The 69,959-nt window shown below is 42.9% G+C and overlaps 2 protein-coding genes across 2 annotated transcripts; both read right to left on the bottom strand.

Moving 5' to 3' along the window:
* Window positions 1-13,016: 13,016 nt before the first annotated feature.
* LOC306918894 (ribonuclease inhibitor-like) lies at window positions 13,017-48,923 on the bottom strand (the record flags this gene model as incomplete). The annotated part of the gene is made up of 8 exons (XM_079531738.1): window positions 13,017-13,149; window positions 22,791-23,109; window positions 26,249-26,298; window positions 27,418-27,546; window positions 32,169-32,345; window positions 35,467-35,643; window positions 37,706-37,882; window positions 48,811-48,923. 8 exons carry the CDS (start codon window positions 48,921-48,923, stop codon window positions 13,017-13,019), a joined length of 1,275 nt encoding a protein of 424 aa, XP_079387864.1.
* A 247-nt stretch (window positions 48,924-49,170) lies between these two features.
* Window positions 49,171-61,848, bottom strand: LOC306918895 (protein NLRC3-like). Its single transcript, XM_079531739.1, has 7 exons — window positions 60,128-61,848; window positions 59,322-59,486; window positions 55,005-55,133; window positions 54,005-54,054; window positions 50,589-51,150; window positions 49,796-49,835; window positions 49,171-49,275 (listed from the first exon to the last, which is right to left on the bottom strand). Exons 1-7 carry the CDS (start codon window positions 61,753-61,755, stop codon window positions 49,222-49,224), a joined length of 2,628 nt encoding a protein of 875 aa, XP_079387865.1. The 5' UTR covers window positions 61,756-61,848; the 3' UTR covers window positions 49,171-49,221.
* Window positions 61,849-69,959: the final 8,111 nt, after the last annotated feature.

Raw genomic sequence — 69,959 nt, 5'->3', positions numbered from 1 at the left:
TGACCACCATCCACTATACGCTTTATTAATATGGCTAATAATGCAACAGGTTATGGGCCCAGTACAAGTGGCCAAAGGTGGTTCAGGCTTTTATTTGATGGTAGCGAGGAGAATTATGAGTTATGGGAGACTCGGTTCTTAGCACACATGCAACTGCGTGGGCTGTGTGACACCATCACGGAGGAGCCTAACATCAATGACGCCGACGCCGATGCACAGCAGCAGCACGATGCCGATGCTAAACGCAATGCCGAAGCATATGCAGAATTAGTACAGTGTTTAGACGACAAGAGCTTGTCCCTTGTGATGCGCGACGCGAACAAAGACGGACGACATGCGTTGAAGATACTGCAAGAACACTACGCTGGAAAGGGGAAGCCACGTGTTGTGAGTCTGTACTGCGAACTTTCTGCTCTCCACAAAGCAAGCAACGAGACTGTCACTGAATACATAATTCGAGCGGAGACGATTTTCACATCGCTGAGAAGGGCCGAAGAAAATATTAGTGACGGGTTGCAGATTGCTAATGTGCTTAAAGGCTTGCCTGAGTCATACAAAGCGTTTGTCGTGCACGTCACCCAAACAAATGAACAACTAACTTTCGGTGAGTTCAAGACGAAGCTGCGGAGCTTTGAGGACACCGAAAAGTTCAAGACGGTGAGTGAAGACGAGGACAACGTTATGAGGGCAGCAGCACGTGGACATGGGAGAGAGAAGACACGGGACCTATCCGAGGTCGAATGTTACAGGTGCAGGAAGAAAGGACATCTCGCTCGGACGTGTCAAAACGAGCCCCAGCAGAGACGGGAGGAGCGCAGGTGGGACACGCCACGTCGAGGACGTGGGAGAGGACGAGGACACGACGGAGTGAAGACAGCGCGCGGAGACGCCGAGGAATGGAGCACACGGCCTGGCGGAGACCGACACCGCGGGACAAGTGGAGAGGAGCAGCAGGAGGACACATCGTTCTTTTTCAAGATGAACGATTGTGCAACAGAAACAAATAAGAAGGGACTTATGGTTGACTGCGGTGCCACAGCGCACATGATTAACGACTTTACCAAGTTCAAGTCTTGTGATAAAAACTTTAAACCTATGAGCCATGTGATCGAGCTGGCCGACGGAACGAAAGCCACCGGGATGGCGAAGATGAGAGGAGAGGCAGAGGTCTATTTAATCGACAGCGAAGGAAAACGAGTGAAAACACGCCTGAAGAGAGCACTGTACATTCCATCTTTCCCACAGAACATATTCTCAGTCAAAGAAGCGACAGCCAGCGGAGCAGAGGTCCACTTCAAAGAAGGTGATGACTGGATCAGACATGAGAATGGTACCAAGTTTAAAATTGATGTATACGGCAAATTGTATTATCTTAGCACAATAGATGATGACAATATTGATGAGTGTAAAGGATGCTATGATATGCAGACATGGCATAAGATACTTGGTCATTGTAATTTTGATGATGTTGCTAAACTAGAGAATGTTGTTGAAGGGATGACAATCAAAGGGAAACGGGATAAGTCACAGTTAAACTGTGAGGTGTGCACACAGGGCAAATTTACTCAACACAGAAACAGGCAGGCAGATGCCAGGGCAAAAGCCCCTCTTGAGTTAGTGCATACAGATCTAGCTGGCCCAATAGAGCCTGCAGATATTGACGGCTACAGATATGCTATTGGATTCACTGATGATTATAGTGGGATGATATTTCCGTATTTTCTGAAGTCAAAAAGTGACGCTGTTAAAGCAACAGAGAAATTCATAGCAGACACTGCCCCCTATGGGAAGATCCGATGCCTGAGGTCGGATAATGGTGGGGAATATACAGGGCAGGAGTATCAGTCTTTATTGATAAAGAATGGTATAAGGCATGAGAAAAGTGCACCCTATTCCCCACATCAGAATGGGACGGCAGAACGGAGTTGGAGAACTCTTTTTGAGATGTCTAGATGTATGCTACTGGAGAGTAATGTACCCAAACAGCTGTGGACATATGCTGTGCAGACAGCAGCACAGACCCGTAATAGGTGTTATTGTAAGCGTCTAGAACAAACTCCATATTGTGCATTTACTGGAAAAACACCTAACTTGTCTAATATGAGAATTTTTGGTTCAGAATGCTATGCTTACAAGCAGGATAAAAATAAATTGGACCCAAGGTGTGAGAAGGGGATTTTCGTAGGATACGATAAATACAGCCCTGCATATTTGGTTTACTACCCTGAGACAAGGAAGGTAATGAAACACAGATTAGTCAAGTTCATTACAAAGAGCAGTGTGGATAGCCAAACTCAGACAGATCTTGACATGAATGATGAGAGTTATATACCTATAACACCTGCAAAGACAAGAGCTACTAACCAGAGTCAGAGACAGCTCAATGATACTATCCAAAATGAGGCTAGTCAGTCTGAGACAAGTGAAAATATTCATGGGAGTCAGGAGGAGAGCGCACAGCGCTATCCCACTAGAGAAAGGAGAGCTCCAGGATATTTAAAGGATTATCATTGCAAAGCTAAATCTGAGGAAGAAAATGAGGATGTAGATTATTTCTACAGGGTTGCTTATGGTGTACCAAAAACCTACACAGAGGCCATAGGCTCTAACAAGTCAAAACGTTGGGCTGAGGCAATGCAGGAGGAGATGAACTCATTGAGAGAAAATGAAACATTCACTTTGACTGCACTGCCAGAGAATAAACAAGCAGTGGGGGGCCGTTGGGTTTATGTGGTAAAGGAAAGCCCAGAGGGGTCTGAGACTTATAAAGCCAGATATGTAGCTAAGGGCTATAGTCAAGTAGAGGGAATTGACTATAAGGAAACCTTTTCACCCACGGCAAATATGACTTCTGTACGAGCAGTGATGCAGGTTGCAGCACAGGAGGACCTCATCATACATCAGATGGATGTAAAAACTGCTTACCTCCACGCTCCAATGGACTATGAGGTTTATATGGAGCAGCCAGAAGGTTTTGAAGTTGAGTCAAAAACAGGTGAACACCTAGTCTGTAAACTGAATAAGTCATTGTATGGTTTGAAGCAATCGGGCCGCAATTGGAACAGGCTACTACATGATCATCTTACCAAAAATGATTTTGAACAAAATGATGCAGATCATTGTGTCTATAGCAGACAATCTGAAAATGGCAAAGTCATACTGATAATATGGGTGGATGATTTGCTTCTTGCAGCCAGCAATAATGATTTGCTCAGTGAGGTGAAAGAAATGTTGAAAGGGAAATTCAAAATGAAAGATATGGGAAAAATAAGGCACTTTCTTGGGATTGATTTCACTCAGAGTGAAGGAGAGGTCAAAATGAGTCAAAAGCGACACATTGAAAAAGTGCTACAGAGATTTGGTATGTTCGACTGCAAACCAAGGTCAACCCCATGTGAGCAAAAGCTACACTTTGACACTGAAGGTGAAGTGACAAATGCAACAGGGTATCGGGAGGTCATAGGCAGTCTCATATACATTATGACAAGCACCAGGCCTGATTTGAGTTGGGTTGTGAGTAAACTATCACAGCATTTATCAGAGCCTAAACAGCAGCACTGGGTTGCAGCAAAGCAAGTGTTACGATATTTGAAAGGAACTATCGATCACGAGTTATGCTATAAGAAGAGAGAGAATAACCTAAAACTTGAAGGTTACAGTGATGCTGACTGGGCAGCAGACCTACAAGATAGGCGGAGCACAACAGGCTATTGCTTTAGCTTAACTAAGAGTGGTCCAGTTATATCTTGGAAAAGTAAGAAGCAGCCCACAGTGGCTCTATCTACTTGTGAAGCCGAATATATGGCTCTGGCTGCTACCACACAAGAGAGCATATACCTTGTACAGTTACTAAAATAAATGGATAGAGGTAGTCAGCATACACCAGTTAAAATATATGAGGACAACCAGGGAGCCATCGCTCTATCAAAAGATCCAGTTGGCCGTCAAAGAAGCAAGCATGTAGACATTAAATACCATTTTATTAGGTCTGCACAAGCCGATGGTAAGATAGCAATAGAATACTGTCCTACCACAGAGATGGTTGCTGATGTCTTAACCAAGCCGCTGACAAAGGCTAAGTTTGAAGGATTTATTGGGTATTTGTTTGGAGAGTGATGTGATGTTTCATTGTTTATTCTAGGGAACTGTGAACATGTCTTTGAGTGGGGGTGTTGACTATTACATATATGCAAAGCAATGTTGACGTCATCACGTGCCTGCGTGCACACATCTACACTGTGTTCTAACTCTACCTGAGCATGCGCAAATAAATGTTAATTCATTCCTGACTGAAACTCTATCGATGAGCCACGCGTTTCATTGCTGTGACCACCATCCACTATACGCTTTATTAATATGGCTAATAATGCAACACAAACCATGTGACTCCCATTGGAAATGCATTGGGGCAAGCTGTGTCACACCCTTTGTATACAACAAGCATATAGCAATCTGTTGCGACCGTGTGAGTGAGGCCATACTCCGTTAGAAGTAAAGTCCTGTATTCAAAATGTACTCGAGTGAAAGTACAAAAGTATTGGCATAAAAATGTACTTAAAGTACTAAAAGTAAAAGTACTCGTATGGCAGAATGTCCCATTTCACAAGTCCAAAATGTGTACAAAATCTTGTGAAAATAGCCGATCTACAAGCTCACAATGCGTTGCGATGCGACGCATTGTGAGCTTGTAGATCGGCTATTTTCAGCAAGTGTAAAAACTTTCATTACGACAGCATGAAGGCCCGCCAAAATACACTTTAGTCGACTGAAATCTTATGACGTCGACTGAAATCTTATGACATTTAGTCGACTAAAACTAGACTAACACTAAGACATTCCAGGTGACTAAAACTAAAATAGAAATTTGCTGCCAAAAACACTGGTTGACTGTCCTGTGTTTAGGATAACTCACCTGTAGTGATTGGTTGACTAGGATAACTCACCTGTACTGATTGGTTGACTAGGATAACTCACCTGTACTGATTGGTTGACTAGGATAACTCACCTGTACTGATTGGTCGACTAGGATAACTCACCTGTACTGATTGGTCGACTGCTCTGTGTGCACACTGGGTTCAAAAGGGCTCTGAAAGACACAACAAAGCAGACAGGAAACGATCAGTGTCTTTCCTGGTGTTCAGTCAGTGTGATTATTGTGCAGAGCAGAGGGTTCTGTACTCACTATGTCCACTAGAGGGTTCTGTACTCACTATGTCCACTAGAGGGTTCTGTACTCACTATGTCCACTAGAGGGTTCTGTACTCACTATGTCCACTAGAGGGTTCTGTACTCACTATGTCCACTAGAGGGTTCTGTACTCACTATGTCCACTAGAGGGTTCTGTATTCACTATGTCCACTAGAGGGTTCTGTACTCACTATGTCCACTAGAGGGTTCTGTACTCACTATGTCCACTAGAGGGTTCTGTACTCACTATGTCCACTAGAGGGTTCTGTACTCACTATGTCCACTAGAGGGTTATGTTCTCACTATGTCCACTAGAGGGTTCTGTACTCACTATGTCCACTAGAGGGTTCTGTACTCACTATGTCCACTAGAGGGTTCTGTACTCACTATGTCCACTAGAGGGTTCTGTACTCACTATGTCCATGTTGGAATGATGGAGTCTAGAGGGTTCTGTACTCACTATGTCCACTAGAGGGTTCTGTACTCACTATGTCCACTAGAGGGTTCTGTACTCACTATGTCCACTAGAGGGTTCTGTACTCACTATGTCCACTAGAGGGTTCTGTACTCACTATGTCCACTAGAGGGTTCTGTACTCACTATGTCCACTAGAGGGTTCTGTACTCACTATGTCCACTAGAGGGTTCTGTACTCACTATGTCCACTAGAGGGTTCTGTACTCACTATGTCCACTAGAGGGTTCTGTACTCACTATGTCCACTAGAGGGTTCTGTTCTCACTATGTCCACTAGAGGGTTCTGTACTCATTATGTCCACTAGAGGGTTCTGTACTCACTATGTCCACTAGAGGGTTCTGTACTCACTATGTCCACTAGAGGGTTCTGTACTCACTATGTCCACTAGAGGGTTCTGTACTCACTATGTCCATGTTGGAATGATGGAGTCTAGAGGGTTCTGTACTCACTATGTCCATGTTGGAATGATGGAGCTCATCAGAGTGGAGTCTAGAGACACACACACACACACACACACACACACACACACACACACACACACACACACACACACACACACACACACAATCAATAATATATTCCAATGTTAACTTTGAGTGACATGATGCTAAACAGGTGTGTGTGTGTGTGTGTGTGTGTGTGTGTGTGTGTGTGTGTGTGTGTGTGTGTGTGTGTGTGTGTGTGTGTGTGTGTGTGTGTGTGTGTGTGTGTGTGTGTGTGTGTGTGTGTCAGTCAGTTCAAATATGATTTTTTTGGGGGGTCCTCAGTTCAAATATGATTATTTTGGGGGGTCCTCAGTTCAAATATGATTATTTTGGGGGTCCTCAGTTCAAATATGATTATTTTGGGGGTCCTCAGTTCAAATATGATTATTTTGAGGGGTCCCCAGTTCAAATATGATTATTTTGGGGGTCCCCAGTTCAAATATGATTATTTCGGGGGTCCCCAGTTCAAATAAAATCACACTGTGTGGAGACTTTAAGACATTCTGCCCCCTGGTGGAGACTTGAAGACATTCTGCCCCCTGGTGGAGACTTTAAGACATTCTGCCCCCTGGTGGTTGGACTCTAACACTTCGCCCGACAGTGACGATCTTCTTTATTACATTTGAATTGTATTGAATCTTAATTTAGTCGACTAAGACTAAATAATGTACAAATTAAAACAGGACTACAATTAAATGGTGTGTTATTCAAAAGACTAAATCAGAATGTGTTGTCAAAATGAACACTGCATTAGTTTGTAGGTGTGTGTGTGTGTGTGTGTGTGTGTGTGTGTGTGTGTGTGTGTGTGTGTGTGTGTGTGTGTGTGTGTGTGTGTGTGTGTGTGTGTGTGTGTGTGTGTGTGTGTGTGTGTGTGTGTGTGTGTCCATTGTACTTACTGCTCACACAGACACACTGAGGAGGAGGAGGAGGGGTATAACCAGAACCCAGCATAGAGAGGTCCAGTGGGCGTGGTCTGGAAGGTGTACAGGTGTCTCAGTGAGTCAGAGCACACTGTGTAGAAGGACAGAGTCCCAGCGGGACGGTCCACATACACTGATACTCTGTTGGAGCCACTAGAGGCTCTGACAGGGAGGACAGCCCTCTGTCCGTTGTGTGTGACATAGTAACTGAGACCAAGAATACCATCACAGTCCAGACTCCAGGACTTCTCATTCCATCCAAACCAACCGTCATCACCAGCTCCTTTCCTGCTGATTGTTCCGTCAGCCACTGCTATCTCAACCCATCCACTGCACTCTACCTCCCAGGAACAGCGTCCAGTCACACTCTGTGAACTCAGAACCTGTTCACGGACATCAAACTTGTCTGGATGATCAGGAGGACGCTGACCCCCTGACCTCTGTGACCCCCGTGTGACCTTCCTGTTGTCCTCAGACAGAGAGAGGTCACAGTGTGCTGTGTTTGTGTCCAGTGTGAGACGCTGGAAATCTGATGAGAAAACAACACAGTACACATTAAATACATCATTCACTGATTGACACTAGCATACACACACACACACACACACACACACACACACACACACACACACACACACACACACACACACACACACACACACACACACACACACACAGATCTACAAACTCACTGCAGTGTTAATTTTGACAACAGTTTTAGTCCTATTTTAGTCATTTGTACATTTAGTCTAATCTTAGTCGACTAAATTAAGACTCAGTACAATTAAAATGTAATAGAGAAGATTGTCACTGTCGGGTGAAGTGTTAGAGTCCAACCACCAGGGGGCAGAATGTCTTAAAGTCTCCACCAGGGGGCAGAATGTCTTAAAGTCTCCACCAGGGGGCAGAATGTCTTAAAGTCTCCACCAGGGGGCAGAATGTCTTAAAGTCAAACCCCCAAAATAATCATATTTGAACTGAGGACCCCCAAAATAATCCAGTTTGAACTGAGGACACCTAAAATAATCATATTTGAACTGAGGACCCCCAAAAGAATCCAGTTTGAACTGAGGACCCCTAAAATAATCATATTTGAACTGAGGACCCCCAAAATAATCATATTTGAACTGAGGACCCCCAAAATAATCCAGTTTGAACTGGGGACCCCTAAAATAATCATATTTGAACTGAGGACCCCCAAAATAATCCAGTTTGAACTGAGGACCCCCAAAATAATCCAGTTTGAACTGAGGACCCCTAAAATAATCCAGTTTGAACTGAGGACCCCTAAAATAATCATATTTGAACTGAGGACCCCTAAAATAATCATATTTGAACTGAGGACCCCCAAAATAATCATATTTGAACTGAGGACCCCCAAAATAATCCAGTTTGAACTGGGGACCCCAACATTAACAAGCACTTGGAATTGTAGGCATTGAATTTAGTTTGAGGCATTGTGAGCTTGTAGATCTGCTATTTTCACAATATTTTCCACTTTCTTACACTATTTGACATTTTTGGCCAATTTGGCCATCTGGGGACCCCCCACAATCATCATGGGGACCCCCACAATCATCTGGGGACCCCCCACAATCATCTGGGGACCCCCCACAATCATCTGTGGACCCCCCCACAATCATCTGGGCACCCCCCCACAATCATCTACTTTTGGTACTTTAAGTACATCATTGATACCAATAAATACTGTTGTACTTTTACTGAAGTAAATGTTGATTTCCAGACTTGTACTGTAACAGAGTATTTCTATATTGCAGTACAAGTTGTCAATGTGGTGAGACTCGACGCCTTGAAATCTCAGATCTGTAGTTTTATGAGCGGTGCCTCCTCTCCATTACACAGCTATGTACCTGTCTGTCTCTCTGTGTACCTGTCTGTCTCTCTGTGTACCTGTCTGTCTCTCTGTGTACCTGTATGTCTCTCTGTGTACCTGTCTGTCTCTCTGTGTACCTGTCTGTCTCTCTGTGTCTGTCTCTGTGTACCTGTCTGTCTCTATGTGTACCTGTCTGTCTCTATGTGAACCTGTCTGTCTCTCTGTGTACCTGTATGTCTCTGTGTACCTGTCTGTCTCTATGTGAACCTGTCTGTCTCTCTGTGTACCTACCTGTCTATCTGTGTACGTGTCTGTCTCTCTGTGTACATGTCTATCTCTCTGTGTCTGTCTCTCTGTGTCTGTCTCTGTGTACCTGTCTGTCTCTCTGTGTACCTGTCTGTCTCTATGTGAACCTGTCTGTCTCTCTGTGTACCTGTATGTCTCTGTGTACCTGTCTGTCTCTATGTGAACCTGTCTGTCTCTCTGTGTACCTGTCTGTCTATCTGTGTACGTGTCTGTCTCTGTGTACCTGTCTGTCTCTATGTGAACCTGTCTGTCTATCTGTGAACCTGTCTGTCTCTCTGTGTACCTGTCTGTCTCTATGTGTACGTGTCTCTGTCCGAGCACGGAAAGTTGCAACACGGTAACTGGGCCGGCCCCCGGAGCGCGTTCCTGGGGGTCTGGGTGTTCTGGGGACCCCCCGGGGACCCCCGCGCTGTAACACACGGTAACTATTTTTTCCCCCAAAATATTCAAAGTACAGCATAGAGCACAGTACCCTACAATACAGTACAGAGCACAGTGCAGTACAACAATAAATGTATAGTTGCACCGCTCAGTTCACACACGTGTGATTTATATGTCCGGTTGTCTTGTATGGTGTTAAATGGAGCGTGGAACGATGCCAATGATCGACACGGGAGATCACTTGTGACTTTCAAACCAAAACGAGATCCACCTGTGATCTGCACACATCACGGCATCATATATATTCATCATATATTACCTTGTATTTCTATTAACTATTCAATTCATTTGAACATGTATATATTTACAATAATCATGAAGAATTTATAGATTTAAAATTTGTAAAACATTAAAATATTGGTAGGGTAGGGTAGGCCTACTACTGGCCAATCTTTCATGCATCGCACGTCAGAACTGAACTTATGCCAATATAGACGAAATGTTGTTTACGACCAGGTTAGTGATCATCATCTTGATTGTGTTAAGGACCAGGCCGAGAGCAGAGAGTAGAGAGCACAAGAGTTTTCAGGACAACATCAACCAAGTTTACAACAGTGTATGAATGTCAATGTGTGATGTTGACACAGACAGACAGATACTCACGTTTTGTAATGAGTTGACTCAGTTGAGGATTAGTAAGCCAATCTTCTCCTCCATGTTTCACTCTGTAGGAAGTAGAACAACAATGCATAAATGTCTGACTGTCTAACACAACGTCTCCACTAGCTGACACTACAGTGTTTCACTCTGTAGGAAGTAGAACAACAATGCATAAATGTCTGACTGTCTAACACAACGTCTCCACTAGCTGACACTACAGTGTTTCACTCTGTAGGAAGTAGAACAACAATGCATAAATGTCTAACTGTCTAACACAACGTCTCCACTAGCTGACACTACAGTGTTTCACTCTGTAGGAAGTAGAACAACAATGCATCAATGTCTAACTGACTATGAAAACCCCCCTCAGACTCCATCTTAGCCCGTAGCCCCTCCCCTAGCCTCCAGTGCCGTCTCCAGGCACTAATCAGCAGGGGGCATACTTTTTTCCAAAGGGGGCATTTATTTTTCAACACCCCCCCCCCCCCTCCCCCCCCCTCCTATGTATAACAAATAGTCGCCTATTAACACATTTTGTGCCCAAAACGTCTGTGGACGTCCTGGGTATTACCGCACGTGCATAGCCCAATGCACGTTGATCAGAAAAATCAAAACACTTATTTATTTATTTTAACACGTGGTGCCAAAGTTTGTGTTTTCGCCATTGAGAATGCATTTGGCGTTTAAATTAAATAACTCAGAAACTATAAAACATTTCAAAGTAAAAAGTTCCAGCATGTGTCTCCACAGTCAGCTGAATTATAAAAAATGTGAATGGATTTTCTAGGTGAAAGTGATTTTGGGCAGTTTTGCGTGGGCTCTCAATGTGTTAACAAAGTGATGCTTGAAAAAGGCTACAAGTAGGCTACAATCAGGCACGCCTGAGCCATTGAGCAAACGGAGCAGCTGCTCCAACAGATTAAAATGAACCGGCGCATTGCAGCAAGCACAAAGTGAGCTTACTTTGTGCTTGCTGCTAGTTTTCAGAAGAATTAATCCAAGGTTTGTCATATTATGTTTTAAAGTAGGCATACATTTTAGCTGGTCAGTCAGTGTGTGCAGACTCAGAGAGAGAAGCAGCACTGCTCTGCTGATTACATTGATATGACCTAGATATGTCATATGCGCATCTGACTGGCAAGATAATTAGTTATTTGGCATCACCTGTGTGAAATACCAGAATAAGCTTTTTCTTTTTTTTGGTGGCCATCTACAGGCCGGCCATGTGTACTACAGATGGAAGTGTGTTCCACAGCTGTGGAATTGAGATCCTTTTTTTTTTTTTACTCATATAATCTGCTATGTTTTCTTAAATTATTATTCATGACATGAATGTGCAGTAGCCTACCAAAAAAAAAAGGAAATTTAAAAAAATATATAATGTCACGTTATTATTTATATAAATAAAAAGTGGACTGGTTGGAGGATAAAATAAATAGTATTCTTAATTCTTAAACTACATTTGTGTGACTTTTTTATCATCGTCTCTGCTCTGCTTTTTCTCCCTGGAAATAAAAACGTCTGGGTTTCCGAGGCTACTGCTCTGCTGCTGACGCTATTTCCGGTTACCTTTACGCACGGGGCGCACGGATTTGAATTTCTCCGGTCAGCCTGAATGTGTGTGTTGTTGTTGTCAACATGGCTCAGAAGAGAATGAGCGATTTATTTGGTGGGTCCAAGCCCAAATCAAGTCTAGTTCATGAACCCTTCATGAGCACCAGCAGCAGTGTTCGGAAGGGGACGAGTGCTAACGTTGAAGAGGACATTGTCGTGGAGGAGGAGGAGGACAATAATAAAAACAACAACAGCAGCAGCAGCAGCAGCAGCAGCAGTGTCCACTGTCCAGGCCCCTGTACCTGCAGCCGTGAGCCAGGCGACTACCGTTATTACCCTCACGTAGCCTACATAATGACATTCTGGACACGTAACTCACGTTGGATATACAGTAAATGCCATGATGAGGGAATTAACCACCCCGGAGCGCAAGAGCACATTTGGGGTTTAAGGTAAAGCATTTACAATTTAACTATATTATTTCTCTAATAGTCACTATTGCAGTGAGAAATAAAATAGTATTTACTAATTACTATGGCCGCCGTGCCAACTGAACTGCTGAATGCTGCTGCAATTTAATGTTAGATATTAGATTCTGACGGGGAGGGATCTATGATGAATGATGACGATACAACACCGGGGTCGCCGAGCCCAGCTGCACTGTCAGCTCGTCTGTTGTATAATAGGGCTATAATTTATATGTTGTTTTGATATCGGCGCCTTGCCAATGTCATGTGTAGCCTAAATAGGCCTATGCCTTTTTATGATGCATTTTGTCAGTTTGTTCATATAACTTGCGTGTGGAGAGGGAAAGTAAAAGCCACTTTTCCGTGTGAAAATGTGCGAAAACGCGCGTGCACGAGGCACATGCACGCGCATTTTTGCGCGCGCTACGCGCATGAGTCAAAATCTGTGCTCCCCCACCTGGAAACAAAGTTAGGCGCCCCTGGCTACAATAAGCAGCACCAACAACAAACAAAGAAATACTAATATGTTGAGCATTATAATGTCTTCTGCATGCGTATATTACCTTGTATTTCTATTAACTATTCAATTAATTTGAACATGTATATATTTACAATAATCATGAAGAATTTATAGATTTAACATTGGTAAAACATTAAAATATTGGTAGGGTAGGGTAGGCCTACTACTGGCCAATCTGGACTGGAGGGGCACAAAATCAGATTTGGGGGGCAATGCCCAAGTCTACTCACTTGCAGTTCTCCAGGACTGAATCATTCACCACGTTGAGGCTCAGGTCCAACTCTCTTAGGGAGGGATTAGAGCTGACAGCTGAGGCCAGAGCTTCACAGCATCTCTCTGACAGGCCGCAGTGAGCCAGGCTGAAACACCAGATGGAAACATACATGAATAAATGAATTAATAAATAACACATTTAAATATGCATTATTCCTGGATTTAGAACCTGCTTCCAGCCATCTATTAAAGGACTCTATAGTCCCACTTAGGGTGCCTTCAAACATAATTATATTTGAACTGGGGACCCCCAACATAATTATATTTGTACCGGGGACCCCCCAAAATAATAATATTTGAACTGGGGACCCCCCAACATAATTATATTTGTACCGGGGACCACCAAAATAATAATATTTGAACTGGGGACCCCCCCCCCACCCTTAGAAGCACTTGGAATTGTAGCCATTACGTTAATGTGAAAATATTACCAAACTACAAGCTCACAACGCCTCACGGTGAGCTTGCAGATCTGCTATTTTCACAATGGTTCCCTCTTTCTTCTGTAATATTAATATTAATTATTATAATATTATTAAGAAGCTTGATAACTGTGGCGTAGCTACAACCGGTCGCAAGTCGAAAAAAGTCAGAAACTCTGTTATATGATGAAGTAGCCAAGTGTGGTTTATCTTAAAAAAACACTTTGTCCTGACCCAACCCTTTGGTGTGGTTTGGGCTCTAGAAATGTGCAGATAGTCTGTATACTGTATAACTGTAACTTATACTGTATCTTATACTGTTGGTTTGTCTACTATTCAGTGAGAAAACAATGCTGCACATTAAGCTAATCCTCTGGGGACCCCCTTGGGGGTCCAGACCCTCAGTTTGGGAACCAAAGACCTAGACTAATATAATGATAATTGATTGGTACAGTAGGTAGATGCAGACTATTGATTATGTATTCATGCGTACCACGGTAAAGATCGATAACTGTGGCGTAGCTACAAGGGATTGAACGTCGAAAATAGCCGATCTACAAGCTCACAAGTGATGCGTCCTCGACGCGCTGCGATTCAATTCAGTTCAATATTACTAAAGTGTCAACTCACAACAAGTTGTCTCAAGACACTTTACATGTAGAGCAGAGAAGCAACATAGATCCCACCCTGAGCATTAAGACATTTGGAGACAGTGAGCTTGTAGATCAGCTATTTTCGGTGCGCAACCATCTATGTCAAAGTAGCCTGTACATTTGCCTTAAAGGGATATTACACTTTCAATATCAAGCTTATTAACCCTGAGGCTGATTCTACAAAATGTGTTCTAAACCTAAACATTTCTGATGTAATAGGCCGCCGACCCCATCTGAAAACATGCCCCCCCCCCCCCACAAGCACATAGCGCGGCATGTGGTGCAAAAAGATTTGCACCACATGCCGCGCTATGTGCTTGTAGATCTGCTATTTTTCAATAGCTAAAGTATAACATAATGCTTAAAACACCAAAATGGGTTCCCGCCAAGAATGGATTAATACATTCTCACCACAGCATTCATATTATATTCTCATCATAGAGCACCGAAGTCCTGACGTCACTGTCAGTAGAGGGCGTCAATCCACAGGTTCGTCTACTTTTTATTTGCATTGTAATCTCCATAGGAGGATTTTAGATCGCCTCATATAAGAACTGTGTTTGAAAAATAAACCGATCACCCCGGCCTTTTCACTCATATGGATATGAAGCATCGACTGAAGGTGGAAATGTACAAATATACCCAAAGAGTAACAAAAAAAAGCATTAGAAACGAGTGAAACAACCCAGAGACTACATTTCCGGTATAGGCGGGTGGCTGCATCTGCCCGTCGCACAACAGAAACTGAATGTTAATTACGTTTATTTTTATTTTATTGATATTTAATGTTTCGTGGTTAGTACAAGTCGAGTCACCACCACCTGAGCTTACGTCAACGAGGAATCTCAGGAACGCAATGTGTTGACAGCTGGGCGTGACGTATATTAGCAGCGACATTGCCTTCATATGTAGTTTCAAGGCTTTTGCGGCAACATTAATTCAATTTTCTCCAGAAACTGGCTGTATCAAATATGAATGGACATCATTAACGACGCACAGCCACTCCCCTGACAGAAAGGCTGGGGTGGTCGGTTTATTTTTCAAACACAGTTCTTATATGAAGCGACCTAAAATCGCCCTATGGGGATCTCAATGCAACTAAAAAAATACATGAACCTGTGTATTGGCGCCCTCTACTGAGAGTGACGTCAGACTTTGGTGCTCTATACCACTGTTTCCCAACCTGTGTGCCGCGGCACTTTACTGTGCCGTTTGATGTGTCCAGGTGTGCCGCCTGATTTGACCGAAAATAACACTAACCCTCCCCCGAAAGCAATATTATAGCTACTGGGCTGCAGGCTTCCTATTGTTGCGTCGTTGTTGTTGTCACACGTCTAACCATTAGATGTGCGATAACGACGGAACAATAGACTCTACGACCCTCGGCCATTGAAATGTTAATGCAAAAGAGATGCATCCAGAAGACGCTACATTTCGCGCATATGCACGTAGACAGCAGACACATACAGTCCTACATGTCCCGACCCAAACACTGAGGAGGTAAAGTAAACGTGACGTTGTTGTGATTAAACATAATGTGCCACGTAAAATAGCTGTCCAAGTGTCCATACATGATCGCCTCGTTCAGCCAACACAATATATCTCCCTCCCTCCACAGAAGCGCAGTGATGCCTGATTTATTCTTCGTCGTACACGTGTTCCATGCTGAAAATGGCTGATTTACAAGCTCACAACGCGTTGCGGACACAACGCGTTGTGAGCTTGTCGATCAGCTATTTTCAGCACGTGGAAATATGCAGGCTGTGAGAACTGAGACCCTTCACAATAAAAGCATGCAGCTTTCACAAGTTGGCCCATAATAAAGACAAGGAGAAGGATTAAGAATTAGGTGGCATTTCACATTGCATATGAGCTATTTTTTCTCCAAAATGTATATTTTTTAAAGGAATTCATTTTGTATTATTAAATCCCCCAAAGTTTTTTTATTCAATAAGGTCTGAGGTTCTATATGGCTATGGGCTGTGGTACTGTGGTAATAATAATAATAATAATTCAAAAAAAGAAAGAACGAAAAATAACTAAAATAGTTCATTTTTTGGAACCATGAACTTTAGTTCAAAATATTGAATGATGAATATATGAATATATAAATATATAAATATACTGTATATATATATATACTGTATATATATATATATATACTGTATATATTATATACACATACATACACATATGTATGTATATGTATATAGATAGGCCTATACACCGTATATCTAGGTGTGCCCTGAGATTTTTAGGCTATGAAAAGTGAGCCCTGGGACAAAAAAGGTTGGGAAACACTGCTCTATACAGTACATAATAAAACAGAAGTGATCTAAATAAATGTGGTAAATGTATCTTACTTTAGAACTTCCAGTCTACAGTGTGGGCTCTTCAGTGAAGCACAGAGCAGCTCCACTAGTCCTGAGTCCTGCAGGTCGTTTTCACTGAGGTCCAATTCTCTCAAATGGGAAGGATTAGAGCTGAGAGCTGAAGACACAGCTTCAACACCTGTCTTTCTGAGTTTACAGCCAACAAGTCTGTAAATGCAGATTAAATAAGAGATTATAAAACAAATGATACCTAAATAATCATATCTGAACAGAGGACCACCTACCTGACAAGGACTTGGAATTGTAGGCATTACATTTAGTTTGACTCGGCTCCACAGATACATTTTGTGGAAAATAGCCAAACTACAAACTCACAAAGCCTTGCAGTGAGCCTGTAGAACGTCTATTTTCACAATGTTTGCCTCTTTCTTCCGTAATATTTGACAATTTGGGTTTAAAAATGTTTTAAAAGTAATGTAATTGTACCTTGAAGCCCAAACCACACCAAAGGGTCGGGACAAGGTTTCTTTTTTTATTTTATTTTAGATCAACCACACCAATGAAACTCGATGAGTTTCATTGGTGTGGTTTAGCTTAAAATGCATCTTGTCCCGACCCTTTGGTGTGGGTTGGGCTCTAGAAATGTGCAGATAGTCTGTAGGCCTATACTGTACACTGTATACTGTATACTGTAACTTATACTGTTGGTTTGTCTACTGTTCAGTGAGAAAACAATGCTGCACATTAAGCTAATCCTCTGGGGACCCCCTTGGGGGTCCAGACCCTCAGTTTGAGAACCACAGACCTAGACTAATAGAATGATAATTGATTGGTACAGTAGGTAGATGCAGACTATTGATTATGTATTCATGCGTACCACAGTAAAGATCGATAACTGTGGCGTAGCTACAAAGGGTTGAACGTCGAAAATAGCCGATCTACAAGCCAATCTACAAGCTCACAAGTGTTGCGTCCTCGACGCGCTGCGATTCAATTCAGTTCAATGTTATTAAAGTGTCAACTCACAACAAGTTGTCTCAAGACACTTTACATGTAGAGCAGAGAAGCAACATAGATCCCACCCTGAGCATTAAGACATTTGGAGACAGTGAGCTTGTAGATCAGCTATTTTCGGTGCACAACCATCTATGTCAAAGTAGCCTGTACATTTGCCTTAAAGGGATATTAATTATTCAATATCAAGTTTATTAACCCTGAGGCCGATTCTACAAAATGTCTTCTTAATCTGAAAATGTCTGAAAAACCTATATTTCTATGTCAGTGGTTCTCAAACTATTTTATGTCAAGGACCCAAAAAATGATATGTAATAGGCCACCGACCCCCATCTGAAAACATGCCCCCCCCCCCTCAAAGATTTGCGCCACATTTTCACGATTTTTCAAACATAGCAGACTATACAAGCTCATAGCGCGGCACCGAGTGCTGCGCTATGAGCTTGTATATATTTTTCAATAGCTAAAGTATAATATAATGCTTAAAACCCCAAAAGGGGTTCCCGCCAAGAATGGATTAATACATTCTCACCACAGCATTCATATTATATTCACATTTACAATTTACAATTTAGGCATTTAGCAGACGCTCTTAATCCAGAGCGATTTACATTAAGCAATAACAAAAAGCATGGCATACATCACACATATAAAAAGTAGTTATCATGAACCATGCATAAACTAAAAACGTAACAGTGGAGTATCTATGTAAACTATACATACTATACTATATAATATATTATACATGTGTACTATAAAGTGCTATGACTACATAAAGTGCAATTCTAGAGCTGTCTACGTAACAAGCTATAAGTCTATACCAGTACATAATAAAACAGAAGTGATCATAATAAATGTGATAAATGTATCTTACTTTAGAACTTCCAGTCTACAGTGTGGGCTCTTCAGTGAAGCACAGAGCAGCTCCACTAGTCCTGAGTTCTGCAGGTTGTTTTCACTGAGGTCCAATTCTCTCAAATGGGAAGGATTAGAGCTGAGAGCTGAAGACACAGCTTCAACACCTCTCTTACTGAGTTTACAGCCAACAAGTCTGTAAATGCAGATTAAATAAGAGATTATAAAACAAATGATACCTAAATAATCATATCTGAACAGAGGACCACCTACCTGACAAGGACTTGGAATTGTAGGCATTACATTTAGTTTGACTCGGCTCCACAGATACATATTGTGGAAAATAGCCAAACTACAAACTCACAAAGCCTTGCAGTGAGCCTGTAGAACGTCTATTTTCACAATGTTTGCCTCTTTCTTCCGTAACATTTGACAATTTGTTGTTTTAAAAGTAATTTAATTGTACCTTAAAGCCCAAACCACACCAAAGGGTCAGGACAAAACGGTTTATTTTTGTATTTGTTTTAGATCAACCACACCAATGAAACTCGATGAGTTTCATTGGTGTGGTTTATCTTAAAACACATCTTGTCCCGACCCTTTGGTGTGGGTTGGGCTCTAGAAATGTGCAGATAGTCTTTAGGCCTATACTGTACACTGTATACTGTATACTGTAACTTATACTGACGGTTTGTCTACTGTTCAGTGAGAAAACAATGCTGCACATTAAGCTAATCCTCTGGGGACCCCCTTGGGGGTCCAGACCCTCAGTTTGAGAACCACAGACCTAGACTAATATAATGATAATTGATTGGTACAGTAGGTAGATGCAGACTATTGATTATGTATTCATGCGTACCACAGTAAATATCGATAACTGTGGCGTAGCTACAAAGGGTTGAACGTCGAAAATAGCCGATCTACAAGCCAATCTACAAGCTCACAAGTGTTGCGTCCTCGACGCGCTGCGATTCAATTCAGTTCAATGTTATTAAAGTGTCAACTCACAACAAGTTGTCTCAAGACACTTTACATGTAGAGGAAGAGAAGCAACATAGATCCCACCCTGAGCATTAAGACATTTGGAGACAGTGAGCTTGTAGATCAGCTATTTTCGGTGCGCAACCATCTATGTCAAAGTAGCCTGTACATTTGCCTTAAAGGGATATTAATTATTCAATATCAAGCTTATTAACCCTGAGGCCGATTCTACAAAATGTCTTCTAAATCTGAAAATTTCTGATGTAATAGGCCGCCGACCCCCATCTGAAAACAGATAGCAGATCTACAAGCTCATAGCGCGCCACCGAGCGCGCCACTATGAGCTTGTAGATCTGCTATTTTTCAATAGATATAACATAATGCTAACAACAAAAGGGGTTCCCGCCCAGAATGGGTTAAACCACCAAAAGGGGTTCCCGCCAAGAATGGATTAATACATTCTCACCACAGCATTCATATTATATTCACATACCAGTACATAATAAAACAGAAGTGATGAAAATAAATGTGGTAAATGTATCTTACTTTAGAACTTCCAGTCTACAGTGTGGGCTCTTCAGTGAAGCACAGAGCAGCTCCACTAGTCCTGAGTCCTGCAGGTCGTTTTCACTGAGGTCCAATTCTCTCAAATGGGAAGGATTAGAGCTGAGAGCTGAAGACACAACTTCAACCTCTGTTTTACTGAGTTTACAGCCAGCAAGTCTGTAAATGCAGATTAAATAAGAGATTATAAATACAAATTATACCTAGTTCACTGTCATGGAAGTTAACTGAAAACAAATTGATGTAGTTATAAAAAAGATTGTTTAGAGGAGCAGAGTTAAAAACATTCACTTTGAAAGAATATATATTCAAAGATTTGCGCCACATTTTTACGATTTTTCAAAAATAGCAGTCCTACAAGCGAGCTTTCACAGATTGAGCTTGTAGATCTTCTATTTTACAATAGCTAAATTATAACATAGTGTTTAAAACACCAAAATGGGTTCCCGCCCAAAATAAAAATGGGTTAAAAAACAAACATATTTTTTTTCTTTTGTAACTGAATAGCTGGAAAATGGAAATTTTGAGTTTACATACACAGTGCATGCATCAACTCTCCTTAATGATTATATCTGGGTTTCAGTATTTATTTATGATGTATGTTCTCTATTATTAAAGGACAACTTTAGTAAAAGATGAGTCTGGCCACGAAAGATCACAGGATCTACTGAATGTGAAGGGGGTGACAAACTAGATCCTGTGGGCCAGATGTAATTTCAATGTGTTAACTACTAACCGAGCCTTTCTGCAGTTCCTCACAGCTGGGACCAGTCTCCTTCGCCCCTGCACGGATGTGTTGTATTTGTCCAGGTTCAACTCCTCCAGAACCTCCTCTGACATCTGCAGCATGACGGCCAGAGCTGAACACTGGGTCTCAGACCTACAAGCGAGAAGCATTGTGAAGCATAGTGATTGGTTGACTAGGATAACTCCCCTTTAGTGATTGGTTGACTAGGATAACTCACCTGTAGTGATTGGTTGACTAGGATAACTCACCTGTACTGATTGGTTGACTAGGATAACTCACCTGCAGTGATTGGTTGACTAGGATAACTCACCTGTACTGATTGGTTGACTAGGATAACTCACCTGCAGTGATTGGTTGACTAGGATTACTCACCTGTAGTGATTGGTCGACTAGGATAACTCACCTGTACTGATTGGTCGACTGCTCTGTGTGCACACTGGGTTCAAAAGGGCTCTGAAAGACACAACAAAGCAGACAGGAAACGATCAGTGTCTTTCCTGGTGTTCAGTCAGTGTGATTATTGTGCAGAGCAGAGGGTTCTGTACTCACTATGTCCACTAGACGGTTCTGTACTCACTATGTCCACTAGAGGGTTCTGTACTCACTATGTCCACTAGAGGGTTCTGTACTCACTATGTCCACTAGAGGGTTCTGTACTCACTATGTCCACTAGAGGGTTCTGTATGTACTCACTATGTCCACTAGAGGGTTCTGTACTCACTATGTCCACTAGAGGGTTCTGTATGTACTCACTATGTCCACTAGAGGGTTCTGTACTCACTATGTCCACTAGAGGGTTCTGTACTCACTATGTCCACTAGAGGGTTCTGTACTCACTATGTCCACTAGAGGGTTCTGTACTCACTATGTCCACTAGAGGGTTCTGTACTCACTATGTCCACTAGAGGGTTCTGTACTCACTATGTCCACTAGAGGGTTCTGTACACTAGAGGGTTCTGTACTCACTATGTCCACTAGAGGGTTCTGTACTCACTATGTCCATGTTGGAATGATGGAGCTCATCAGAGTGGAGTCTAGAGACACACACACACACACACACACACACACACACACACACACACACACACACACACACACACACACACACACACACACACACACACACACACACAATCAATAATAGATTCCAATGTTAACTTTGAGTGACATGATGCTAAACAGGTGTGTGTGTGTGTGTGTGTGTGTGTGTGTGTGTGTGTGTGTGTGTGTGTGTGTGTGTGTGTGTGTGTGTGTGTGTGTGTGTGTGTGTGTGTGTGTGTGTGTGTGTGTGTGTGTGTGTGTGTGTGTGTGTCGTTTAAATATGATTATTATGGGGGTCCTCCGTTCAAATATGATTATTATGGGGGGTCCCCAGTTCAAATATGATTATTTTGGGGGGTCCCCAGTTCAAATATGATTATTTTGGGGGTCCCCAGTTCAAATGTGATTATTTCGGGGGTCCTCAGTTCAAATTTAATTATTTTGGAGGTCCTCAGTTCAAATATGATTATTTTGGGGGTCCTCAGTTCAAATATGATTATTTCGGGGGTCCTCAGTTCAAATAAAATCACACTGTGTGGAGACTTTAAGACATTCTGCCCCCTGGTGGAGACTTTAAGACATTCTGCTCCCTGGTGGAGACTTTAAGACATTCTGCCCCCTGGTGGTTGGACTCTAACACTTCACCCGACAGTGACAATCTTCTCTATTACATTTTAATTGTATTGAGTCTTAATTTAGTCGACTAAGACTAGACTAAGACTAAATAATGTACAAATGTGTGTGTGTGTGTGTGTGTGTGTGTGTGTGTGTGTGTGTGTGTGTGTGTGTGTGTGTGTGTGTGTGTGTGTGTGTGTGTGTGTGTGTGTGTGTGTGTGTGTGTGTGTGTGTGTGTGTGTGTGTGTCCATTGTACTTACTGCTCACACAGACACACTGAGGAGGAGTAGGAGGAGGAGGAGGGGTATAACCCGAACCCAGCATAGAGAGGTCCAGTGGGCGTGGTCTGGAAGGTGTACAGGTGTCTCAGTGAGTCAGAGCACACTGTGTAGAAGGACAGAGTCCCAGCGGGACGGTCCACATACACTGATACTCTGTTGGAGCCTGTAGAGGCTCTGAGAGGGAGGTCAGTCTGCTGTCCGTTGTGTCTGACAGAGTACCTGAAACCATAACCACCATAACAGGACAGCCTCCAGGACTTCTCATTCCATCCAAACCTACAGTCACCACGTCGTTTCCTGCTGATTGTTCCGTCAGCCACTGCTATATCAACCTCTCCACTGCACTCTACCTCCCAGGAACAGCGTCCAGTCACACTCTGTGAACTCAGAACCTGTTTACAGACATCAAACCTGTCTGGATGATCAGGAGGACGCTGACCCCCTGACCTCTGTGACCCCCGTGTGACCTTCCTGTTGTCCTCAGACAGAGAGAGGTCACAGTGTGCTGTGTTTGTGTCCAGTGTGAGACGCTGGAAATCTGATGAGAAAACAACACAGTAAACATTAAATACATCATTCACTGACTGACACTAGCATAGACACACACACACACACACACACACACACACACACACACACACACACACACACACACACACACACACACACACACACACACACACACACACAAATCTACAAACTCACTGCAGTGTTAATTTTGACAACAGTTTTAGTCCTATTTTAGTAATTTGTACATTTAGTCTAATCTTAGTCGACTAAATTAAGACTCAATACAATTAAAATGTAATAGAGAAGATCGTCACTGTCGGGTGAAGTGTTAGAGTCCAACCACCAGGGGGCAGAATGTCTTAAAGTCTCCACCAGGGGGCAGAATGTCTTAAAGACCCCAAAATAATCATATTTGAACTGAGGACCCTCAAAATAATCATATTTAAACTGAGGACCCCCAAAATAATCCAGTTTGAACTGAGGACCCCTAAAATAATCATATTTGAACTGAGGACCCCTAAAATAATCATATTTGAACTGAGGACCCCCAAAATAATCCAGTTTGAACTGGGGACCCCTAAAATAATCATATTTGAACTGAGGACCCCCAAAATAATCATATTTGAACTGATGACCCCCAAAATAATCCAGTTTGAACTGGGGACCCCTAAAATAATCATATTTGAACTGAGGACCCCCAAAATAATCATATTTGAACTGATGACCCCCAAAATAATCCAGTTTGAACTGGGGACCCCTAAAATAATCATATTTGAACTGAGGACCCCCAAAATAATCATATTTGAACTGATGACCCCCAAAATAATCCAGTTTGAACTGGGGACCCCAACATTAACAAGCACTTGGAATTGTAGGCATTGAATTTAGTTTGAGGCATTGTGAGCTTGTAGATCTGCTATTTTCCACTTTCTTACACTATTTGACATTTTTGGCCAATTTGGCCATCTGGGGACCCCCCACAATCATCATGGGGACCCCCACAATCATCATGGGGACCCCCACAATCATCTGGGGACCCCCACAATCATCTGGGGACCCCCACAATCATCTGTGGACCCCCCCACAATCATCTGGGAACCCCCCCACAATCATCTACTTTTAGTACTTTAAGTACATAATTGATACCAATAAATACTGTACTTTTACTGAAGTAAATGTTGAATTCCAGACTTGTACTGTAACAGTATTTCTATATTGCAGTACAAGTTGTCAACGTGGTGAGACTCGACGCCTTGAAATCTCAGATCTGTAGTTTTATGAGCGGTGCCTCCTCTCCATTACACAGCTATGTACCTGTCTGTCTCTCTGTGTACCTGTCTGTCTCTCTGTGTACCTGTCTGTCTCTCTGTGTCTGTCTCTGTGTACCTGTCTGTCTCTCTGTGTACCTGTCTGTCTCTCTGTGTACCTGTCTGTCTCTCTGTGTACCTGTCTGTCTCTCTGTGTCTGTCTCTCTGTGTCTGTCTCTGTGTACCTGTCTGTCTCTCTGTGTACCTGTCTGTCTCTCTGTGTCTGTCTCTCTGTGTCTGTCTCTGTGTACCTGTCTGTCTCTCTGTGTACCTGTCTGTCTCTATGTGAACCTGTCTGTCTCTCTGTGTACCTGTATGTCTCTGTGTACCTGTCTGTCTCTCTGTGTACCTGTCTGTCTATCTGTGTACGTGTCTGTCTCTGTGTACCTGTCTGTCTCTATGTGAACCTGTCTGTCTCTCTGTGTACCTGTCTGTCTATATGTGTACGTGTCTGTCTCTGTGTACCTGTCTGTCTCTATGTGAACATGTCTGTCTCTCTGTGTACCTGTATGTCTCTATGTGAACCTGTCTGTCTCTCTGTGTACCTGTATGTCTCTGTGTACCTGTCTGTCTCTATGTGAACCTGTCTGTCTCTCTGTGTACCTGTCTGTCTCTCTGTGTACCTGTCTGTCTCTATGTGAACCTGTCTGTCTCTCTGCGTACCTGTCTGTCTCTATGTGAACCTGTCTGTCGTCTCTATGTGTACCTGTCTGTCTCTATGTGAACCTGTCTGTCTCTCTGTGTACCTGTATGTCTCTGTGTACCTGTCTGTCTCTATGTGAACCTGTCTGTCTCTCTGTGTACCTGTCTGTCTCTCTGTGTACCTGTCTGTCTCTATGTGAACCTGTCTGTCTCTCTGCGTACCTGTCTGTCTCTATGTGAACCTGTCTGTCTCTATGTGTACCTGTCTGTCTCTATGTGAACCTGTCTGTCTCTCTGTGTACCTGTATGTCTCTGTGTACCTGTCTGTCTCTATGTGAACCTGTCTGTCTCTCTGTGTACCTGTATGTCTCTGTGTACCTGTCTGTCTCTATGTGAACCTGTCTGTCTCTCTGTGTACCTGTCTGTCTATCTGTGTACGTGTCTCTGTCCGAGCACGGAAAGTTGCAACACGGTAACTGGGCCGGCCCCCTGAGCGCGTTCCTGGGGGTCTGGGTGTTCTGGGGACCCCCCGGGGACCGCCGCGCTGTAACACACGGTAACTATTTTTTCCCCCAAAATATTCAAAGTACAGCATAGAGCACAGTACCCTACAATACAGTACAGAGCACAGTGCAGTACAACAATAAATGTATAGTTGCACCGCTCAGTTCACACACGTGTGATTTATATTTCCGGTTGTCTTGTATGGTGTTAAATGGAGCGTGGAACGATGCCAATGATCGACACGGGAGATCACTTGTGACTTTCAAACCAAAACGAGATCCACCTGTGATCTGCACACATCACGGCATCATATATATTCATCATATATTACCTTGTATTTCTATTAACTATTCAATTCATTTGAACATGTATATATTTACAATAATCATGAAGAATTTATAGATTTAACATTTGTAAAACATTAAAATATTGGTAGGGTAGGGTAGGCCTACTACTGGCCAATCTTTCATGCATCGCATGTCAGAACTGAACTTATGCCAATATAGACGAAATGTTGTTTACGACCAGGTTAGTGAATGAGGCCCATTGTTTCTGTCAAACCACATGACCTCATCTTGATGGTGTTAAGGACCAGGCCAAGAGCAGAGAGTAGAGAGCACAAGAGTTTTCAGGACAACATCAACCAAATGTACAAGTTTACAACAGTGTATAAATGTTAATGTGTGATATTGACACAAACAGACAGATACTCACGTTTTGAAATGTGTGTAGAATTAAACCAATCTTCTCCTCCATGTTTCACTCTGTAGGAAGTAGAACAACAATGCATCAATGTCTGACTGTCTAACACAACGTCTCCACTAGCTGACACTACAGTGTTTCACTCTGTAGGAAGTAGAACAACAATGCATCAATGTCTAACTGTCTAACACGACGTCTCCACTAGCTGACACTACAGTGTTTCACTCTGTAGGAAGTAGAACAACAATGCATCAATGTCTAACTGTCTAACACAACGTCTCCACTAGCTGACACTACAGTGTTTCACTCTGTAGGAAGTAGAACAACAATGCATCAATGTCTAACTGACTATGAAAACCCCCCTCAGACTCCATCTTAGCCCGTAGCCCCTCCCCTAGCCTCCAGTGCCGTCTCCAGGCACTAATCAGCAGGGGGCATACTTTTTTCCAAAGGGGGCATTTATTTTTCAACACCCCACCCCCCCCACCCCCCCCCCCCCTCCTATGTATAACAAATAGTCGCCTATTAACAAAGTGATGCTTGAAAAAGGCTACAATAAGCAGCACCAACAACAAACAAAGAAATACTAATATGTTGAGCATTATAATGTCTTCTGCATGCATATATTACCTTTCTATTTCTTCCTTTCTATTAACTATTCAATTAATTTGAACATGTATATATTTACAATAATCATGAAGAATGTATAGATTTAACATTGGTAAAACATTAAAATATTGGTAGGGTAGGCCTACTACTGGCCAATCTGGACTGGAGGGGCACAAAATCAGATTTGGGGGGGCAATGCCCCCCAATGCCCCCCTGTAGAGATGGCACTGCTAGCCTCGACGACCTTACATGCATATGCAATGGCCAAATTATGTAATTTAGATAGCATTATGTAGACGTAGCACTCTATAGTGTATATGTATAGTTTAATTGTACAGATATTCTACTGTTAGATTCTTAGCTTACTTATGACTATTTATATGTGTTTGATGTGTTTCCATGCGTTCTTGCTTCATTGTGACAGATGTTCATTGTTTACGTCTGCTATCCTAGAGTTTCTTCGAGGCACTGCATTGTTCTCTCTGCATGCTTTGTGACGTCGTGTCAGAGTGAATACACTGTTAAGGGAAACACTGCACTGTCCAACATGGACACAGCCCAAGTCTACTCACTTGCAGTTCTCCAGGACTGAATCATTCACCACGTTGAGGCTCAGGTCCAACTCTCTTAGGGAGGGATTAGAGCTTCCAGCTGAGGCCAGAGCTTCACAGCATCTCTCTGACAGGCCGCAGTGAGCCAGGCTGAAACACCAGATGGAAACATACATGAATAAATTAATTAATAAATAACACATTTAAATATGCATTATTCCTGGATTTAGAACCTGCTTCCAGCATCTATTAACACTCCCAACGCGGATCGCGTATCAATACGTTATCAATTAATCAAACGTCGGGTGCGGATCACGTATCAATACGTTTCAATCACTTTTTTATAGCATACTTTCATTCATCTTTTTACCCACCCGGACAATGAAGAACCATCGCCCTATCATTGTTGCTTAGTCCCGCTCACGTGATCAGAAAAAAAACCAAAAAAAAAAAACCCCCCTCCCATCCTGAAAACAGGAGGGCGGGCCGCTTTACGTGTAGAAGCCACTAAGCCAGTCTAAAATGGACGCGCCCATGGAATGATCCAGTCGGTGTATGAAAAGAATCAAATTTAACCTAACCTCGCCTCACCAGGCTTTCCTCCAGCTATTGGCTTTCACACAACACTATACTACTCGATTCCCCCCTCCCCTCCTGTTTCTCCTGCAGGAGGAGCCTGCGAGATGGGGGCTCTGTCCTGGCTCTGTCCTCGACGGGCCGCCACGACAAGACAGTGTGCCGTTGGTGGATCACGTATCGCCATGCAGAACCGTCATAATCGGAGATCGCTCGGACGTGTGATTGTAACGCTTTTTTATTCATTATAATTGTAGTGATAAGACCGCAATGAACGCATCGGGGACGTAATCGACCCGGGTGTAATGTATAACGAACTTTTCCGCGTCCTAAACCGTGGTGTTGTGATCCGTTGTCGTTGACATCACAGCCGGGGGAATCTTTTTTTTTCCTCCATCGCCTCCAACCTGCATGCCCAGGCATGTTCTCTTGTTAGTAAATATACTTCACTAGCTTGAAAAACAAAATCAGCTGATGATGACGACAACGCGTCTCACCGTTATACTATAGTTCTGAACCGAACGGTGAAATGGGACTTTTTATAGCCGTACGGATCAAGACTTTTGCTGCCCAATGTGCCCATGACCCCCCCCCCCCCAATGTTACTGCGATCAAAACAATGAAAGCAGTGAGATAGATTAGGCGAGGCGGAAATCATCATCAAAAAGAAAGCATAGTTATGAAGGTTTATAGTCAGACATTGACAGGCAGATATAACAATAAACACAATAAATATGCTATACATCCTATACATCGAATGAAAGCCCTGAATGTGTACTTTTACGAGGAAAATAGTAAACATTGATCCCATGTACAGTTTGTCATAAATTGGATACTGGGTGGATGCACATTGCGCCCACCAGATATAACTGCAGAGAAGACATGGACCTGAACTCAATATTCACAAAATAAGGCCTATAGCGACATATAAATACTATATACCGTATGAAACAGAAGACTCTCTGCTTTCATAAGAAAAAAACTTCTACTGTTGTAATAATAAAAATCACACCCATGTGAAGTGAGTGGTGCAATATGGGACAGAGTTGCACCGCTCACTTCACAGGGGTGTGATTTTTATTATTACTACAGTAGAAGTTTTTTTCTTATGAAAGCAGAGAGTCTTCTGTTTCATACGGTATATAGTATTTATATGTCGCTATAGGCCTTATTTTGTGAATATTGAGGAGTTCACGTCCATGTCTTCTCTGAAGTTATCTGGTGGGCACAAGCTGCATTCAATAACCAATTACTGTCTAACTGTAGATGGGATCAATGTTTACTGTTTTCCTCGTAAAAGTACACATTCAGGGCTTTCATTCGGTGTATAGGATGTATAGGATATTTATTGGGTTCAATTTTATATCTGCCTGTCAATGTCTCTGACTTTAAACCATCCATAACTCTGCTCGCTGTTCAAGATAACCACTTCCAGGCAAATGCAGGTGTTGCAAAAAGGTCAATATCTCCAGAATGGAACATGGTAAAATCAAAATGTATTTTTTTAATTGAAGTGGACAAGTTCAGCTTTCTTTTGATGTAGGCGTGTGATTCTCGCTATAAGAGAACATTTTACTGTGGGCCCCCGAACAAGGCCTTTGTGCAATGTTAAATGGCAGCAACATCCAAATAGGCCTGTTGAGATCTTCCAGCAATCAAAGTGTTAAAGGACTCTCTTGTCCCACTTAGGGTGCCTTCACACCTGGATGCTTTAGTTCAATTAAAACAAACCCTGACCCCCAAAATAATTATATGTAAACTGGGGACCCCCCAACATAATCATATTTGAACTGGGGACCCCCAACATAATCATATTTGAACTGGGGACCCCCAACATAAACATATTTGAACTGGGGACCCCCCAACATAATCATATTTGAACTGGGGACCCCCCAACATAATCATATTTGAACTGGGGACCCCCCAACATAATCATATTTGAACTGGGGACCCCCCCAACATAATCATATTTGAACTGGGGACCCCCCAACATAATCATATTTGAACTGGGGACCCCCCCAACATAATCATATTTGAACTGGGGACCCCCCAACATAATCATATTTGAACTGGGGACCCCCCCAACATAATCATATTTGAACTGGGGACCCCCAACATAATTATATTTGTACCGGGGACCCCCCAAAATAATAATATTTGAACCGGGGACCGCCCAAAATAATAATATTTGAACTGGGGACCCCCCAACATAATTATATTTGTACCGGGGACCCCCCAAAATAATCATATTTGATCTGGGGACCCCCCCCCCCACCCTTAGAAGCACTTGGAATTGTAGCCATTACATTAATGTGAAAATATTAACAAACTACAAGCTCACAACGCCTCACGGTGAGCTTGCAGATCTGCTATTTTCACAATGGTTGCCTCTTTCTTCTGTAATATTAATATTAATTATTATAATATTATTAAGAAGCTTGATAACTGTGGCGTAGCTACAACGGGTCGCAAGTCAAAAAAAGTCAGAAACTCTGTTATATGATGAAGTAGCCAAGTGTGGTTTATCTTAAAAGAACACTTTGTCCCGACCCAACCCTTTGGTGTGGTTTGGGCTCTAGAAATGTGCAGATCTGTCTGTATACTGTATAACTGCAACTTATACTGTATACTGTATCTTATACTGTTGGTTTGTCTACTGTTCAGTGAGAAAACAATGCTGCACATTAAGCTAATCCTCTGGGGACCCCCTTGGGGGTCCAGACCCTCAGTTTGAGAACCACAGACCTAGACTTATATAATGATAATTGATTGGTACAGTAGGTAGATGCAGACTATTGATTATGTATTCATGCGTACCACGGTAAATATCGATAACTGTGGCGTAGCTACAAAGGGTTGAACGTCGAAAATAGCCGATCTACAAGCTCACAAGTGATGCGTCCTCGACGCGCTGCGATTCAATTCAGTTCAATATTACTAAAGTGTCAACTCACAACAAGTTGTCTCAAGACACTTTACATGTAGAGCAGAGAAGCAACATAGATCCCACCCTGAGCATTAAGACATTTGGAGACAGTGAGCTTGTAGATCAGCTATTTTCGGTGCGCAACCATCTATGTCAAAGTAGCCTGTACATTTGCCTTAAAGGGATATTACACTTTCAATATCAAGCTTATTAACCCTGAGGCTGATTCTACAAAATGTGTTCTAAACCTAAACATTTCTGATGTAATAGGCCGCCGACCCCATCTGAAAACATGCCCCCCCCCCCCACAAGCACATAGCGCGGCATGTGGTGCAAAAAGATTTGCACCACATGCCGCGCTATGTGCTTGTAGATCTGCTATTTTTCAATAGCTAAAGTATAACATAATGCTTAAAACACCAAAATGGGTTCCCGCCAAGAATGGATTAATACATTCTCACCACAGCATTCATATTATATTCTCATCATAGAGCACCGAAATCCTGACGTCACTGTCAGTAGAGGGCGCCAATCCACAGGTTCGTCTACTTTTTATTTGCATTGTAATCTCCATAGGAGGATTTTAGATCGCCTCATATAAGAACTGTGTTTGAAAAATAAACCGATCACCCCGGCCTTTTCACTCATATGGATATGAAGCATCGACTGAAGGTGGAAAAGTACAAATATACCCAAAGAGTAACAAAAAAAGCGTTAGAAACGAGTGAAACAACCCAGAGACTACATTTCCGGTATAGGCGGGTGGCTGCATCTGCCCGTCGCACAACAGAAACTGAATGTTAATTACGTTTATTTTTATTTTATTGATATTTAATGTTTCGTGGTTAGTACAAGTCGAGTCACCACCACCTGAGCTTACGTCAACGAGGAATCTCAGGAACGCAATGTGTTGACAGCTGGGCGTGACGTATATTAGCAGCGACATTGCCTTCATATGTAGTTGCAAGGCTTTTGCGGCAACATTAATTCCATTTTCTCTAGAAACTGGCTCTATCAAATATGAATGGACATCATTAACGACGCACAGCCACTCCCCTGACAGAAAGGCTGGGGTGGTCGGTTTATTTTTCAAACACAGTTCTTATATGAAGCGACCTAAAATCGCCCTATGGGGATCTCAATGGAACTAAAAAAATACATGAACCTGTGTATTGGCACCCTCTACTGAAAGTGATGTCAGACTTTGGTGCTCTATACAGTACATAATAAAACAGAAGTGATCTAAATAAATGTGATAAATGTATCTTACTTTAGAACTTCCAGTCTACAGTGTGGGCTCTTCAGTGAAGCACAGAGCAGCTCCACTAGTCCTGAGTCCTGCAGGTCGTTTTCACTGAGGTCCAATTCTCTCAAATGGGAAGGATTAGAGCTGAGAGCTGAAGACACAGCTTCAACACCTGTCTTTCTGAGTTCACAGCCAACAAGTCTGTAAATGCAGATTAAATAAGATATTATAAAACAAATGATACCTAAATAATCATATCTGAACAGAGGACCACCTACCTGACAAGGACTTGGAATTGTAGGCATTACATTTAGTTTGACTCGGCTCCACAGATACATATTGTGGAAAATAGCCAAACTACAAACTCTCAAAGCCTTGCAGTGAGCTTGTAGTTCGGCTATTTTCACAATGTTTGCCTCTTTTTTCCGTAATATTTGACAATTTGGTTTTAAAAATGTTTTAAAAGTAATTTAATTGTACCTTAAAGCCCAAACCACACCAAAGGGTCAGGACAAAACGGTTTATTTTTTTATTTGTTTTAGATCAACCACACCAATGTAACGATGAGTTTCATTGGTGTGGTTTAGCTTAAAACACATCTTGTCCCGACCCTTTGGTGTGGGTTGGGCTCTAGAAATGTGCAGATAGTCTGTATACTGTATACTGTATCTTATACTGTTGGTTTGTCTACTGTTCAGTGAGAAAACAATGCTGCACATTAAGCTAATCCTCTGGGGACCCCCTTGGGGGTCCAGACCCTCAGTTTGAGAACCACAGACCTAGACTAATATAATGATAATTGATTGGTACAGTAGGTAGATGCAGACTATTGATTATGTATTCATGCGTACCACGGTAAATATCGATGACTGTGGCGCAGTCAAGGGGTTGAACGTCGAAAATAGCCGATCTACAAGCTCACAAGTGTTGCGTCCTCGACGCGCTGCGATTCAATTCAGTTCAATGTTATTAAAGTGTCAACTCACAACAAGTTGTCTCAAGACACTTTACATGTAGAGCAGAGAAGCAACATAGATCCCACCCTGAGCATTAAGACATTTAGAGACAGTGAGCTTGTAGATCAGCTATTTTCGGTGCACAACCATCTATGTCAAAGTAGCCTGTACATTTGCCTTAAAGGGATATTAATTATTCAATATCAAGCTTATTAACCCTGAGGCCGATTCTACAAAATGTCTTCTTAATCTGAACCTTTCTGAAAAACCTATATTTCTATGTCAGTGGTTCTCAAACTATTTCATGTCAAGGACCCAAAAAATGATATGTAATAGGCCACCGACCCCCATCTGAAAACATGCCCCCCCCCCTCAAAGATTTGCGCCACATTTTCACGATTTTTCAAACATAGCAGACTATACAAGCTCATAGCGCGGCACCGAGTGCTGCGCTATGAGCTTGTATATATTTTTCAATAGCTAAAGTATAATATAATGTTTAAAACCCCAAAAGGGGTTCCCGCCAAGAATGGATTAATACATTCTCACCACAGCATTCATATTATATTCACAGTACATCTATTATACAATTGAAAAGGTGTGCCCAAAAAGCTGTGCGCAACCCAGGAACAAAAGGCACCAGCTACTACGTCACTGACACACTGCAACACACACTGCAACAACCCACTAAACACACTAACACGTCACAGACTTACCCTCCGCGTCGATCCACGGCTATCTCCTCATGTCGCGCAGCACGCCCACACTCAACACCAGCCGCGTAAAAATTGTCCTTGCACTGCCACTAAAGCCGCCTCCCGTCCACACTCACAAACAATATCAATATCAATACTAAACACAAACACGCCACAAGCACCGACACCCCCGCCTAATTTGTTGCCAGGTCTATGAAAACAAGCCCAGAAAAAATGCCATTCAACACGCTACTTACAACTCGCTTACAATTCGCGGACCTGGCAACACCGCATCCTGTTTTCCCATTGGCTACGGTTGCTACAACACGCATTTGCACTGCATGTTGGGAGCAACACAGCTTAATGTAGGGGTCACCGATTGCTGTGCTACATCCCCCTCATGTTCTCACCACCCCGTTCGGCTACACCACACACACTAACCTACACAATTCTCCACATGCAACACAGGGCCCTTATTGGCTAGCCCCCTCACATGGCGATCCCCACGCAGCAAAACACAGGCCAGCCAGCCACACACACACACCCACACACACACAACGGCCACGTTCGGAAATATCGCACTGAGCGCACTGTGCAAATGCAATGCAAACTAATAGGCGAGTGTGCTTCGGTGCGGTATTTCCGAACGCGCCCATCTCATCGCCACAACGCGCGCAGTCGGATGCCAAGCTCTTCCGCGCATTATTCCTTTCCCAGTCTCACCACACCACGGACTCATTGTAACCTCGCATCAGTGTCACTGCAGACACGTAATCACACTGTGGAGGATTTGTGACTGACTGACTGTGTGTGTGTGTGTGGGTGTGTGTGTGTGTGTGTGTGTGTGTGTGTGTGTGTTTGTGTGTGTGTGTGTGTGTGTGTGTGTAGTTTGATTTCAGCATGTTTTACACTGCACAGTTGCGCAGTGCACACCATGGGACAAATCGGCTTTTCACCCCCTGCCACTGTGCCCACAAACGCATGTACAAGAGGAAAACAATCTAAACATTATATACTAACGTCAGCATCGGGCAGATTAACACACACAAGCGTTATTAGTTGACTTTTCTTATTGAAGTGCCTCTGATTTGAAACTGTGCGTTTATGTCAGTCAGCGATGCGATCCGTTGTTATTCAGCCACCAGCAGCACCATACGCACGGACTGGAGAGAGGCGACGTGTTTCTCTCCCTTCGGCTCATGTAGCCCTCATTGTAACTACAAATATTGTTCCCGAAGAAACAATGTGGGGTCACTGCAATCCAAAAGATTGTAGGCCTACTATAATGCAGTCAAGGTCCCCACAAAAATATACTACAGTATGTTCTGCTCCATTCTCAACATCTTTTGGTTTCCAAAAACAGTAACTTATTGTAAGTAAACAAAAACAGTAAAAAGCACTTTCATGTGTGCTTATTTTAATTAAATTTAATTTGCTTTGATGTGAAAATAAAATACAACAAATAATAATAATACCCATCCGTTACTACATGTGAAGGGCACAATACTGGGTTTAAAAACACAGCTGAAACATGAAGTGGAGTCTGTCAAATCTCGCAATTTCCTTCTTCCCATTGCGCTGCAACGGAACTAGGATGAGCCGCCCGAAGGGCGGCGAAATTCTAGTAATAAAACAGAAGTGATCAAAATAAATGTGGTAAATGTATCTTACTTTAGAACTTCCAGTCTACAGTGTGGGCTCTTCAGTGAAGCACAGAGCAGCTCCACTAGTCCTGAGTCCTGCAGGTCGTTTTCACTGAGGTCCAATTCTCTCAAATGGGAAGGATAAGAGCTGAGAGCTGAAGACACAGCTTCAACACCTGTCTTTCTGAGTTTACAGCCAACAAGTCTGTAAATGCAGATTAAATAAGAGATTATAAAACAAATGATACCTAAATAATCATATCTGAACAGAGGACCACCTACCTGACAAGGACTTGGAATTGTAGGCATTACATTTAGTTTGACTCGGCTCCACAGATACATATTGTGGAAAATAGCCAAACTACAAACTCTCAAAGCCTTGCAGTGAGCCTGTAGAACGTCTATTTTCACAATGTTTGCCTCTTTCTTCCGTAATATTTGACAATTTGGGTTTAAAAAGGTTTTAAAAGTAATTTAATTGTACCTTGAAGCCCAAACCACACCAAAGGGTCGGGGTTTTGTTTTTTTGTTTTTTTAGATCAACCACACCAACTCGATGAGTTTCATTGGTGTGGTTTATCTTAAAAAAATCTTGTCCCAACCCGACCCTTTGGTGTGGGTCGGGCTCTAGAAATGTGCAGATAGTCTGTAGGCCTATACTGTACACTGTATACTGTATACTGTAACTTATACTGTTGGTTTGTCTACTGTTCAGTGAGAAAACAATGCTGCACATTAAGCTAATCCTCTGGGGACCCCCTTGGGGGTCCAGACCCTCAGTTTGAGAACCACAGACCTAGACTAATATAATGATAATTGATTGGTACAGTAGGTAGATGCAGACTATTGATTATGTATTCATGCGTACCACAGTAAAGATCGATAACTGAGGCGCAGCTACAAGGGATTGAACGTCGAAAATAGCCGATCTACAAGCTCACAAGTGTTGCGTCCTCGACGCGCTGCGATTCAATTCAGTTCAATGTTACTAAAGTGTCAACTCACAACAAGTTGTCTCAAGACACTTTACATGTAGAGCAGAGAAGCAACATAGATCCCACCCTGAGCATTAAGACATTTGGAGACAGTGAGCTTGTAGATCAGCTATTTTCGGTGCGCAACCATCTATGTCAAAGTAGCCTGTACATTTGCCTTAAAGGGATATTACACTTTCAATATCAAGCTTATTAACCCTGAGGCCGATTCTACAAAATGTCTTCTAAATCTGAAAATGTCTGATGTAATAGACCCCCATCTGAAAACATGCCCCCCCCCCCCCCCCCCAGAAGCAAAGATTTGAGTTAAAAACGTTCGTTCTGAGAATATATATTCAAAGATTTGCGCCACATGCCGCGCTATGTGCTTGTAGATCTGCTATTTTTCAATAGCTAAAGTATAACATAATGCTTAAAACACCAAAATGGGTTCCCGCCAAGAATGGATTAATACATTCTCACCACAGCATTCATATTATATTCTCATCATAGAGCACCGAAGTCCTGACGTCACTGTCACTAGAGGGCGCCAATCCACAGGTTCGTCTACTTTTTATTTGCATTGTAATCTCCATAGGAGGATTTTAGATCGCCTCATATAAGAACTGTTTGAAAAATAAACCGATCACCCCGGCCTTTTCACTCATATGGATATGAAGCATCGACTGAAGGTGGAAATGTACAAATATACCCAAAGAGTAACAAAAAAAGCGTTAGAAACGAGTGAAACAACCCAGAGACTACATTTCCGGTATAGGCGGGTGGCTGCATCTGCCCGTCGCACAACAGAAACTGAATGTTAATTACGTTTATTTTTATTTTATTGATATTTAATGTTTCGTGGTTAGTACAAGTCGAGTCACCACCACCACCTGAGCTTACGTCAACGAGGAATCTCAGGAACGCAATGTGTTGACAGCTGGGCGTGACGTATATTAGCAGCGACATTGCCTTCATATGTAGTTTCAAGGCTTTTGCGGCAACATTAATTCCATTTTCTCCAGAAACTGGCTGTATCAAATATGAATGGACATCATTAACGACGCACAGCCACTCCCCTGACAGAAGGGCTGGGGTGGTCGGTTTATTTTTCAAACACAGTTCTTATATGAAGCGACCTAAAATCGCCCTATGGGGATCTCAATGGAACTAAAAAAATACATGAACCTGTGTATTGGCACCCTCTACTGAAAGTGACGTCAGACTTTGGTGCTCTATACAGTACATAATAAAACAGAAGTGATCAAAATAAATGTGGTAAATGTATCTTACTTTAGAACTTCCAGTCTACAGTGTGGGCTCTTCAGTGAAGCACAGAGCAGCTCCACTAGTCCTGAGTCCTGCAGGTCGTTTTCACTGAGGTCCAATTCTCTCAAATGGGAAGGATTAGAGCTGAGAGCTGAAGACACAGCTTCAACACCTGTCTTTCTGAGTTTACAGCCAACAAGTCTGTAAATGCAGATTAAATAAGAGATTATAAAACAAATGATACCTAAATAATCATATCTGAACAGAGGACCACCTACCTGACAAGGACTTGGAATTGTAGGCATTACATTTAGTTTGACTCGGCTCCACAGATACATATTGTGGAAAATAGCCAAACTACAAACTCACAAAGCCTTGCAGTGAGCTTGTAGTTCGGCTATTTTCACAATGTTTGCCTCTTTCTTCCGTAATATTTGACAATTTGGTTTTAAAAATGTTTTAAAAGTAATTTAATTGTACCTTGAAGCCCAAACCACACCAAAGGGTCAGGACAAAACGGTTTATTATTATTATTTTTTTTAGATAAACCACACCAATGTAACTCGGTGAGTTTAATTGGTGTGGTTTATCTTAAAACACATCTTGTCCCGACCCTTTGGTGTGGGTTGGGCTCTAGAAATGTGCAGATCTGTAGGCCTATACTGTACACTGTATACTGTATACTGTAACTTATACTGTTGGTTTGTCTACTGTTCAGTGAGAAAACAATGCTGCACATTAAGCTAATCCTCTGGGGACCCCCTTGGGGGTCCAGACCCTCAGTTTGAGAACCACAGACCTAGACTAATATAATGATAATTGATTGGTACAGTAGGTAGATGCAGACTATTGATTATGTATTCATGCGTACCACGGTAAATATCGATAACTGTGGCGTAGCTACAAGGGATTGAACGTCGAAAATAGCCGATCTACAAGCCGATCTACAAGCTCACAAGTGTTGCGTCCTCGACGCGCTGCGATTCAATTCAGTTCAATATTACTAAAGTGTCAACTCACAACAAGTTGTCTCAAGACACTTTACATGTAGAGCAGAGAAGCAACATACAGTAGATCCCACCCTGAGCATTAAGACATTTGGAGACAGTGAGCTTGTAGATCAGCTATTTTCGGTGCGCAACCATCTATGTCAAAGTAGCCTGTACATTTGCCTTAAAGGGATATTAATTATTCAATATCAAGCTTATTAACCCTGAGGCCGATTCTACAAAATGTCTTCTAAATCTGAAAATTTCTGATGTAATAGGCCGCCGACCCCCATCTGAAAACAGATAGCAGATCTACAAGCTCATAGCGCGCCACCGAGCGCGCCACTCGGTGGCGCGCTATGAGCTTGTAGATCTGCTATTTTTCAATAGATATATTATAACATAATGCTAACAACAAAAGGGGTTCCCGCCCAGAATGGGTTAAACCACCAAAAGGGGTTCCCGCCAAGAATGGATTAATACATTCTCACCACAGCATTCATATTATATTCACATAATACAGTACATAATAAAACAGAAGTGATGAAAATAAATGTGGTAAATGTATCTTATGTGGTATCTGGTGGAACCACATTTCATCAATATAGCCTAAATCATGTTAAACTAGACAGACTAAATTCACATCTAAAATTGTAAGCCTGATAATACTAGGAGGTCTCACCAACAGGACCAACAGGGCAGACATTTAGGCACCACCAGGTCACAGCTGGCACTCTATGGTAAATAGGCCTACTTTGATCTAGCGGCATCTATTCTAGACAGGCCTTTTGCTGTTCTTCCTGTGTCCACACCTAGTGACTTGAACATTGAGATTTGGGTGTCAACGACTGTCTGTCTCACATGTGTATTGGGTCTCCTTTATAAACTGCTAGAACTATCTATCTGGGTCTGTGTGCCCCACACAAGCCGAGAGGCTGGTGGGGTGATCAGCTCTCCATGAAGGAGAGCTGAGCTGTACTTTGTCTTTGCAATAAACCTGGACTCCGAAACCTTCATTCATCTGTCTGCCTCCGCGTTTATCCTGAGTACTTTTGCCTAAGTATTAGAGGTTTGTTCATGGGCTTTATAGAGAGAAAAGCAGTCTCTCTTTGTAGTATTTTTACTTCAGGTGGTGCTTCGAAACCGGTGTCTTTGGTGCGACAGCGCCAGGCAGTAGGGGACCTGCGGGGACTTTGGTGTTTTTTCAGTCTAATAGATGTTTCGGTCGGCGATTTTTGGACGGAGGGGAATGACGGCGATGATGTGCGCAGCGCTGCACATGGGTGGCGACGTTCACCACGACGGGGATGGCCTGCTCTGGTGATCAGCGGCCTGGACTCGGCGATCGACAGGAGGGAGAGGCCCTCTACAGCGCGTCAACGGGGACCGTGCTTCTCTTCACGTCTCGGCGGGGAGCAGCGGATCTCCAACCCGAGGAGCGGCGATGCTCAGCGGTCAAAGGGAGGCGGAGGACCCGCTTCTTCGGCTCTGCTCTGCTCGGCGACGGCGAGGCGAGGCGGCTACTCTACGGGCTACGCAGTCTGCTTTGGGGGCCAGTGCGGTTCTCGTGAATTCGCTTTTGTCAGTCATGTGTTGTGAGTCATGGCTGAAGGGAGGGAGGTGTGTAGAATTCATTTCGAAATGGACAAGAGGACAGTGTCAAACAGCGGCCGTACGGTGCAATGTACTGATCACACATTGTACACGACACGGGCCGAAAAAGGACACATCTCCGTGGCGGCGCGTCAAGGAACTGTACAGCCTTGCTGCCCGTGCGTGATGACTGATGGACAAAGAGGTTATGTATTGTTGTGAAAGTGATTTTTAATTACATACTAGGCAAATTGGACAGCCGAGAAGAATATATTGCAGTGTAGTATAGGATGTTTTTTCGCTTTATAGTGGTGTCTAGTATTTAATGTGTTGCCTTAATCAATCAACATTTCAGATTAGATTTTAATAGAACACTAAAAGATTCTACTTGTGCTGAACCGAAATGTAGTTATGTGTAAAGTATGTAATGAGAATTGCCTGAAGAAGTTATGTAACCTTGATTCCGTTTGTCTCTGTAACCATTTGAATTCTAATGTAATTGTTTGTTTGTCTTAGGCCTATCTGTTGTTTTTAATTTTATCTTTTCTTAGTGTCAAGGGAGGAGGTCCAAATGTGGTTCCTTTTATTTTGTGATAAACGTGTAGTACGTTTATCAAGGGAGGAATGTGGTATCTGGTGGAACCACATTTCATCAATATAGCCTAAATCATGTTAAACTAGACAGACTAAATTCACATCTAAAATTGTAAGCCTGATAATACTAGGAGGTCTCACCAACAGGACCAACAGGGCAGACATTTAGGCACCACCAGGTCACAGCTGGCACTCTATGGTAAATAGGCCTACTTTGATCTAGCGGCATCTATTCTAGACAGGCCTTTTGCTGTTCTTCCTGTGTCCACACCTAGTGACTTGAACATTGAGATTTGGGTGTCAACGACTGTCTGTCTCACATGTGTATTGGGTCTCCTTTATAAACTGCTAGAACTATCTATCTGGGTCTGTGTGCCCCACACAAGCCGAGAGGCTGGTGGGGTGATCAGCTCTCCATGAAGGAGAGCTGAGCTGTACTTTGTCTTTGCAATAAACCTGGACTCCGAAACCTTCATTCATCTGTCTGCCTCCGCGTTTATCCTGAGTACTTTTGCCTAAGTATTAGAGGTTTGTTCATGGGCTTTATAGAGAGAAAAGCAGTCTCTCTTTGTAGTATTTATACTTCAGGTGGTGCTTCGAAACCGGTGTCTTTGGTGCGACAGCGCCAGGCAGTAGGGGACCTGCGGGGACTTTGGTGTTTTTTCAGTCTAATAGATGTTTCGGTCGGCGATTTTTGGACGGAGGGGAATGACGGCGATGATGTGCGCAGCGCTGCACATGGGTGGCGACGTTCACCACGACGGGGATGGCCTGCTCTGGTGATCAGCGGCCTGGACTCGGCGATCGACAGGAGGGAGAGGCCCTCTACAGCGCGTCAACGGGGACCGTGCTTCTCTTCACGTCTCGGCGGGGAGCAGCGGATCTCCAACCCGAGGAGCGGCGATGCTCAGCGGTCAAAGGGAGGCGGAGGACCCGCTTCTTCGGCTCTGCTCTGCTCGGCGACGGCGAGGCGAGGCGGCTACTCTACGGGCTACGCAGTCTGCTTTGGGGGCCAGTGCGGTTCTCGTGAATTCGCTTTTGTCAGTCATGTGTTGTGAGTCATGGCTGAAGGGAGGGAGGTGTGTAGAATTCATTTCGAAATGGACAAGAGGACAGTGTCAAACAGCGGCCGTACGGTGCAATGTACTGATCACACATTGTACACGACACGGGCCGAAAAAGGACACATCTCCGTGGCGGCGCGTCAAGGAACTGTACAGCCTTGCTGCCCGCGCGTGATGACTGATGGACAAAGAGGTTATGTATTGTTGTGAAAGTGATTTTTAATTGCATACTAGGCAAATTGGACAGCCGAGAAGAATATATTGCAGTGTAGTATAGGATGTTTTTTCGCTTTATAGTGGTGTCTAGTATTTAATGTGTTGCCTTAATCAATCAACATTTCAGATTAGATTTTAATAGAACACTAAAAGATTCTACTTATGCTGAACCGAAATTTAGTTATGTGTAAAGTATGTAATGAGAATTGCCTGAAGAAGTTATGTAACCTTGATTCAGTTTGTCTCTGTAACCATTTGAATTCTAATGTAATTGTTTGTTTGTCTTAGGCCTATCTGTTGTTTTTAATTTTATCTTTTCTTAGTGTCAAGGGAGGAGGTCCAAATGTGGTTCCTTTTATTTTGTGATAAACGTGTAGTACGTTTATCAAGGGAGGAATGTGGTATCTGGTGGAACCACATTTCATCAATATAGCCTAAATCATGTTAAACTAGACAGACTAAATTCACATCTAAAATTGTAAGCCTGATAATACTAGGAGGTCTCACCAACAGGACCAACAGGGCAGACATTTAGGCACCACCAGGTCACAGCTGGCACTCTATGGTAAATAGGCCTACTTTGATCTAGCGGCATCTATTCTAGACAGGCCTTTTGCTGTTCTTCCTGTGTCCACACCTAGTGACTTGAACATTGAGATTTGGGTGTCAACGACTGTCTGTCTCACATGTGTATTGGGTCTCCTTTATAAACTGCTAGAACTATCTATCTGGGTCTGTGTGCCCCACACAAGCCGAGAGGCTGGTGGGGTGATCAGCTCTCCATGAAGGAGAGCTGAGCTGTACTTTGTCTTTGCAATAAACCTGGACTCCGAAACCTTCATTCATCTGTCTGCCTCCGCGTTTATCCTGAGTACTTTTGCCTAAGTATTAGAGGTTTGTTCATGGGCTTTATAGAGAGAAAAGCAGTCTCTCTTTGTAGTATTTATACTTCAGGTGGTGCTTCGAAACCGGTGTCTTTGGTGCGACAGCGCCAGGCAGTAGGGGACCTGCGGGGACTTTGGTGTTTTTTCAGTCTAATAGATGTTTCGGTCGGCGATTTTTGGACGGAGGGGAATGACGGCGATGATGTGCGCAGCGCTGCACATGGGTGGCGACGTTCACCACGACGGGGATGGCCTGCTCTGGTGATCAGCGGCCTGGACTCGGCGATCGACAGGAGGGAGAGGCCCTCTACAGCGCGTCAACGGGGACCGTGCTTCTCTTCACGTCTCGGCGGGGAGCAGCGGATCTCCAACCCGAGGAGCGGCGATGCTCAGCGGTCAAAGGGAGGCGGAGGACCCGCTTCTTCGGCTCTGCTCTGCTCGGCGACGGCGAGGCGAGGCGGCTACTCTACGGGCTACGCAGTCTGCTTTGGGGGCCAGTGCGGTTCTCGTGAATTCGCTTTTGTCAGTCATGTGTTGTGAGTCATGGCTGAAGGGAGGGAGGTGTGTAGAATTCATTTCGAAATGGACAAGAGGACAGTGTCAAACAGCGGCCGTACGGTGCAATGTACTGATCACACATTGTACACGACACGGGCCGAAAAAGGACACATCTCCGTGGCGGCGCGTCAAGGAACTGTACAGCCTTGCTGCCCGTGCGTGATGACTGATGGACAAAGAGGTTATGTATTGTTGTGAAAGTGATTTTTAATTGCATACTAGGCAAATTGGACAGCCGAGAAGAATATATTGCAGTGTAGTATAGGATGTTTTTTCGCTTTATAGTGGTGTCTAGTATTTAATGTGTTGCCTTAATCAATCAACATTTCAGATTAGATTTTAATAGAACACTAAAAGATTCTACTTATGCGGAACCGAAATTTAGTTATGTGTAAAGTATGTAATGAGAATTGCCTGAAGAAGTTATGTAACCTTGATTCCGTTTGTCTCTGTAACCATTTGAATTCTAATGTAATTGTTTGTTTGTCTTAGGCCTATCTGTTGTTTTTAATTTTATCTTTTCTTAGTGTCAAGGGAGGAGGTCCAAATGTGGTTCCTTTTATTTTGTGATAAACGTGTAGTACGTTTATCAAGGGAGGAATGTGGTATCTGGTGGAACCACATTTCATCAATATAGCCTAAATCATGTTAAACTAGACAGACTAAATTCACATCTAAAATTGTAAGCCTGATAATACTAGGAGGTCTCACCAACAGGACCAACAGGGCAGACATTTAGGCACCACCAGGTCACAGCTGGCACTCTATGGTAAATAGGCCTACTTTGATCTAGCGGCATCTATTCTAGACAGGCCTTTTGCTGTTCTTCCTGTGTCCACACCTAGTGACTTGAACATTGAGATTTGGGTGTCAACGACTGTCTGTCTCACATGTGTATTGGGTCTCCTTTATAAACTGCTAGAACTATCTATCTGGGTCTGTGTGCCCCACACAAGCCGAGAGGCTGGTGGGGTGATCAGCTCTCCATGAAGGAGAGCTGAGCTGTACTTTGTCTTTGCAATAAACCTGGACTCCGAAACCTTCATTCATCTGTCTGCCTCCGCGTTTATCCTGAGTACTTTTGCCTAAGTATTAGAGGTTTGTTCATGGGCTTTATAGAGAGAAAAGCAGTCTCTCTTTGTAGTATTTATACTTCAGGTGGTGCTTCGAAACCGGTGTCTTTGGTGCGACAGCGCCAGGCAGTAGGGGACCTGCGGGGACTTTGGTGTTTTTTCAGTCTAATAGATGTTTCGGTCGGCGATTTTTGGACGGAGGGGAATGACGGCGATGATGTGCGCAGCGCTGCACATGGGTGGCGACGTTCACCACGACGGGGATGGCCTGCTCTGGTGATCAGCGGCCTGGACTCGGCGATCGACAGGAGGGAGAGGCCCTCTACAGCGCGTCAACGGGGACCGTGCTTCTCTTCACGTCTCGGCGGGGAGCAGCGGATCTCCAACCCGAGGAGCGGCGATGCTCAGCGGTCAAAGGGAGGCGGAGGACCCGCTTCTTCGGCTCTGCTCTGCTCGGCGACGGCGAGGCGAGGCGGCTACTCTACGGGCTACGCAGTCTGCTTTGGGGGCCAGTGCGGTTCTCGTGAATTCGCTTTTGTCAGTCATGTGTTGTGAGTCATGGCTGAAGGGAGGGAGGTGTGTAGAATTCATTTCGAAATGGACAAGAGGACAGTGTCAAACAGCGGCCGTACGGTGCAATGTACTGATCACACATTGTACACGACACGGGCCGAAAAAGGACACATCTCCGTGGCGGCGCGTCAAGGAACTGTACAGCCTTGCTGCCCGTGCGTGATGACTGATGGACAAAGAGGTTATGTATTTTTGTGAAAGTGATTTTTAATTGCATACTAGGCAAATTGGACAGCCGAGAAGAATATATTGCAGTGTAGTATAGGATGTTTTTTCGCTTTATAGTGGTGTCTAGTATTTAATGTGTTGCCTTAATCAATCAACATTTCAGATTAGATTTTAATAGAACACTAAAAGATTCTACTTATGCTGAACCGAAATTTAGTTATGTGTAAAGTATGTAATGAGAATTGCCTGAAGAAGTTATGTAACCTTGATTCCGTTTGTCTCTGTAACCATTTGAATTCTAATGTAATTGTTTGTTTGTCTTAGGCCTATCTGTTGTTTTTAATTTTATCTTTTCTTAGTGTCAAGGGAGGAGGTCCAAATGTGGTTCCTTTTATTTTGTGATAAACGTGTAGTACGTTTATCAAGGGAGGAATGTGGTATCTGGTGGAACCACATTTCATCAATATAGCCTAAATCATGTTAAACTAGACAGACTAAATTCACATCTAAAATTGTAAGCCTGATAATACTAGGAGGTCTCACCAACAGGACCAACAGGGCAGACATTTAGGCACCACCAGGTCACAGCTGGCACTCTATGGTAAATAGGCCTACTTTGATCTAGCGGCATCTATTCTAGACAGGCCTTTTGCTGTTCTTCCTGTGTCCACACCTAGTGACTTGAACATTGAGATTTGGGTGTCAACGACTGTCTGTCTCACATGTGTATTGGGTCTCCTTTATAAACTGCTAGAACTATCTATCTGGGTCTGTGTGCCCCACACAAGCCGAGAGGCTGGTGGGGTGATCAGCTCTCCATGAAGGAGAGCTGAGCTATACTTTGTCTTTGCAATAAACCTGGACTCCGAAACCTTCATTCATCTGTCTGCCTCCGCGTTTATCCTGAGTACTTTTGCCTAAGTATTAGAGGTTTGTTCATGGGCTTTATAGAGAGAAAAGCAGTCTCTCTTTGTAGTATTTATACTTCAGGTGGTGCTTCGAAACCGGTGTCTTTGGTGCGACAGCGCCAGGCAGTAGGGGACCTGCGGGGACTTTGGTGTTTTTTCAGTCTAATAGATGTTTCGGTCGGCGATTTTTGGACGGAGGGGAATGACGGCGATGATGTGCGCAGCGCTGCACATGGGTGGCGACGTTCACCACGACGGGGATGGCCTGCTCTGGTGATCAGCGGCCTGGACTCGGCGATCGACAGGAGGGAGAGGCCCTCTACAGCGCGTCAACGGGGACCGTGCTTCTCTTCACGTCTCGGCGGGGAGCAGCGGATCTCCAACCCGAGGAGCGGCGATGCTCAGCGGTCAAAGGGAGGCGGAGGACCCGCTTCTTCGGCTCTGCTCTGCTCGGCGACGGCGAGGCGAGGCGGCTACTCTACGGGCTACGCAGTCTGCTTTGGGGGCCAGTGCGGTTCTCGTGAATTCGCTTTTGTCAGTCATGTGTTGTGAGTCATGGCTGAAGGGAGGGAGGTGTGTAGAATTCATTTCGAAATGGACAAGAGGACAGTGTCAAACAGCGGCCGTACGGTGCAATGTACTGATCACACATTGTACACGACACGGGCCGAAAAAGGACACATCTCCGTGGCGGCGCGTCAAGGAACTGTACAGCCTTGCTGCCCGTGCGTGATGACTGATGGACAAAGAGGTTATGTATTTTTGTGAAAGTGATTTTTAATTGCATACTAGGCAAATTGGACAGCCGAGAAGAATATATTGCAGTGTAGTATAGGATGTTTTTTCGCTTTATAGTGGTGTCTAGTATTTAATGTGTTGCCTTAATCAATCAACATTTCAGATTAGATTTTAATAGAACACTAAAAGATTCTACTTATGCTGAACCGAAATTTAGTTATGTGTAAAGTATGTAATGAGAATTGCCTGAAGAAGTTATGTAACCTTGATTCCGTTTGTCTCTGTAACCATTTGAATTCTAATGTAATTGTTTGTTTGTCTTAGGCCTATCTGTTGTTTTTAATTTTATCTTTTCTTAGTGTCAAGGGAGGAGGTCCAAATGTGGTTCCTTTTATTTTGTGATAAACGTGTAGTACGTTTATCAAGGGAGGAATGTGGTATCTGGTGGAACCACATTTCATCAATATAGCCTAAATCATGTTAAACTAGACAGACTAAATTCACATCTAAAATTGTAAGCCTGATAATACTAGGAGGTCTCACCAACAGGACCAACAGGGCAGACATTTAGGCACCACCAGGTCACAGCTGGCACTCTATGGTAAATAGGCCTACTTTGATCTAGCGGCATCTATTCTAGACAGGCCTTTTGCTGTTCTTCCTGTGTCCACACCTAGTGACTTGAACATTGAGATTTGGGTGTCAACGACTGTCTGTCTCACATGTGTATTGGGTCTCCTTTATAAACTGCTAGAACTATCTATCTGGGTCTGTGTGCCCCACACAAGCCGAGAGGCTGGTGGGGTGATCAGCTCTCCATGAAGGAGAGCTGAGCTGTACTTTGTCTTTGCAATAAACCTGGACTCCGAAACCTTCATTCATCTGTCTGCCTCCGCGTTTATCCTGAGTACTTTTGCCTAAGTATTAGAGGTTTGTTCATGGGCTTTATAGAGAGAAAAGCAGTCTCTCTTTGTAGTATTTATACTTCACTTACTTTAGAACTTCCAGTCTACAGTGTGGGCTCTTCAGTGAAGCACAGAGCAGCTCCACTAGTCCTGAGTCCTGCAGGTCGTTTTCACTGAGGTCCAATTCTCTCAAATGGGAAGGATTAGAGCTGAGAGCTGAAGACACAACTTCAACCTCTGTTTTACTGAGTTTACAGCCAGCAAGTCTGTAAATGCAGATTAAATAAGAGATTATAAATACAAATTATACCTAGTTCACTGTCATGGAAGTTAACTGAAAACAAATTGATGTAGTTATAAAAAAAAAAAATACCAATCTAGATTGTAGATTGTTTAGAGGAGCAGAGTTAAAAACATTCACTTTGAAAGAATATATATTCAAAGATTTGCGCCACATTTTTACGATTTTTCAAAAATAGCAGTCCTACAAGCGAACTTTCACAGATTGAGCTTGTAGATCTTCTATTTTTCAATAGCTAAATTATAACATAGTGTTTAAAACACCAAAATGGGTTCCCGCCCAAAATAAAAATGGGTTAAAAAACAAACATATTTTTTTTCTTTTGTAACTGAATAGCTGGAAAATGGAAATTTTGAGTTTACATACACAGTGCATGCATCAACTCTCCTTAATGATTATATCTGGGTTTCAGTATTTATTTATGATGTATGTTTTCTATTATTAAAGGACAACTTTAGTAAAAGATGAGTCTGGCCACGAAAGATCACAGGATCTACTGAATGTGAAGGGGGTGACAAACTAGATCCTGTGGGCCAGATGTCATTTCAATGTGTTAACTACTAACCGAGCCTTTCTGCAGTTCCTCACAGCTGGGACCAGTCTCCTTCGCCCCTCCCCTGATGTGTTGTATTTGTCCAGGTCCAACTCCTCCAGAACCTCCTCTGACATCTGCAGCATGACGGCCAGAGCTGAACACTGGGTCTCAGACCTACAAGCGAGAAGCATTGTGAAGCATAGTGATTGGTTGACTAGGATAACTCCCCTTTAGTGATTGGTTGACTAGGATAACTCACCTGTAGTGATTGGTTGACTAGGATAACTCACCTGTACTGATTGGTTGACTAGGATAACTCACCTGCAGTGATTGGTTGACTAGGATAACTCACCTGTACTGATTGGTTGACTAGGATAACTCACCTGCGGTGATTGGTTGACTAGGATAACTCACCTGTACTGATTGGTCGACTAGGATAACTCACCTGTACTGATTGGTCGACTGCTCTGTGTGCACACTGGGTTCAAAAGGGCTCTGAAAGACACAACAAAGCAGACAGGAAACGATCAGTGTCTTTCCTGGTGTTCAGTCAGTGTGATTATTGTGCAGAGCAGAGGGTTCTGTACTCACTATGTCCACTAGAGGGTTCTGTACTCACTATGTCCACTAGAGGGTTCTGTACTCACTATGTCCACTAGAGGGTTCTGTACTCACTATGTCCACTAGAGGGTTCTGTACTCACTATGTCCACTAGAGGGTTCTGTACTCACTATGTCCACTAGAGGGTTCTGTATGTACTCACTATGTCCACTAGAGGGTTCTGTACTCACTATGTCCACTAGAGGGTTCTGTACTCACTATGTCCACTAGAGGGTTCTGTACTCACTATGTCCACTAGAGGGTTCTGTACTCACTATGTCCACTAGAGGGTTCTGTACTCACTATGTCCACTAGAGGGTTCTGTACTCACTATGTCCACTAGAGGGTTCTGTACTCACTATGTACACTAGAGGGTTCTGTACTCACTATGTCCACTAGAGGGTTCTGTACTCACTATGTCCATGTTGGAATGATGGAGCTCATCAGAGTGGAGTCTAGAGACACACACACACACACACACACACACACACACACACACACACACACACACACACACACACACACACACACACACACACACACACACACACACACACACACAATCAATAATAGATTCCAATGTTAACTTTGAGTGACATGATGCTAAACAGGTGTGTGTGTGTGTGTGTGTGTGTGTGTGTGTGTGTGTGTGTGTGTGTGTCCCGTTCAAATATGATTATTTTGGGGGTCCTCAGTTTAAATATGATTATTATGGGGGTCCTCCGTTCAAATATGATTATTATGGGGGGTCCCCAGTTCAAATATGATTATTTTGGGGGGTCCCCAGTTCAAATATGATTATTTTGGGGGTCCCCAGTTCAAATGTGATTATTTCGGGGGTCCTCAGTTCAAATTTAATTATTTTGGGGGTCCTCAGTTCAAATATGATTATTTTGGGGGTCCTCAGTTCAAATATGATTATTTCGGGGGTCCTCAGTTCAAATAAAATCACACTGTGTGGAGACTTTAAGACATTCTGCCCCCTGGTGGAGACTTTAAGACATTCTGCCCCCTGGTGGAGACTTTAAGACATTCTGCCCCCTGGTGGTTGGACTCTAACACTTCACCCGACAGTGACAATCTTGTATTGAGTCTTAATTTAGTCGACTAAGACTAGACTAAGACTAAATAATGTACAAATGTGTGTGTGTGTGTGTGTGTGTGTGTGTGTGTGTGTGTGTGTGTGTGTGTGTGTCCATTGTACTTACTGCTCACACAGACACACTGAGGAGGAGTAGGAGGAGGAGCCTAACCAGAACCCAGCATAGAGAGGTCCAGTGGGCGTGGTCTGGAAGGTGTACAGGTGTCTCAGTGAGTCAGAGCACACTGTGTAGAAGGACAGAGTCCCAGCGGGACGGTCCACATACACTGATACTCTGTTGGAGCCTGTAGAGGCTCTGACAGGGAGGACAGTCTGCTGTCCGTTGTGTCTGACAGAGTACCTGAAACCATAATCACCATCACAGAGCAGACTCCAGGACTTCTCATTCCATCCAAACCAACCGTCATCACCAGCTCCTTTCCTGCTGTTTGTTCCGTCAGCCACTGCTATATGAACCGTTCCACTGCACTCTACCTCCCAGGAACAGCGTCCAGTCACACTCTGTGAACTCAGGACCTGTTCCCAGTAATCAAACCTGTCTGGATGATCAGGAGGACGCTGACCCCCTGACCTCTGTGACCCCCGTGTGACTGTGACCTTCCTGTTGTCCTCAGACAGAGAGAGGTCACAGTGTGCTGTGTTTGTGTCCAGTGTGAGACGCTGGAAATCTGATGAGAAAACAACACAGTAAACATTAAATACATCATTCACTGACTGACACTAGCATAGACACACACACACACACACACACACACACACACACACACACACACACACACACACACACACACACACACACACACACACACACACACACACACACACACACACACACACACAGATCTACAAACTCACTGCAGTGTTAATTTTGACAACAGTTTTAGTCCTATTTTAGTAATTTGTACATTTAGTCTAATCTTAGTCGACTAAATTAAGACTCAAATAATCATATTTGAACTGAGGACCCTCAAAATAATCATATTTGAACTGAGGACCCCCAAAATAATCCAGTTTGAACTGAGGACCCCTAAAATAATCATATTTGAACTGAGGACCCCCAAAATAATCATATTTGAACTGAGGACCCCTAAAATAATCATATTTGAACTGAGGACCCCCAAAATAATCCAGTTTGAACTGGGGGCCCCTAAAATAATCATATTTGAACTGAGGACCCCCAAAATAATCATATTTGAACTGATGACCCCCAAAATAATCCAGTTTGAACTGGGGACCCCTAAAATAATCATATTTGAACTGAGGACCCTCAAAATAATCATATTTGAACTGATGACCCCCAAAATAATCCAGTTTGAACTGGGGACCCCTAAAATAATCATATTTGAACTGATGACCCCCAAAATAATCCAGTTTGAACTGGGGACCCCAACATTGACAAGCACTTGGAATTGTAGGCATTGAATTTAGTTTGAGGCATTGTGAGCTTGTAAATCTGCTATTTTCACAATATTTTCCACTTTCTTACACTATTTGACATTTTTGGCCAATTTGGCCATCTGGGGACCCCCCACAATCATCATGGGGACCCCCACAATCATCATGGGGACCCCCACAATCATCTGGGGACCCCCACAATCATCTGGGGACCCCCCCACAATCATCTGGGGACCCCCCACAATCATCTGTGGACCCCCCCACAATCATCTGGGAACCCCCCCACAATCATCTACTTTTGGTACTTTAAGTACATAATTGATACCAATAAATACTGTACTTTTACTGAAGTAAATGTTGAATTCCAGACTTGTACTGTAACAGTATTTCTATATTGCAGTACAAGTTGTCAACGTGGTGAGACTCGACGCCTTGAAATCTCAGATCTGTAGTTTTATGAGCGGTGCCTCCTCTCCATTACACAGCTATGTACCTGTCTGTCTCTCTGTGTACCTGTCTGTCTCTCTGTGTACCTGTCTGTCTCTCTGTGTCTGTCTCTGTGTACCTGTCTGTCTCTCTGTGTACCTGTCTGTCTCTCTGTGTACCTGTCTGTCTCTCTGTGTACCTGTCTGTCTCTCTGTGTCTGTCTCTCTGTGTCTGTCTCTGTGTACCTGTCTGTCTCTCTGTGTACCTGTCTGTCTCTCTGTGTCTGTCTCTCTGTGTCTGTCTCTGTGTACCTGTCTGTCTCTCTGTGTACCTGTCTGTCTCTATGTGAACCTGTCTGTCTCTCTGTGTACCTGTATGTCTCTGTGTACCTGTCTGTCTCTCTGTGTACCTGTCTGTCTATCTGTGTACGTGTCTGTCTCTGTGTACCTGTCTGTCTCTATGTGAACCTGTCTGTCTCTCTGTGTACCTGTCTGTCTCTCTGTGTACCTGTCTGTCTCTCTGTGTACGTGTCTGTCTCTGTGTACCTGTCTGTCTCTATGTGAACATGTCTGTCTCTCTGTGTACCTGTATGTCTCTATGTGAACCTGTCTGTCTCTCTGTGTACCTGTATGTCTCTGTGTACCTGTCTGTCTCTATGTGAACCTGTCTGTCTCTCTGTGTACCTGTCTGTCTCTCTGTGTACCTGTCTGTCTCTATGTGAACCTGTCTGTCTCTCTGCGTACCTGTCTGTCTCTATGTGAACCTGTCTGTCTCTCTGCGTACCTGTCTGTCTCTATGTGTACCTGTCTGTCTCTATGTGAACCTGTCTGTCTCTCTGTGTACCTGTATGTCTCTGTGTACCTGTCTGTCTCTATGTGAACCTGTCTGTCTCTCTGTGTACCTGTCTGTCTATCTGTGTACGTGTCTCTGTCCGAGCACGGAAAGTTGCAACACGGTAACTGGGCCGGCCCCCTGAGCGCGTTCCTGGGGGTCTGGGTGTTCTGGGGACCCCCCGGGGACCGCCGCGCTGTAACACACGGTAACTATTTTTTCCCCCAAAATATTCAAAGTACAGCATAGAGCACAGTACCCTACAATACAGTACAGAGCACAGTGCAGTACAACAATAAATGTATAGTTGCACCGCTCAGTTCACACACGTGTGATTTATATTTCCGGTTGTCTTGTATGGTGTTAAATGGAGCGTGGAACGATGCCAATGATCGACACGGGAGATCACTTGTGACTTTCAAACCAAAACGAGATCCACCTGTGATCTGCACACATCACGGCATCATATATATTCATCATATATTACCTTGTATTTCTATTAACTATTCAATTAATTTGAACATGTATATATTTACAATAATCATGAAGAATTTATAGATTTAACATTTGTAAAACATTAAAATATTGGTAGGGTAGGGTAGGCCTACTACTGGCCAATCTTTCATGCATCGCATGTCAGAACTGAACTTATGCCAATATAGACGAAATGTTGTTTACGACCAGGTTAGTGAATGAGGCCCATTGTTTCTGTCAAACCACATGACCTCATCTTGATGGTGTTAAGGACCAGGCCAAGAGCAGAGAGTAGAGAGCACAAGAGTTTTCAGGACAACATCAACCAAATGTACAAGTTTACAACAGTGTATAAATGTTAATGTGTGATATTGACACAAACAGACAGATACTCACGTTTTGAAATGTGTGTAGAATTAAACCAATCTTCTCCTCCATGTTTCACTCTGTAGGAAGTAGAACAACAATGCATCAATGTCTAATTGTCTAACACAACGTCTCCACTAGCTGACACTACAGTGTTTCACTCTGTAGGAAGTAGAACAACAATGCATCAATGTCTAACTGACTATGAAAACCCCCCTCAGACTCCATCTTAGCCCGTAGCCCCTCCCCTAGCCTCCAGTGCCGTCTCCAGGCACTAATCAGCAGGGGGCATACTTTTTTCCAAAGGGGGCATTTATTTTTCAACAGCCCCCCCCCCCCCCCCTCCTATGTATAACAAATAGTCGCCTATTAACAAAGTGATGCTTGAAAAAGGCTACAATAAGCAGCACCAACAACAAACAAAGAAATACTAATATGTTGAGCATTATAATGTCTTCTGCATGCATATATTACCTTTCTATTTCTTCCTTTCTATTAACTATTCAATTAATTTGAACATGTATATATTTACAATAATCATGAAGAATGTATAGATTTAACATTGGTAAAACATTAAAATATTGGTAGGGTAGGGTAGGCCTACTACTGGCCAATCTGGACTGGAGGGGCACAAAATCAGATTTGGGGGGGCAATGCCCCCCAATGCCCCCCTGTAGAGATGGCACTGCTAGCCTCGACGACCTTACATGCGTATGCAATGGCCAAATTATGTAATTTAGATAGCATTATGTAGACGTAGCACTCTATAGTGTATATGTATAGTTTAATTGTACAGATATTCTACTGTTAGATTCTTAGCTTACTTATGACTATTTATATGTGTTTGATGTGTTTCCATGCGTTCTTGCTTCATTGTGACAGATGTTCATTGTTTACGTCTGCTATCCTAGAGTTTATTCGAGGCACTGCATTGTTCTCTCTGCATGCTTTGTGACGTCGTGTCAGAGTGAATACACTGTTAAGGGAAACACTGCACTGTCCAACATGGACACAGCCCAAGTCTACTCACTTGCAGTTCTCCAGGACTGAATCATTCACCACGTTGAGGCTCAGGTCCAACTCTCTTAGGGAGGGATTAGAGTTTACAGCTGAGGCCAGAGCTTCACAGCATCTCTCTGACAGGCCGCAGTGAGCCAGTCTGAAACACCAGATGGAAACATACATGAATAAATGAATTAATAAATAACACATTTAAATATGCATTATTCCTGGATTTAGAACCTGCTTCCAGCATCTATTAAAGGACTCTCTTGTCCCACTTAGGGTGCCTTCACACCTGGATGCTTTAGTTCAATTAAAACAAACCCTGGCCCCCAAAATAATTATATGTAAACTGTGGACCCCCAACATAATCATATTTGAACTGGGGACCCCCCAAAATAATCATATTTGAACTGGGGACCCCCCAACATAAACATATTTGAACTGGGGACCCCCCAACATAATCATATTTGAACTGGGGACCCCCAACATAATCATATTTGAACTGGGGACCCCCCAACATAATCATATTTGAACTGGGGACCCCCCAAAATAATCATATTTGAACTGGGGACCCCCCAACATAAACATATTTGAACTGGGGACCCCCCAACATAATCATATTTGAACTGGGGACCCCCAACATAATCATATTTGAACTGGGGACCCCCCAAAATAATAATATTTGAACTGGGGACCCCCCCACCCTTAGAAGCACTTGGAATTGTAGCCATTACATTAATGTGAAAATATTACCAAATTACAAGCTCACAACGCCTCACGGCGAGCTTGCAGATCTGCTATTTTCACAATGTTTGCCTCTTTCTTCTGTAATATTAATATGAATTATTATAATATTATTAAGAAGATTGATAACTGTGGCGTAGCTACAACGGGTCGCACGTCGAAAAAAGTAGCCAAGTGTGGTTTATCTTAAAAGAACACTTTGTCCTGACCCAACCCTTTGGTGTGGTTTGGGCTTTAGAAATGTGCAGATAGTCTGTATAACTGTAACTTATACTGTATCTTATACTGTTGGTTTGTCTACTATTCAGTGAGAAAACAATGCTGCACTTTAAGCTAATCCTCTGGGGACCCCCTTGGGGGTCCAGACCCTCAGTTTGAGAACCACAGACCTACACTAATATAATGATAATTGATTGGTACAGTAGGTAGATGCAGACTATTGATTATGTATTCATGCGTACCACAGTAAAGATCGATAACTGTGGCGCAGCTACAAGGGATTGAACGTCGAAATTAGCCGATCTACAAGCTCACAAGTGTTGCGTCCTCGACGCGCTGCGATTCAATTCAGTTCAATGTTACTAAAGTGTCAACTCACAACAAGTTGTCTCAAGACACTTTACATGTAGAGCAGAGAAGCAACATAGATCCCACCCTGAGCATTAAGACATTTGGAGACAGTGAGCTTGTAGATCAGCTATTTTCGGTGCACAACCATCTATGTCAAAGTAGCCTGTACATTTGCCTTAAAGGGATATTACACGTTCAATATCAAGCTTATTAACCCTGAGGCCGATTCTACAAAATGTCTTCTAAATCTGAAAATGTCTGATGTAATAGACCCCCATCTGAAAACATGCCCCCCCCCCCCCCCCCCCCAGAAGCAAAGATTTGAGTTAAAAACGTTCGCTCTGAGAATATATATTCAAAGATTTGCACCACATGCCGCGCTATGTGCTTGTAGATCTGCTATTTTTCAATAGCTAAAGTATAACATAAATACCCATTTTGACCTGAGATCAGATTCTAAAATTGTCTTCTAAATCCAGACAGTTTTCTAAAAAAAAAGCTATGTGTCTATGCCAGTCGTTCTTGGATTTTTCAAAAATAGCAGACCTACAAGCTCATAGAGCTATGAGCTTGTAGATCTGCTATTTTTCAATAGATATATTATAACATAATGCTAACACCAAAAGGGGTTCCCGCCCAGAATGGGTTAAAACACCAAAATGGGTTCCCGCCAAGAATGGATTAATACATTCTCACCACAGCATTCATATTATATTCTCATCATAGAGCACCGAAGTCCTGACGTCACTGTCAGTAGAGGGCGTCAATCCACAGGTTCGTCTACTTTTTATTTGCATTGTAATCTCCATAGGAGGATTTTAGATCGCCTCATATAAGAACTGTGTTTGAAAAATAAACCGATCACCCCGGCCTTTTCACTCATATGGATATGAAGCATCGACTGAAGGTGGAAATGTACAAATATACCCAAAGAGTAACAAAAAAAGCGTTAGAAACGAGTGAAACAACCCAGAGACTACATTTCCGGTATAGGCGGGTGGCTGCATCTGCCCGTCGCACAACAGAAACTGAATGTTAATTACGTTTATTTTTATTTTATTGATATTTAATGTTTCGTGGTTAGTACAAGTCGAGTCACCACCACCTGAGCTTACGTCAACGAGGAATCTCAGGAACGCAATGTGTTGACAGCTGGGCGTGACGTATATTAGCAGTGACATTGCCTTCATATGTAGTTTCAAGGCTTTTGCGGCAACATTAATTCCATTTTCTCCAGAAACTGGCTGTATCAAATATGAATGGACATCATTAACGACGCACAGCCACTCCCCTGACAGAAAGGCTGGGGTGGTCGGTTTATTTTTCAAACACAGTTCTTATATGAAGCGACCTAAAATCGCCCTATGGGGATCTCAATGCAACTAAAAAAATACATGAACCTGTGTATTGGCACCCTCTACTGAAAGTGATGTCAGACTTTGGTGCTCTATACAGTACATAATAAAACAGAAGTGATCAAAATAAATGTGATAAATGTATCTTACTTTAGAACTTCCAGTCTACAGTGTGGGCTCTTCAGTGAAGCACAGAGCAGCTCCACTAGTCCTGAGTCCTGCAGGTCGTTTTCACTGAGGTCCAATTCTCTCAAATGGGAAGGATTAGAGCTGAGAGCTGAAGACACAGCATCAACACCTGTCTCACTGAGTTTACAGCCAGCAAGTCTGTAAATGCAGATTAAATAAGAGATTATAAAACAAATGATACCTAAATAATCATATCTGAACAGAGGACCACCTACCTGACAAGGACTTGGAATTGTAGGCATTACATTTAGTTTGACTCGGCTCCACAGATACATTTTGTGGAAAATAGCCAAACTACAAACTCACAAAGCCTTGCAGTGAGCTTGTAGTTCGGATATTTTCATTTTCACAATGTTTGCCTCTTTCTTCCGTAATATTTGACAATTTGGGTTTAAAAATGTTTTAAAAGTAATGTAATTGTACCTTGAATCCCAAACCACACCAAAGGGTCGGGACAAGGTTTATTTTTTTATTTTATTTTAGATCAACCACACCAATGTAACGATGAGTTTCATTGGTGTGGTTTAGCTTAAAACACATCTTGTCCCGACCCTTTGGTGTGGGTTGGGCTCTAGAAATGTGCAGATAGTCTGTAGGCCTATACTGTACACTGTATACTGTATACTGTAACTTATACTGTTGGTTTGTCTACTGTTCAGTGAGAAAACAATGCTGCACATTAAGCTAATCCTCTGGGGACCCCCTTGGGGGTCCAGACCCTCAGTTTGAGAACCACAGACCTAGACTAATAGAATGATAATTGATTGGTACAGTAGGTAGATGCAGACTATTGATTATGTATTCATGCGTACCACAGTAAAGATCGATAACTGTGGCGTAGCTACAAGGGATTGAACGTCGAAAATAGCCGATCTACAAGCTCACAAGTGTTGCGTCCTCGACGCGCTGCGATTCAATTCAGTTCAATGTTACTAAAGTGTCAACTCACAACAAGTTGTCTCAAGACACTTTACATGTAGAGCAGAGAAGCAACATAGATCCCTCCCTGAGCATTAAGACATTTGGAGACAGTGAGCTTGTAGATCAGCTATTTTTGGTGCGCAACCATCTATGTCAAAGTAGCCTGTACATTTGCCTTAAAGGGATATTACACGTTCAATATCAAGCTTATTAACCCTGAGGCGGATTCTACAAAATGTCTTCTAAATCTGAAAATGTCTGATGTAATAGGCCGCCGACCCCATCTGAAAACATTTTTTTCAAAAATAGCAGACCTACAAGCTCGTAGCGCGCCACTCGGTGGCACGCTATGAGCTTGTAGATCAGCTATTTTTCAATAGATATATTATAACATAATGCTAACAACAAAAGGGGTTCCCGCCCAGAATGGGTTAAAACACCAAAAGGGGTTCCCGCCAAGAATGGATTAATACATTCTCACCACAGCATTCATATTATATTCATATAATACAGTACATAATAAAACAGAAGTGATGAAAATAAATGTGGTAAATGTATCTTACTTTAGAACTTCCAGTCTACAGTGTGGGCTCTTCAGTGAAGCACAGAGTCCTGAGTCCTGCAGGTCGTTTTCACTGAGGTCCAATTCTCTCAAATGGGAAGGATTAGAGCTGAGAGCTGAAGACACAACTTCAACCTCTGTTTTACTGAGTTTACAGCCAGCAAGTCTGTAAATGCAGATTTAATAAGAGATTATAAATACAAATTATACCTAGTTCACTCTCATGGAAGTTAACTGAAAACAAATTGATAAAAAAATAAAATACCAATCTAGATGTAAAGAGTATTTAGAGGAGCATAGTGTGGGATAGACCAGGGGTTCTCAACCTGGGGGTCGCGACCCCTCAGGGGGTTATTAACCCATTCAGACCCGAGTTAAAAACATTCACTTTGAAAGAATATATATTCAATGATTTGCGCCACATTTTTACGATTTTTCAAAAATAGCAGACCTACAAGCGAGCTTTCACAGATTGAGCTTGTAGATCTGCTTTTTTTCAATACCTTAATTATAACATAGTGTTTAAAACACCAAAATGGGTTCCCGCCCAAAATAAAAATGGGTTAAAAACTGAATAGCTGGAAAATGGAAATTTTGAGTTTACATACACAGTGCATGCATCAACTCTCCTTAATGATTATATCTGGGTTTCAGTATTTATTTATGATGTATGTTCTCTATTATTAAAGGACAACTTTAGTAAAAGATGAGTCTGGCCACGAAAGATCACAGGATCTACTGAATGTGAAGGGGGTAACAAACTAGATCCTGTGGGCCAGATGTCATTTCAATGTGTTAACTACTAACCGAGCCTTTCTGCAGTTCCTCACAGCTGGGACCAGTCTCCTTCGCCCCTGCACTGATGTGTTGTATTTGTTCAGGTCCAACTCTTCCAGAACCTCCTCTGACATCTGCAGCATGACGGCCAGAGCTGAACACTGGGTCTCAGACAGTTTCTCTGTTCTGTTCTCTGACTTCAGGAACTGTTGGATCTCCTGATGTAATGAGTGGTCGTTCATCTCCATCAGACAGTGGAAGATGTTGATACATCTGTCAGGAGAGACATCATCACGAGTTAACATCTCCTTCAGGTTCTGGATGGCTTTCTGGATCTCCTCTGGACTGTTCTCTGTCTGACCCAGCAGGCCTCCTAACAGACTCTGGTTGGACTCCAGTGAGAGGCCATGAAGGAAGCGGACTAAGAGGTCCAGGTGGCCATTTTCACTCTTCAGGGATCTTTCCATAGCAGCTTTCAGGAAGTCGGAGAGGGTATTAGGGTTAGGGTTAGGGTATTTATCATCGTATGTATCATCCTCATCCTCATCCTCATCCTCATCCCACTCAGCCTCATCCTCCTTTTTCTGTGTGAAACAGTGGAACAGGTAGACTGCAGCCAGAAACTCCTGGATGCTCAGATGAACAAAGCTGTAGACCGTTTTCTGGAACAGCACACTCTCTGTTTTGAAGATCTGTGTGCACACTCCTGAGTACAGCGCGGCGTCTTTCACATCAAGACCACACTCTTCCAGGTCTTCTTGGTAGAACATGATGCTACTTTTCTTCAGGTGTTTAAATGCCAGCTTGCCCAGATTCAGAAGAACATCCCTGTCAGTCTTAGTGAGCTGCTGTTGAGTCCCCTTTACTTTGTAAGTCTCATCATACTTCTGCTTCTTCGTGTTTGTCTGAACCAACAGGAAATGGCAGCACATCTCAGTCAGGGTCTTGGGCAGCTGTCCTATCGTGGTGAGTGTCCTCAACATGTCCAGCAGAACGGTAGCAATGATCCAACAGAAGAGTGGGATGTAACACATGATGTGGAGGCTCCTCGATGTCTTCAAGTGTGAGAGGACTCTGTCGGCCAGCTTCTCTTCACTGAATCTCTTCCTGAAGTACTTCTCCTTCTGGGGGTCTGTGAACCCTCGCACTTCTGTCACCATGTCAACACATGCAGGAGGGATCCGATTGGCTGCTGCAGGTCTGGTGGTTATCCAGAGGAGGGCCGAGGGGAGCAGATTCCCCTTGATGAGGTTTGTCAACAGAGCATCCACCGATGATGTCACTGTGACATCAGAGATGATTTCATTTTTGTCGAAGTGCAACGGAGACCTGCTTTCATCGAGGCCATCAAAGATGAAGCAAACTTTCCAGGCAGCGAGCTGCTCTGCTGTGACCTTCTTTAACGTTGGGTGGAAATCATGGATCAGGTTGAGAAGACTGTACTGCTTATCTCTGACCAAGTTCAGCTCCCGGAATGAAAAGAGAACCAGGAGATCTATATCTTGATTCTCCAAACCTCTTGCCCAGTCCAGAGCAAACTTGCGCGCAGAGAATGTTTTTCCGATGCCAGCGATGCCATTGGTCAGAACTGTTCTGCCAGGGAACAGGATCTTAAGGATTTTACAGCAGTGGATTGGTTCGTCATGGAAGGTCTTCATGTTGGAAGTTCTCTCAAGCTGTATCACCTCATGTTGGCTATTAACCCCTTCACTCTGTCCCGCTGAGATGTAGAGCTCTGAGTAGGTGCTGGTGAGGGAGGTTCCAGACTCTTCCGTGAGGGAGGTTCCAGACTCTTCCGTCATGTTGTCTTTCACTTCATCAAGACTGTCCAGACTGACCTTATAATCGTTCAAATCATCCTGCAGACTGACGTCTGAAATGAGAAGAACATTTATGTTTAAAACATTCAGCTTAATTTATAACGTTACATATTTACAGCACACATTACTAATTAATTACCCCCAGAGAATATGCTTTTTGATAAGAATAAGAAACATTGCCAAAGGTAACAACACAAGATCAGCTGTTTTTGTCCAGCTGTTGAGTTGATAGATTAATTATTTGCACTTAGATATAATTGATACAGACAGATCATTTGAACATTTGTGACCAGATTTGACTGAGAGCCTGCCATCGAGCAGCCTCCAGCTTTTCACCAGAGGAGAAAAACTAATATTTTTGTTTAATCCAAAACTAGTTAATAGCACAGGCAGACTCTTCACATACTAGAGCATGTTTGAAATAAGTTTCAGAGCTGAAATTGACATGTAAATATGAAATAAATGCTTAGACATGTAGCTAGGTGTAATGTTAGAGTCCACAGCAGTGAAACTTTCAAGCCTGTTTTCTCAACTCGCTGTTTCTCTGCAAGACATTACTCTATAAGCCATATCTCCAAAACTGGTGGGTCAAACTGAACAACCAATATGTCAACTTGAAGCTGTGATTCCCTGCTTTTATATGACATGAACAAAACGAACATTACAAAAACGCCAATGGGCCCCAGTCAAATTTGGTCACATTTAGTCTGACTATGAATTTCCAATGAGTGCAGATTCTTACTTTGTCCAGGTGTGGTTTGACTGGGTGTCTTCAGTCCAGGTGTGGTTTGACTGGGTGTCTTCAGTCCAGGTGTGGTTTGACTGGGTGTCTTCAGTCCAGGTGTGGTTTGACTGGGTGTCGTCAGTCCAGGGTTCTGCTCAGTCTCACCACGCCTCTCTCTGTGGACATGATTACATATTTAGATCCACATTGGAGCCACCTGGTTCCTGTAGATCCCAAAATCCATCATTGATTGATTGATTAATTAATACATTTAGTTTGTATATGTGGCTAATAATATTAACCAGATAATGTCAGCTAAACAGTTTTTCTATCCCTAGGCTAGTTGTATAGTGTTATAGTGTATATTGTATAGTGTTATAGTGTATAGTGTTATAGTGTATATTGTATAGTGTTATAGTATATAGTGTATAGTGTTATAGTGTGTATTGTATAGTGTTATAGTGTATAGTGTATAGTGTTATAGTGTATATTGTATAGTGTTATAGTGTATAGTGTATAGTGTTATAGTGTATAGTGTTATAGTGTTATAGTGTTATAGTGTTATAGTGTATAGTGTTATAGTGTTATAGTGTTATAGTGTATAGTGTATAGTGTTATAGTGTATAGTGTTATAGTGTATAGTGTTATAGTGTATAGTGTTATAGTGTTATAGTGTATAGTGTTATAGTGTATAGTGTTATAGTGTTATAGTGTATAGTGTTATAGTGTTATAGTGTATAGTGTATATTGTATAGTGTTATAGTGTATAGTGTTATAGTGTATAGTGTTATAATGTATATTGTATAGTGTTATAGTGTATAGTGGTATAGTGTTATAGTGTTATAGTGTATAGTGTTATAGTGTATATTGTATAGTGTTATAGTGTATATTGTATAGTGTATAGTGTATATTGTATAGTGTTATAGTGTTATATTGTATAGTGTTATAGTGTATATTGTATAGTGTTATAGTGTATAGTGTATATTGTATAGTGTTATAGTGTATATTGTATAGTGTTATAGTGTATATTGTATAGTGTTATAGTGTATATTGTATAGTGTTATAGTGTATAGTGTTATAGTGTATATTGTATAGTGTATAGTGTATATTGTATAGTGTTATAGTGTTATATTGTATAGTGTTATAGTGTATATTGTATAGTGTATAGTGTATATTGTATAGTGTTATAGTGTATATTGTATAGTGTTATAGTGTATATTGTATAGTGTATAGTGTATATTGTATAGTGTTATAGTGTATATTGTATAGTGTTATAGTGTATATTGTATAGTGTATAGTGTATATTGTATAGTGTTATAGTGTTATATTGTATAGTGTTATAGTGTATATTGTATAGTGTTATAGTGTATATTGTATAGTGTTATAGTGTATATTGTATAGTGTTATAGTGTATATTGTATAGTGTTATAGTGTATATTGTATAGTGTATAGTGTATATTGTATAGTGTTATAGTGTATATTGTATAGTGTTATAGTGTATATTGTATAGTGTATAGTGTATATTGTATAGTGTTATAGTGTTATATTGTATAGTGTATATTGTATAGTGTTAGTGTATATTGTATAGTGTTATAGTGTATATTGTATAGTGTTATAGTGTATATTGTATAGTGTTATAGTGTTATATTGTATAGTGTTATAGTGTATATTGTATAGTGTATAGTGTATATTGTATAGTGTTATAGTGTATATTGTATAGTGTTATAGTGTATATTGTATAGTGTTATAGTGTTATATTGTATAGTGTTATAGTGTATAGTGTATAGTGTATATTGTATAGTGTTATAGTGTTATATTGTATAGTGTTATAGTGTATATTGTATAGTGTTATAGTGTTATATTGTATAGTGTTATAGTGTATAGTGTATAGTGTTATATTGTATAGTGTTATAGTGTATATTGTATAGTGTTATAGTGTATATTGTATAGTGTTATAGTGTTATAGTGTATATTGTATAGTGTTATAGTGTATTAACACTAGGATGTCTGAAAAAAATGCACTACTAATATGACGGCTAACGGTCAGGCTGACCGGTGTTTTTCGTGCTATTTGATTGGCCATTGTCTCCCCCACTGTCTAATGATCTTCACACCTCTCTCTGCACCCGTTGACGGCTTGCCATTGTCTTCTAAATGTTACATTCCAACGAATTCATTGCTCAGACGAAATACGACATTAGTTATATATTGTCATTTTATATAGAGGGGGAAACATCGATGTAATTAATATATATTTGATTGATTGTGCCAAAAAAAGGAAAGAGCTGTGCGTGCGTGCAAATCAGAAAAGTTTAGGCTACAGACAAAGGAGTTGGGAGTTTGGGATCGGCTAGCCTTCTATATAATGCTGCGCACATATTAGCCTATATATATTTAAAAAATACCCAGCATAATTTTTGGGAAGGCTAAGCCTGGCCTAGCCTTACATACCCGCCGCCTATGATCGATGTCATTTATATATATTTGATTTATTGTGCCAGCAGAAAGGTCCGTAGCAGCAGCACGGTTTATATATACACCATAGGATAGATCAAGTCATGTGACGCATCACCGCCACAAATAGTGCTACAGCGTTATCTAAAATGCACTTCCGCATACCTCACCGCAGTTACTTGGATATTTTCTCCCTCTCCACGAGAGAGGGAGAGAGAGAGAGGGAGAGAGAAAAAAAGAGAGCCGTGATGCGTGGAAATCAGTTCCACTGGTCGCGTGCAGACAAGTTTACAGACGAAGGACGGACAGAACTGTTCTTCTTACTGACAAAACATTTAGAAGTTCGGGACGTCTATCGGGTTGGACTGATTTCAAACACTGTCATTTTTATTTGGCATCGCGCTGATTCGCGCATCGGCGAACATTCTCGCTCCAAGGAAATGTCGGTCGGGTCAAACAGACCATGCTATAAACTTTATTATTCCAGGATAATTGATTCATTTTTATCATCGCCACCTTACATAATTATGCTATAAAGATGGCGTGTATAGTCAACATGGATTTATATCTATTGAGCTATGCGTTTGGTTGAAACAATACGCCAGTCAGTCAATACACCATATTTCACCATATTTTTGATGCGCTGATATATGAAATGAATATGCGCGACATAGTCACAATGCTATAAACTTTATTATTCCAACATAATTATGCTAAAGATGGCGTGTATAGTCAACATGTATTTATATCTATTGAGCTATGCGCTTGGTGGAAACAATACCACACACCATATTTCTTTTTCCGTTTCGAGAAATAAAGTCAGACATCGTTATTTCTGCAAACCGCATATAACAAATATAACATCTAAAACAACATTTAGTTTATGTAAGTTTGTAATGTAAGTTTGCCTACATGTGGAAGGCTAGTTGGAATGCAAATGACACATTAGCTTGAACAATGCCCGTCTCCAGCCGGGAGGGAGGTGTGAAAAGCACTGCTTGTGGGGGAGAAAGGGTGAGGGCTCTAAGAGCGGTCCCACGGACCGAAAAAGAGCAGACATTTTAGTAGAATTATGTCTAAAATCATATTTCCAAAACGTTTCAGATGAAAAAAAAAACAGAGATGGTTTGAATCGAACATTTAGAAAAAGTCATGCAAGGGGAACTTTCTCAGGACTTCATGGGCAAAGAAAATCCACTTCAAAATTTCAAAATCGGTCAGCCTGACCGCTCCGACGCGCTAGTGTTAAGGCTGTACTTTAGCCCTTTTTTTAGGACTCGAACTTCGGCAGGAATTTTCGAGCGAACATCCGGACCATTTGTTTCTAATTAATTAAAAAAAATAACCTTTGAGATATCGTCTCGATCAGAGCGCAGCGCGTCTCCCCTGCTCTTTATCAATCTCTCTCGTCTCTCCCAACACACGCACACACACACACACACACCGTCAAGTGGCTCCGCGAAAACAGCTGATCTGCAAGCTCATGTGAGCTTGCTGGCAGGCAGCTAAAACAGCGTATATTGCTCGTTATTTGTCCCACCTGTGTATTCTCAGAAGCGCATTGAAGTGCTTAACAATGATCAGAGTTCCCTGCTTTTTGTGATGTGATGCTAGAGAGAGAGCATATGCTAATATATCATGGCTAAGAACAGTCCCCCCTGTCAGCGATCATGCTGGTGTGTGTGTGTGTGTGAGAGAGACACGTCAGACATTCCATTCAATGGAACTCTTTTGTTCTCACAGAACAAGGTGAGAAAGGTCAATCAACTCAGCTGCAGGCCAATCACCAAATTAAGAGATGCACGGGAGATGAGACAGCAGAACTAGGAGATATTTCTTTAAAAAAATCATAACTTCTGATAGGAATGCACTAGAAACTTACTTTTTGTTTACATGCTCATATCGCATTCTCGCCGAGATATATTTTCGAGTTAATAAAAAAAAGGAAAAAATAATAATATTTTTTATTTAATAAAAAACAAAAAAAAACAAAAAACGAATGGTTCAAGCCCATTCATTAAGATTCGAGTGCCAACCCTAACGAGCGAACATTCGAACCTTGAATGTTTGGGGACAGCCTTATAGTGTATATTGTATAGTGTTATAGTGTATAGTGTATAGTGTTATAGTGTATAGTGTTATAGTGTATATTGTATAGTGTTATAGTGTATATTGTATAGTGTTATATTGTATAGTGTTATAGTGTTATATTGTATAGTGTTATAGTGTATATTGTATAGTGTTATATTGTATATATTTATAGGTGCATTCACATACTTAGAATCAGGAGGTCCAGGCTCATTACTGAAGTCAGGAGGTAGAGGTATAGACGAGTCACTCTTCACAGACACACAGCTGGCTGTTGGAGACTCTGCTCTGTGGACGAGATGTTTGTCAGCTCCCTCCTCCTCTCTCTGCTCACACTGACTCATCTCTGCTCTGTGGATGAGATGTTTGTCAGCTCCCTCCTCCTCTCTCTGCTCACACTGACTCCTCTCTGCTCTGTGGATGAGATGTTTGTCAGCTCCCTCCTCCTCTCTCTGCTCACACTGACTCCTCTCTGCTCTGTGGATGAGATGTTTGTCAGCTCCCTCCTCCTCTCTCTGCTCACGGCGACTCATCTCTGCTCTGTATTAAACCTGTCAAGATCACATAAGTCACAATACACCAGACAACAGTCAATGTTTGCTGTATATACACAATGTGCGGACACGCCCGCACAGCGCGCACACACACAAACGTTCATGTTCCAACATGTAGGGGAATTTGTGCTCCACATCAACGCGACGCAGCCTCGTCGGCCCGAGCCGAAGGCCCTGCACGCCAGATGAACTGTAACTGGACCCTGGGGCCTTATTGGACTGTAACTGGACCCTTATTGGACTGTAACTGGACCCTGGGGCCTTATTGAACTGTAACTGGACCCTGGACCCTTATTGGACTGTAACTGGACCCTGGGGCCTTATTGGACTGTAACTGGACCCTGGGGCCTTATTGGACTGTAACTGGACCCTGGGGCCTTATTGGACTGTAACTGGACCCTTATTGGACTGTAACTGGACCCTGGGGCCTTATTGAACTGTAACTGGACCCTGGACCCTTATTGGACTGTAACTGGACCCTGGGGCCTTATTGGACTGTAACTGGACCCTGGGGCCTTATTGGACTGTAACTGGACCCTTATTGGACTGTAACTGGACCCTGTGGCCTTATTGGACTGTAACTGGACCCTGGGGCCTTATTGGACTGTAACTGGACCCTGGGGCCTTATTGGACTGTAACTGGACCCTTATTGGACTGTAACTGGACCCTTATTGGACTGTAACTGGACCCTGGGGCCTTATTGAACTGTAACTGGACCCTGGGGCCTTATTGGACTGTAACTGGACCCTGGGGCCTTATTGGACTGTAACTGGACCCTGGGGCCTTATTGGACTGTAACTGGACCCTGGGGCCTTATTGGACTGTAACTGGACCCTTATTGGACTGTAACTGGACCCTGGGGCCTTATTGAACTGTAACTGGACCCTGGGGCCTTATTGAACTGTAACTGGACCCTGGGGCCTTATTGGACTGTAACTGGACCCTGGGGCCTTATTGGACTGTAACTGGACCCTGGGGCCTTATTGGACTGTAACTGGACCCTGGGGCCTTATTGAACTGTAACTGGACCCTGGGGCCTTATTGAACTGTAACTGGACCCTGGGGCCTTATTGGACTGTAACTGGACCCTGGGGCCTTATTGGACTGTAACTGGACCCTGGGGCCTTATTGGACTGTAACTGGACCCTGGGGCCTTATTGAACTGTAACTGGACCCTGGGGCCTTATTGAACTGTAACTGGACCCTGGGGCCTTATTGGACTGTAACTGGACCCTGGGGCCTTATTGGACTGTAACTGGACCCTGGGGCCTTATTGAACTGTAACTGGACCCTGGGGCCTTATTGAACTGTAACTGGACCCTGGGGCCTTATTGGACTGTAACTGGACCCTGGGGATTTATTGGACTGTAACTGGAGCCTGGGGCCTTATTGGACTGTAACTGGACCCTGGGGCCTTATTGAACTGTAACTGGACCCTGGGGCCTTATTGGACTGTAACTGGAGCCTGGGGCCTTATTGAACTGTAACTGGACCCTGGGGCCTTATTGGACTGTAACTGGACTCTGGGGCCTTATTGGACTGTAACTGGACCCTGGGGCCTTATTGGACTGTAACTGGACCCTGGGGCCTTATTGGACTGTAACTGGACCCTGGGGCCTTATTGGACTGTAACTGGACCCTGGGGCCTTATTGGACTGTAACTGGACCCTGGGGCTTTATTGGACTGTAACTGGACCCTGGGGCCTTATTGAACTGTAACTGGACCCTGGGGCCTTATTGGACTGTAACTGGACCCTGGGGCCTTATTGGACTGTAACTGGACCCTGGGGCCTTATTGGACTGTAACTGGACCCTGGGGCTTTATTGAACTGTAACTGGACCCTGGGGCCTTATTGAACTGTAACTGGACCCTGGGGCCTTATTGGACTGTAACTGGACCCTGGGGATTTATTGGACTGTAACTGGACCCTGGGGCCTTATTGGACTGTAACTGGACCCTGGGGCCTTATTGAACTGTAACTGGACCCTGGGGCCTTATTGGACTGTAACTGGAGCCTGGGGCCTTATTGAACTGTAACTGGACCCTGGGGCCTTATTGGACTGTAACTGGACCCTGGGGCCTTATTGGACTGTAACTGGACCCTGGGGCCTTATTGGACTGTAACTGGACCCTGGGGCCTTATTGGACTGTAACTGGACCCTGGGGCCTTATTGGACTGTAACTGGACCCTGGGGCCTTATTGGACTGTAACTGGACCCT

Source organism: Electrona antarctica, assembly GCF_951216825.1.
Source record: "Electrona antarctica genome assembly, contig: scaffold_264, whole genome shotgun sequence".
In the NCBI taxonomy this organism is placed as follows: Eukaryota; Metazoa; Chordata; class Actinopteri; order Myctophiformes; family Myctophidae; genus Electrona; species Electrona antarctica.
The sequence above is the reverse complement of the archived record's forward strand: the minus strand, read 5'-3'. Positions and strand labels throughout refer to the sequence as shown.

What these genes read in the sequence shown, in the direction of transcription:
- LOC306918895 (XM_079531739.1), bottom strand. Translation starts at nt 61,755, where the DNA reads ATGAAGACCTTCCATGACGAACCAATCCACTGCTGTAAAATCCTTAAG. An exon ending in AGGAACTGCAGAAAGGCTCG is followed by an intron (nt 59,487 to 60,127) that starts GTTAGTAGTTAA and finishes CTGCATTTACAG; the next exon opens with ACTTGCTGGCTGTAAACTCA. An exon ending in TTCTACACACATTTCAAAAC is followed by an intron (nt 51,151 to 54,004) that starts GTGAGTATCTGT and finishes TTTTCTCATCAG; the next exon opens with ATTTCCAGCGTCTCACACTG.